Consider the following 72089-nt stretch of genomic DNA (forward strand, 5'->3'; position numbering starts at 1 on the left):
TCAAAGCTCGCCTAACAACCTCCTCTGTTATCTTAAGCTTTCTTCCAACCACTTCTGTTGAAATAACATTACCATCTTTCATGGTTTTTGTTTTGGACCAAAATTCCTCAATCCAGTTTGAAAAGATCCAGGTCTGCAGAGATTGCATGCATAAGCGGAAATTCTCTCAACCCCTTTATCATGGATACGAACACCCGTTGTTTCTTCTTACTTAGGAGATCCAGAGGATAGAACATATTGTGTTGCGAAAGAGATGGATCCATAGTAGAAGATGATCAAGTGTAAATAAAAAAAGTGAACAAGTTTGATTGTGTTTCCAAAGAGTTTGAAGGGATCGGTGGTGATGGTGCGGTTAGAGAGAGAGAGAGAGAGTATGAAAAGTTTGTATGAAAAAATGAACTAAATGAGAAAAAAGTTAGCCTTATATATAGGGTCAGCCTATCTCGTGATAAAGTCAAGACTTCTCGAGTTTTAAACGATTATACACTCTCAGTCCCTATGTAACACCGCAAAAAGACCCATCTAATTTTGGGCTAAAAATGCAAATCTGGAAATATAGGGACTAAAAATGAAAATTTTGATTTTCATGCATCTTCGCGCGGCGCAAAGATGAAGGCTGAGCAACTTCGCGTGACGCGAAGATGCTGGCACACATTTCAATGTTATCTGGTTACGTGTCGACACGTGTCACTCCAGGATTGACATGCAAAATTGCGGCACCCCCATGCACCTTCGCACGACACGAAGCATCTTTGCGCGGTGCGAAAATGCTCACTTCGAGGCTATAAATAGGCAGCCGCGGATTCAAGCTCAATCATCCCATTTTCACCTTCATTCTCACATAGTTAGCCTAGGGAAGCGTGCTAGGGTGTTCCAAGGTTCCGAGGGTCCAATTCCGTGAAGAAACGAGTTGCTGAGGCGCTGCTAACGAGCTGTTGTCCTTGTAAGCGAAGCACGAGCCGAACTGCTGGATTTTTCTCTTTTATTACTCACCAACTAACCGATTAAGGTAGGATTAAGGTTAAGTTACATTACTAGTTATTTTATTATATAGTTATTAGAACTTAGTTAATTAAGGGTATAGTCGTTAAACTGTCAATGTTTTCCAAGTAATGTTTTATAAAGCAAAGACGTTGCTTCCACGTGAAGTAATGTTATCAAAACTATTATTTTGATGGGCACGTAGTAACTGGAAGGGGGGATATCATTAGTAGACTCTTCTTGCCTAAGGTAAGTAATTCGTACACATCCCAATCAACCGCGGGACCCGTTTGCTTACCTGGTGAAGTTTGCCAACGTGATATCCTTTATTAGGCCAAAGCGTGCTATTCCAAACGTCATATATAAATACAAAGTATTTTCATAAAACGACTATAACTCTACTAAGGTTATGTCAGACCTAAGCGTCTGCTGATCAGACCTCGAGTCTGCTGAACTGAATCAGACCTAAAAGTCTGCTGATCAGACCTCGAGTCTGCTGAAACTGAAACAGGCTTGAAGTCTGCTGAATAATATCAACTAGATACTTATGCATACCTATTATGAATATAGGTTAATAGAATACCGAAGCTAAGGAGTCTGATATTACCAACTGATAATACAAGGTGAACACGTTAACCTTTTACGGTCTGAACTGATTTTACTCTTGTAATAGACAGGTTGTTTATTGCAAAGAGTCTGATAAATGTTTGCATGACATTATTATCTCTAAAATCGTTATAATACAAAATAGATAATAAAAAACAACTCAGACCGAATTACACATGTGTCTAGATCCATACATAACTGATAATTGGCATACAAAACCAAGTCAGTCATAACCAGTTCTCCAACAGGGTTACATAGCCTAGGGGAGGGTTGTCCCGAACAGGGGCTATGTACTCACGGAACCTTTGAATTGTGTGTGTAGGGCAGTGGTAAAAATCCCGGGAGTGACAGGTATTCCTGCTGAGATTGAGAATAGAAAACTATATTTGTATTTAACGATTGTTATAAATTGTTTTATCAAGTCAATGTTTCATCAGCATATAGCTGACGTGTTTTTCCCACCCATGCAGGTAACTAGATGATGATAAACGATGTACAAGGATTGGAGTCATTAGAAGATCGCTCAAGATGGCTCTATTTTTAATATTATAAAATCCTTGTAACAATAATATAATACTATTTTGTAAACTGGAAACTTGGGTATTTAATTCCCGAGTAATTTTGATAATGTAAATTAATATTTTAATATATAAGACTTCCGCTAAAATGAACCCGCTACTCTGATATATTTACAAAACTAGATACCAACCCGGGACGTCGCACCTAGGCTCTGAACCGGGGTGTGACACCCTGAGTTTTGAAAATATTTACATATTCAAACCCGAAAAACATATATATACGGAATCCAAACACGTAAGGTTGTGATAAAGAACTACAACTAGTAGAGCCGAATGCTCTGATACCAATTGTAGGTTCTAACACCGGATCTAACAACTAGTTCTTGAATCAATCTCACTTATTAGCTAGCAGAAATCACTATTAAGCAACCGAGATCTTGGATCTTAGTGGTGTTGGTTTATTTCTGAGAGAGATAAGGAGAAGAAGAGAGTTAGGAGAGAGTTGGTAATATGGATAAGATAAAAGTATTTGAAAAAGGTTATAGTGCATGGGTATGGTTGCGCTTAGGGGTGGCAATCTTTACCCAAATCATTTCAAATGTGGATTGTTTAAAATTAAATGGGTTGGTTTGGGTCAGAGATATTTTTGGGGGTCAAAATGGGTCATTTGAAATTCCATTGTGTTATTTTTGGGTCAAAATGGGTCGACAAGTTCAAAAGAATGGGTTGATGTGGGTTAGTGTCCTAAGGAAATGTGTCAGGTTTTGGATCAGAGCGGATTTTCGCACGAGACAAGTTTCGGCATGAAACGAGTTCAGATTGGAACGGGTTTGGTGCAGGTTTCAAGCCAACACAAGTGTTCACACAAGAAGGATTGGGTTTTGGTTTCTTTTTAGTCAGTTCGGTTTTGGCTTTTTGTTTCATTTCCGTTGATTTTTCGGTTTCAATTCGATTTCTCGGTGGGTTTTTCTTTTTTATGAAATGAGAACAACAGAAGAAACATTTTAGGTTTTTTACTTTTTTGTTTTTGATTTATATTTTGAGTTATGATTTTTTTTCATTATTTTTGAATATTTTTTTAGGGTTTTTGACCTTAATAGAAAACTCGTTAGAAAAAAATTTGAAAAAAGTAATAAAAAAATCATAACTCAAAATATAAATAAAAACAAAAACTGTTAAAAAAAACTAAAATGTTTCTGCAGCTATTCTCGTTAAAAAAAAACTGTTCCGACTCATTTCGACCCTAACCTATTCTGACCCAAACTAAAACAACCCTTTTTTTAGTTAACCCGTTCTGACCCAAACTCGTTTCGACCCATGACTCATTTCGACCCATGACCCATTCGACCCAACCCATTTGCCACCTCTAGTTGTGCTATTTATAGTACAAGCCATACCATGCTTGTTCTGTTATAACCGGCCCAATGGGCTCGTAATACAAGGCCTCGGGCCCAAACGTTATTACAACTGACGGAAGTAAAGTAAAATACATCGTTAAAAACGAGAAATAATACAAAAGAATGAGTAACAAAATAGGGTCTTGCATTTCTTTATACTCATTTATCTTGGTTTAATTATGTTCATGAACGAACATGGGCCTTTTTTAAATGAACGAACATGAACACAAATATTTGTTTGATTAAGTGTTCTTGTTCGTGTTCGTTTAAAGTTAAATGAATGAATACGGACAGGCCCTTGTTCATGTCTGTCACACCCCAACCTAAGGCGGAAATGTCGGGGCGTGATCTGATTGCTCACAGCTCGAAGATACTATCATAAGTATAAAGGACAATATCTAATTAATTATTTTATTTCAATTATACACACACAATATCCAAATACAACAACCAATTCAAATAAACAAATATAACATGTTAAATTCATGTATGTCTTCATTATAACCCTAAAGTCTTTCTAAGTGTCCATACTTCAACTTCAAGCAACCTGCATATGCATAGAAAACAGATTTTGTCAACAACACATGTTGAGTGAGTTTATCACCTGTTTTGCAATAAAATAAGGTTAATATAGTAAATATGATATAGTATGATAAATAAACAAAACGTAATAAATGCGGTAAGTAAATCAAACCATGAGCAAATAAGTTGTCGATTAAACCATTGGCGAGCGAATCAGGCGCCGGTAACCAAACATGAGCAATTAAATAGAGTAAGACCGTTGCCAAGCGAATCGGGCGGTGGTCAATATGTGAACCCTCTCCAAGGGGATATGTCAAACGATTGCATACAAAGACAAATAAGCACGTAACAAGTATATTTGATTAATCACACATAATTACACGTTTGTTGTTTTTGATATAAATATATATATGTAGTATGGTATACGCATATGTCCCCAAAACATTTGTGAAAATCTAGTAAAATAGGGGAATGATAAAACTCACCTAATTGAGTAAGCCAAACGGGAATGTTTACGACAAGAAAACGATAATCACCCTCTTCGAGAATTACCGACAAGAATCCTAATTAAATAATATTATGAGTGAATTATAGATGATATAATACATATAACGAATTTAGGATTTCGATGTGGATTGAGTTTTAAGTATGATTGGTATGTTATGGATTGAACGATTGCTCTCTAAAGATTATTATCATTATTAAATTATAAGAATCATTGTTTGTCATAAAATCGGATTTACGAATAATTAGTTTAAATAAATATGAGTTAAGATATTTTATAACGATAAATGTTTAATTGTATATTTATCATAAAATTTACATTCTTGTAAATTTTAACGAAGATTTAATGATATAAATATAGATAACACGCTTAATACCTTTGTTATAATCATATGTGGGTGTATATATATATATTAATAATGAAAAACCAACAATTATTTTATTAATATCTAACGCCAATGTGGGTGTTTCTCGACGACAAGAAACATCCACATTTGCGTTAGATATTAATAAAATAATTGTTGGATTTTTATTAGTAATATATATATATATATATATATATATATGCATATGTGTGTATATATATATATACACACGAAAGCTTGTAAGGAGATTATTTGACACGAAACGTTTAACCTTAGTATGTCGGTTTAAATAAAATATTGTTTAATTAATATTTAATATTAATTATAATATATCTTATAATAATTAAAACAAGTTAAAGATAATAAAATAAAAACATTCCAAAAATCTCGCTGGCCAGGACTCGAACCCGCTCCAGTGGGCGGCCAAGGGACTAAACACACACACACCAGCCACCTGCGTTGGTGTGTCAGTTGGTAAGAGTTTGTAAACGGATATTATGTGACATTTGAGCCAAAACAAGGTACACCTCAGTACGTATTTACCGATTAAGCAAATAAATGCCTTTTTGCGTAACAAATGAACGATTAACCGAACGAGTCGGGTTATGACCCAGAAATCCCGGGAGGCCATCTATAAGTTATATACGATCTATACAAGCTAAAATATTAGTAATATGGCCTTACTTTGATAGCAAACAAGTTAAACGAAAACATGTTCGTTTAACTACCCGCTATAGATTTAAACGCGAAAGATAGTTACAAACCAAGCATTGTATCATCCGTTAAGCCGAAAAAGACTTACCAAACCTTTACTTGAAATGTTTTAAGCGGTCCGTGAAAATATTTTTGATTTTTACAAATATATAGTATGTTTTTATAATTTTACACAAAACTAGCCGAAAAACACTCGTTTTCGCACTGTTTAACGCACCCGATAAGTTTTTCGCGCCAAAAACCGAACCCGAACTAAATTTGGACTGGGCTTTTCATATTTGGGTTTGAAAAATCAGAAACTTGGGCCAAAATGGGCCCATGAGTCTTCCGATCGGCCAACTCACCCCACCCCCATTTTTTTTATAAAACTTGTTATGTAAGCTTGTTTATTCATTTTATTTGATAAAAAGTTGAGGTCCAAACAGCTGCAAATCAGTTTTTCCAGAAACTCTTCAAAACCCTAAGGTAACAACTTAAATAAGCTACTTTTACACTTGTTTAACATTGATTAATACCAAATAAACATAGTTTGATTGCCAAAAATCATTCCTACCCGTGTAAAAATCCTAAAAATGGTCCATAAATATGTTTTGATCATACACATGGTGAGAAACTTAGTTTGATAGTTTTTTTGGCCATAAACACGGATTAAAGGGTTGAAACGACGTTTTTACGGTTCAAAAGTTCGTTTTTGTGCACTAGCCGAAACCCTAAGTTAAAGGGCTGTTCTATTGATGAAACTTGCTTGGTTTGTGATATAGGACTTGTATCTAGCCTACATAGGAGCAAAAGGGTTTGAAAAGTTGATTAGAAAGGCGGAAACGAACCAAAACCACTAAGGTAATGCCGAAACACTCGCTTACGGGCTGTTTAGGTTAAGGTTGTGATGTGCATATTATTAGGCCTTGAAATTTTTCAGGGACATCAGGGACCATGTCATTGAGTCCCTGTTCAAATTTGGTAATTTTTCAACCATCCGAGAATATTTAGCGAATTTATTACCGAATTTGGACGTTTATTTGGGAAAAATAGCAAAAATACTTCAAAAATTATGAAATTTTTCTGGGAACTCATATTTAATATATTTTGATCACATATGAATTTTTGGATCATTTGGAGAAGTCTAAAGGTATTTTGTGTATATGCATTCGTGTGAATTTTTATAGCCGAATTTGGGCCGAAAAGAATATTGCACGAGCTTTTCATATTCTGGAATTGATACAGGTTTTTAGACATGATTTGAGTATTCAGGAATTTTTGTGGAATTTTTGGAAATTGTTTGGGATAAACGGACGATTTTCAGGCGAAATATAGTTGATAAAATGAATTTTTATAAATTAATAAATCAGTAAATAATTACAGAAATATTTTTATAAAAATATGCATATTTTAATTAATAAGTGGCTAAATTTTCATAATTTAATGATTAACGGTTAATTAATTGTGATAATTTGAAGATTAAACAAATTCAGTTTTTATAAAACCCGGTAAGTTCGCGACTAACGAACCTGCGGGAATATCAAAACACCAAGAGTGATCAAAAATCATACTTTTGGATTAATTAAGTAAAAACGAACTTTTCTATGAGAAACCTGGACAATCCGGATAGATTGTGCGCGTCTCTTCTTAATCAAACTGAATAAACGGAAACAGGCCCCGTGACTAATCCAGGACCCCAGTATGTGATCCTTCTTTATAACTTAATCATTTTATTAACCAATACATTTACCCAAGCTTATTTTCTCATAACTGTTTTCTGAACGCGTAAACGAACAACTTGGCCCAGCTGGGAAAACGGGAATCTGAGCCAGGTTTAGTTCTAAGTATTAGACATTGAACAACATCACAACCTAAGCCTATTGTCACTTTCTGGGCGTTCCAGCTATACCCAGACTAGTTATACAGCCCAGTTTAGTATTAAGATTATAATAATATTAAAATATTAATATTATTATAATATAGATTATAGGAAACCGTGATTGCAAGTTATACGAACCTCGAACCGACGTGCTACTGATTATCTACTAAACTGTGAGTTTCATGACCCCACTTCTAAACTGTTTTACGAACTTTTGGGGTGAAAAGCATGTTTGATTATATATACATACCTGAAACATGTATTGATATGAATTATCTAAATGCTAACATATGAAAGTCCCCACGATCACAGTGATTAACTTCGAGCCGGTAGCTTGTGAATAGTACTATTGGTTTGACAAACCCAAACGGAATCGGCCTGGTTGCCGTGTCACATAGCGCCGTTTGCACATGACCATATTTATACAAACAGGCTATGTATTGTTAGACATAGCTACCGGGGCATGATGTGGGCGGAAGGGGAGCCACAGTGGTTGATTGAGCGTGGGAAATGGATGCACGCAGCACATACAGTCAAGGCTTCACTGTAGCTTGGCATAATTACATCATTTACATACATGCATACTTATTTCATGATTACAAGTGTTAACTTGTGAATACTCATTACTGTTTTCTTGAAACTCGTGAAACTCACCAACTCTAGTAGTTGACCCGTTTTAAACTGCTTTTCAGGTATACCTAAATCGGAATGATTTGGTGATCTGTTACTTACCCAAGGTGTGTGGTTGATGCTTTGTGAATAGAGGCAAAGGAATTAGTAGTAAGATCGTATAGTTAACGAACTAGTTTTGTTTGTATCGCCTAGACTGTAAAACGATAATAGAACAATGAATTGTAATATATTGTAAATTAGTTTGTAATGTTTCTTTATAAACAATGTGTTGATACCAGAGGTGTCTGTTACATTCCCGTTTTACGCTTCCGCATTGTGCTAGTCGGGGTGTGACATATTAATATACAGAAACCATTTAAAACCCAATTCTGATTAAGAACCCTAGGATATGCAATTGATTAATCTGTTCATTGTTCATTAAATTAACGTTGGGGCTTATGTTTATCGCAGATGGCCGATCAGAATGCATATCTTAATTACCTTGGACAATGATGAATCCACAGAGAATGACGAACTCAGTTGCCGGCCACGAATGATGACGAACAAGGTATCAAGAGAAGTTTATAATCAAATTAACCAAGGGGCTTCTGTTGGCGATGATCCTAGAGGTATGCAGACGTGAGGAATTGAATTAAGATCAAGCGTAAGTTATATAATCGATTTTTAGGTTATGGCAGTTATTGGAATAAATCAATTCACATTAGATTTGATCTTGTTTCTTAATTAAATGAGTCTTTTAGGCTGCTAATGGTAAAGGAAATCAAAAACACGATCCAATTCTTAATTTAGAACGAAAATTGTGGTTCAAACAATCTAAACGGGTCGCGGATTGGGTTACGGGTCATGGGTTTCGGGTCTGGGTAAATGGGTTATCAAGGATATATGTTAAAATTGCACTTTAGTCCTTATAGATTGAAATTGGAAGCATTAGAGGATTAAAGTTAAATTTTGGGTTAAAAGTGTACATTTCCCAAAGTTAAATACATATTAAATAAATATAATAAACAAATATAAATTGTAAAGTCATTATTTGATAAACGCGATACTTTTTATTGTTAAAACTTCCCAAATGTAAAACGGGTCGGGTTCTAGATATAAGTTGTACATGGAAAACCCGAGTTGTTACAATGTCCGTTGGGTTCATTTACAAGCCTATATGTAATCATAAGACAATTACTTGTGAAAGAAATCAGAAATTGAATGGAATGAGAAATATTGCAGCCCAGAAGTTATAAACACAAAGATCAACTTAAAAATACAAAGTAACTGGGTTAACCTGACTAACCCGAACCTTAATAGGGTCGGGTTGCGTGTTAGATTTTACTTAAAAATACTCGACTAACCCGACCCGAAACCCGGTCGGGTTAGCCCGATTAACACCCCTAGTTATAGAGACACTTACCACTAGAAAGAGGTTTGATGTAGCAATTACACGCATTGAAAAAAAAATGGGCTTATTGTCGCATGTTGTTCGTAGCAAAAACTAGTTGAACCTAAAAGGATTTAATCAAATGGGACTGCAATGCCTTACTAGACCTCTCAGCGCAATATTCTATGTTTAGTAACTATTTGAAAGATTAGAACTCGCTTGACATATGATAACAATATACATAACAAGATTTTAGTGTGGAATGACAAACCTGAATGCATATATCCATGAAAATGAAATCTATCTATATGTTAAAGCAGCATAATTTTTCCACTTGTCATTCAATTAGACCCTCCACATAGGCTCTAAATGTACAACTTTCCATTTTTACAGTTTTTCCTTCATGAATGATAAAATGAAAATATGTTGTTGGTGGGAATTAAACTCAATACCTTACTTTTAAAATGTTTATGGCTTACCAACTCAACTAGGATTAATTGATGTTAGTCTTCTTTTTTTCTTAATTGGTATAAATTCATAACCTTCCACTTTATTACTTTAAAAATGCAAATACAAATTATTCTTACTAATCTATGTATTTTAGTAAATTATTTATATCTTATGAATCCATAAGATATGTTAATATGTATATTATTAAATTTAACTTTTTAACAACCAGTGTATCACACGGGCTCTATCCTAGTTATTTAATACAACATTAGTAGGTAATAAAAGCACATGTTTGAGACTTAGAAAAGGTGGCAATAACACAGAAAAATATGAACTTACATAAGCAACTTAACTCTTTAATTGAGTGATCCGATCAAGAAATAGAAACCGAAATCGTAAGCAAAATCTATTATTAACAGTTTAACAAACCCCCTATTTCATCAGCAACACGCAAACATAGCCCGCTTAGTTGTCGAGCCCGAACTCGATCCTTGTATGCGAAGCTCGTCGAGACAATACAAGCCTAACTTGTGTATTATTAAGTTTTAACCCCTTTGGACTTTTATGCGTTAAGTTTAATTACCCTTCCTAGTCGAGCACGAGCCGAGCTTAGTCTTGTTAAAAGGATTTTCTCCACATATAAAAAATATTTTTAAAAAATGTAGATGAGTTAATTAATAATTAACAAAAGAGTCGAGCCTGAACTTGAAAAACAACTCACAAGCTGAGCCTAGCTTTAGAAAAAGAGCTCGAAACGAACCGAGCTCAAACTCAAGACCGCTTAAATTAAAACGAGTCGAGCTTGAGCTCAAGAACATTTAAATTAAAAACGAGCCGAGCTCGGTCTCGACTAGGTTCATTTACACCCTTATGACCTAATGTGATCTAAATCCCTATTAGGTCGGGCTCGGGCAACCACCCTCTTATGCCGGGCTATGACCACTGAGAAATCACCAGCCACGAGAGGCAACAACCACCATCCTACGCTGCCAATCACATCTATATCTGGTTCGATCATGATTCATACATCAAACTCACCAAAAAGATAAACATACAATCACACACAAATATTCGATAATCTACACCATCAAGTCCTGATTGATAATCAAATACGAAGTAACGACTAACCCTGGTTTATATTAATAAGAAATATAACACAAAAAACTGATTACAACTCTTAAACCCTAATCCGGTTTGACTATTCTTGACAAACCCTAACTTGATGCGACTCTTGATAAACCCTAATTCGGTTGCATCTCAAGTTCTATAAGCCTCACTTGCTAGCCAAAACATCTATATTATTACGATATTACATGTAAAACATTTTAGACAGGCATAATGGTAATTTTATACTTTTAAGACTGCTAATCTTAAATTAGGTCACGGCTATAAATCCATCCTCAGGCGACGTTACAATTGATCTCATCAATTCCTTTACAATTCGTTTGGATTCTCAGCTTCTATCCTATCTAAATGCATGGAAACTAAATCCCAATTATTCGTCCATTCGATTGAATCTAGGTACGATCTCATATTATTTAATATTCTATTCTTAATATATGCAGGTTAAAAAATATTTATGCCTGCACTCTTCCATACGTGGGCCATTTTGGTACCTGTTAACCGGACAAATAACTGGCTCGAGCGCTCAATCATAATTTATAGACATATCGGTAAGATTTCTATCCCACAAGGCTCTCACAGGCATGTAAATTAGCACACACACACATATATCATAGTCTTTTACATTTTACTGTTTCTTTAATGCATTAGCTAATGGTTTCAGGCCCGTGATCGCGTTTATGACTTTCAACTTCTTTATGCAGGTTACAAATCTTAATTCTCTTTAGAATTCCTAATTTACCCTTGCCCTTTTGTTAGCACATAGATACAATATCATTAAGCAATTCTTTTGCAGGCAATCGATCATGTTATCACTTCTGCAGCAACTTCAAATTATAAGTTCGCTGGTCAAATTAAGTTACCCATTGTTTTCAGTGGGCCAAATGGGCACGATGCTGGTGTCGGTTGTCAGCATTCCTAGGTTAACAATTTTATATAACAATATTACTCATTAAATAACATATTTAATTATAAAAAGTTATATTAGTTTAATATATGGGTCAACTCCCTTTTAGGAGTAATAGTAACATGATTTTTTTCCCTTTCTTAATGTGAACGAGTAGCATACTTTTGTTACTCAGCTGGACTTTTAGGTCAAAGTAAGGATTTTAATGCATCTTGAATACCAACACAGGCATCCGGTAATCTAATGAGCTGGTACAATCAAAGTTTTTAAATCCCAAAATATGTCCTCGCTTGGAAGTTTTCACAGTCCAATGAATGCTCACTGCAGTATGTTTTCAATTTTAATCTTCATATTGCTGGTATGAATTTGGTCAAAAAGCGTTTTAGGTCAACTTAGCCTGACCTGTTTTGATCCGTCAAATTATATATTTGTTTTTATTCTTATATAAAAGTTACAGTTTTTTTATGTGTGGTTACTTGTTGACAATCAAAATAGATAATACACGCGTTTTGATAGTTTTCATATTTCTATTCGGTTTTATTAACCTTCCTGTATATACAAGGTTACAAGTGTACAAATCGGTTTTTGGACCAAAACCGGTTGATCCGAATGGATTTGGTCAAGTTTGGTCAAAACTGTTCGAGGAGAAATCGGTTCGGGTCATAAACCGGTTTTGATGGAAAATATTTGAACCCGGTACAAATCGGTTTGAGGGTTATTATTATTAATCGACTTAAAAATGAAAAATAATTATGTATGTGTGCATAACCTTTAGCCATTAAAGTTGGTTTTACTCAATTTCAAACTAAAACAAAACTAAAAAAACTGAAACCAAATTGGTTCGAAACCAACAACCGAAAAAATGAAACCGAAACGAATCCAAAAACCAAAATACTAGAATGAAATGAAACAAAAAATCAAAACCGAAACCGAAAAACTGAAATTGAAATGAAACCAAAAACTGAAAGAACCGAAAAAACTGAGACCGATGGTAATGAAACCGAAAACTGGAAACTAAACTACATTGAAATCTAAAGCCGAAAATTCATGAATTTTTGTCAGGAGTCAGGACTGGGTTTCGGTATTATGATTGCTCTTCATGTTGCTATTCATCTCCTGGGAGGTACTGTTTGAAAAATAACTAAAAATCGTGTACGAATGCTTCAGTCAAATATAATGCTCACTGGTGGCCATACAAAACTGGATGGTAATTTTATCTTTTATTATTTATTCTGATGCTGAGTTTGACTTACCGTTTCGAGGTCTTAGTTTAAAGATGACTGATGACGAAAGTGTTAAATATGGACACCTGACTGCAAGAAAGTGAAAACAACTTTGTACTTGTTTTGATTTTTCTTCTGATTTTAGCATGTATAAATTAGGCTGCAACTGTTAATATCTTTATTATTGATAAAAATGAAAATGTGTTACTCTAATTAAAAAAACAAAAAACTACAACATTAATGATTATTATTATTTTTTTTTGCAGGAGACATGTATGAAATTGTGAACACACCACAATAGAGAAAGCACATATGCGGGATTAATAGGAGGTGTGACCCATGTTGAATTCGACATATATTCATGAAATATCTGTGTTTTTTGTAATCTCAAAACTACACTTGATTGTATTTGTCGTATTTAATGTTCTAGAATTTTTGTTTATTAGTGTTTGTACAAGTGGAATAATTATGTTGAGATATTTAGAGTTTGACTTTAAAAAGTCAAACAACATATTCAATGTTACATAGTTTTGAAATCTCTCACGGATTCAATGTTAAATATAGTTTTGGAAATCTCTCACTGACCGTTTTTTTAATTTCGAACCTACACTTGATTAATGCCATCGTCATGTTAGCAACACGTACACCAACACTCCCATTTTGTTAATGAACAAAAACATTTGTTATATTACATGTTCGTCCTAAGGTATACGTTACAGTTGCTTTTGATCTCAATGGTAATTAAGGAAACAAACTAAAGATTTAATTTTAAATGCGGTTTGGAAATTTGTTACAAATCTGTGTTTTTTTGATTTTTTTCTCAAAGCTTCACTTGAATAATGTCATGGCCATGTCAACGGCAAAATATACTCAAATTATATATAAGAGACAATATTAAGCAGTTTTGTGGTTATTACAACATTCAGAACCCGGGATATTTGAACATACCCCCTTTGTGTTTGTGTTTGTTTAGTTTTCACATTCAAATTTTGTTTAGCATGTTTGCTCATCTGTTTCTACTTTATTGATAAATGTTGTTTACAAGATACCATTCAAAATCCCCAAAACACCCTTGCAGCTTAGCTCTTTGAAACCAATCCAAGATGTGTGTGGTAAGAAATTTAAAGACACTACCTCTTGATAGTATATTGATTTTAGATTTTGGTCCTGTTATTGTTGTTCTTGGGTTCTAAGATGGACATCATGTCCCACAAGTGTTTTTGTTTATGTTTTGCAGCATCTAAAAACGTATCTTCAATTGAGTTTAGAAGTTCAAACCCCATTTACAAATGGAGCCAATTAATTAGAGCTTCTTGTCAATTAAAATTGGTGGCTAAATCACAATCTGAAGATTTTACCAAAGCCACCTAAGCATACAGTTTGTATAATGATGACGAGGGCCAAGCATGTAACACCCATAAGGGTATATTGGTAACTCGAAACAAAATTCAAACTAAACTGAAAAACATAAATGCCCCTTAAGTTATATTTCAATTAATAGTTTAGATTATGGATGATATGTTTTGCATGGTCAATGTTTGGCTTTTAAAAGTCAAAATTCAGTTCTTCATATTTTAAATCAGTCATATGTTTTGAATGGGCCACTTTGACCATGTAAAATCGACCATGGGAATCATGAACCAGACACTACCAACCGAATTCCCGTCGTGTCTCCGCCGTAACGTGCGGGCTCTCCTACTAGTTACCTATTTAATTACAAAACAATTAAACATGGCCTACTTGTCAATATTAGAACTTCAAGTTCACCGACTTATAACTTGGAGTATGAAATTACCAACACACCAAACCTATTATTAACAGTTTAACTAACATAAACCCTTAATTCATCACCAACACGGAAACATAAAACCTAGAAAACCTGACCACAATCAGTAATAACAACCGGCAGGGAAGTCCATCCAGTAGGAGATCCAACCTTCTCAATCTCCTTAACCACATCCATCCCATCAACAACCTGCCCAAACACCACATGCTTCCCATCCAGCCACGTATTCTCCTCCATCAATATACAAAACTGCGACCCATTCATATTCATCCCCGAATTCGCCATCGACAAAATACCCGGACCCGAATGCTTCAAAAGAAAATTTTCACATGCAAACTTCCCGCCATAAATCGACTCGGACCCGGTTCCTTTATCTTGAGTAAAGTCGCCACCTTGGCACATGAAGTTAGGGATGACACGGTGGAAGATGGAGCCTTTGAAGTGCAAGGGTTTGCCGCAGGAGTTTTGGCCTTTTTCGCCGGTGCAGAGTGCGCGGAAGTTTTAGGCGGTGAGTGGAGTGGTGTCGGCGAAGAGCTCCATGATGATCTTTCCGGTGATTTGGCCTGCGATTGTGATTTCGAAGAACACCTTGGGATTAGTCATTTGATGATGGTTGCTTTGAGGGCTTAGGGTTTAGACTGTTTATGCATGGCTTTTTATAAAATAAGAAACGGTGTGGATATGGGCCTAGCTAGGGCCGAGGCCTATGCATGTATGCCTTTATGAAAAAGAGATTGTAATCACTTTCTTTTTTGAGTCATCCGGCCTATTGATTTTCAACAGTTATAACCTATATATTCTATAACTCATTTGATGCTTTAAAGCTTCAAAATATTGAAGTAAGGTTAATATATAAAAATTTATTTTGTAACTCGAACTTAAAACTTAAAAGCAGTAACATTTTGTGCTGGAAAGATATTTTTTTCAATAAATTTATTATTTTTCTAGTTATCATGAATATAAATATAAGGTGATTCAATCAGCAAATCCATACACCGTCTCTAAGTTTAATTTATTGGGTTCATAAGGATTCTTGGATTAATGGGCTTTGCACATTGTCAAACATTATGGTTAGTTGAAATTAAAGGATGTCCACTTAGGGGCAGAGGTGCATAATGAAACCGGTTTAATAAACCGATTCTTAAATCGAAACTGATTCCGTGGTTTATAACCGGTTTCAAAACACGAAATCAGTTACAAGAAATCGGATCTAATTAAATCTGGCTTTTAAATTGAATGGGATTGGGCCAACCCGCTTATGGCCCAAAACCAGTTTTGTGATGCACCTCTATTTAGGGGTATTTGGATTATTATTTTTTGGACACTTGTATTGGAAGTTTATAAGTAGATAAAGCGATGAACTTTTTTTTTTTTAAGTTTATTAACTTATTGATATTTTGAGTTCAAAAAAGTTATAAGTTCATAAACATATGTATTAACTTTTAAAATTTGAATAATCCTGCTATCCGAAAAATAAATAAATAAAATAAAGATAAAGATTAAAAAAGGCTAAAAAGAGTAAACACCGTGTATGAGGCTTCTGCATGCGTTAGAACGGGTCAAATGCATGTATTTACCTAGCAATTCTACTAATGGTGAGAGGTTATTTCCATGAGTTCTCTACCCCCTGCTTCATAGTTCATACAACATCAACTTTACTGTTCCTACAAATGCTTGCCCCTAATAAAATAAAATAAAAATATAAGCATGAAGAGCTAGATTGGAAAATGGAAAAGTGAAGGCCTTTTGCTGAATGAATATGTGACTAAAATTTATTAGTTTTGGGTTAAATTTGATGTGAAGGTATTTTCAAAACGCCTCCAATATTTGTCCTGTTCGTTTCAAGGATTTGGAATGAATTCTAAGAAATGGGATTTTAAATCTCATGAATTGATATGTTCATTTCATTAAATGAAAGAATGAGAATGAAAACTAAATCCCATCAAATCCCACATTTCATGGGATTTCAAAATCTCACCTATTTTAAAGGATTGTTATGGAAAATAAAAACCCCTCCAAAAAAATTCAAAAAAATTAATAAAAAAATCATAACTCAAAATATAAATCAAAAACGAAAAATATAAAAAAACTAAAATGTTTCCTTCGTTGTCCTCGTTCTTCAAAAAAAACCCCCGAGAATGAAGAAGATTCCAATTTCAATACATATTAACCAACCAAACATATGAAAGAGATTCTCAAACATTCCATTCCATTCCAATTCTAATTCCAATTCCAAATCCTTTAAAAAAAGTCCGGGAAAAAAAACGGGCCTCAGTGTTTAAAAAGAAAATGTTCGGAAGTAGCATGCATATATAGTATAGTTTGTTTTTTCCGAAAACTTCTAGAAATAACATTGTATGTTTTAGTTTATTTCTTTTGTGTTTCGTTATACTTTCATCCGATCCAATAACAATTTTGATCATTTACGTTTTTTTTAATTGCTAATAAACATAATAAGAGTAAACTGACTGGTTGTAATCTAATTTAATTTAACCCAAGTAACCCTTAGTTATAGATAAATTAGATAAATTGCCAACCAATGCTTTCAAACCCAGATCGCACATCAAATCGGCCGTGTTAGCGGATCAAAGGCTGGACTGGATTTAGAACCGGATGACGTCATAACTAATTCTAAAATAATTCGAATCTTACATAAACTTTGAATACCATTAGCTTAAAATTTTAATAAAAGTTATTTTACCTATATTTAAAATTTAGAAAAAAAAGGGTAGTTCGGAGTTAACCTGCAAAAATAAACTTCAACCTAAAACAGAAAGTGATAATTACCTACAAATTCTGCACCTCTAAGTTTATGTTACAAAATATTATGGTTTAGTTCTATTATAAATTTAATTTACTAATGGTTTATTAGAAAAGAAAAAAACACCCAATCACATTGACATCTATAATACAAAGATTGCAGTAAAAAAGCTAGTCTAATTAAGTACAAAAGAAACTCTACCTAGTAGAGAAAAATGTGTTTTATTGTAAAACTAGATTTTTTATCCGGCGCGATGCGCTGGGACAGTTAGCAAAACCCCATCGTTAAAACTCAGATATTAGTTAGACCCGAGCGTTATGACGATGAGTCAACACGAATCCGGTCAATACCGGCTGCGTTGGTTACGATATAGACACCATTGGTAAAATCTGAGCGTTAAAACCCAAAATATTAATTTGTCAAATTAACATATAAAAACATTATATAAGAAACAAAATGTTTAAGCCGATGTTTATTGGTTGACAAACCCGGGCGGTGGTAAAACCCAAGCGTTGTCGGTCCCGAGCATTGAAGCAGTAACTTGGCATAAATTCAGTTGGTTTTGATTACATGTGTTTCGGTACTGGAACTAAAAAATGAAAAAAAAATACAAAACAAAATTGAGCTGGACCAACGACCAATTTTTTTAGGGGGGGGGGGGGTCGGTAAACTTGCGCATTGGTAAAACGAAGTGTTGTCGGTCATGGGCTTTATATAAGGCCGCGAGTATGCGCGAATTCGGTCAGTTTCTTTCAGGTTTGTTATGGTACTGGAACTAAACAAAAAAAAAATTTTGACGTTTGTTCGGTTTCCATTATGTTTATTATTGTAACCAAACTAAAAAAAAACAAAACAAAAATCACCGATCAATGCGGTGCCGCCAAGTGACCCAATAGACCACTTGCGGCACCAAAGTTCTTAATTATAATAGTATAATAATTGTCTTTGTCTGTATTTTTTTTACGTGTAAATCTCTCTCTCTCTCTCTCTCTCTCCACATTCATGAAACTCTAGCTAGTTGAGGTAAAAATTTCATTTAGACCGTGCGTAGTGGAGCCGCGAGTGGGTGATGCGAGCCATGTGGGTGGCGCACGCCACAACGGCATCCCACTAGCCGCGGCGCGAACGGAGTTTTGTGAGTTGACGTGACCATGGTCGCGGTGGGTGAAGTTGATTGCTTGGTTTTTTCCTTTATTTATTTACTTTTTTGAGGAGCTTTTTTATGTTTGAAAGATTATTGGACTTGGGTCAAATTTTTATTTTATTTTATGTTTTATTCAAACATTATGTTTATTATAATTTGTATAAAAGTAGTATATAATTTGGGTTTTTTTATATAATATATAAGTTTGAATTTTTTTTATTTATAAAACTAGTATGTAATTTTTATCTTTGTTATAAAAAATTATTTATTAATATATATTCTTGTTTCAAATTTAAAAAAATCAGAAAATTCGCTAAAGCTACCATTCGCTTGAACCACAACAGGCTCAGACGGCTTAAGCGAGTGCCCAGTCAACATCCAGTCAGCTGCATTGCACAATATTATTGGATTAATTTGGAACTCGGCTTCAACGACAACACACAATCTTAACGTACTATGATAAATTTTCCAAACATTATAAAAAACTCTTAACCTGTTTAATTCAAAATAGGTACAGTTGAAAGTTAAATTTCAAAATCAATAAGCCCAATTGACACAACATCAGAGATTTGACCCGTATTCAAAACTTTGATTGATCAATTGATTACTAAAGCAATTGTAGATTAAACTAGGTTAGTGGCACGTGCAAGAGAAATTTAACGATTCTACACACGTTTAATTGTATCTTGGGAGGCAATTCGTCAAAACCCGTGGCATGCAAGTCGAATGACTGAAGGGGGCGAAATTGCTATAATAATAGAGAACCCTTGCCTTGAAGTAATAGGTAATAGACACCACAATTCAGGAACCAACATGGCACATAACCTAATTACCAGATTCATGCGGATAGAGGTGTCTAAAAATGTTAAAACGATGATAATTTTTAACTTGAATTTTAATCTTCTTTTTCTCTCTTTTATTAGCAATAAGCGACAATACTGATTCGTGTTAATACCTCAAATGGTCCCACAAAACGAGGACTCAACTTTCCCTTTTTGTCGAATTGTACGACCCCTTTCCATGGTGATACTTTTAATAATACCTTATCGCCTACTTGGAATTCCAACGGTTTACGGCAAACATCTGCATAATTCTTTTGTCGATCTTTTGCCGTCTTAAGTCGCTCACGGATTTTTAATACTTTATCCGTTGTTTCTTGGACTATCTCGGGTCCAGATATTTGGTTATCTCCAATTTCAGACCAGCATACAGACGTTCTACATTTTCGTCCATACAATGCTTCAAATGGTGCGGCCTGAATACTCGTGTGATAACTATTGTTATACGAGAATTCCATCAAATGAAGGTGATCATCCCAACTTCCTCCTAAATCGATCACACAAGTGTCACACCCCAACCTAAGGCGAAAATACCGGGGCGTGATCAAATTGCTCGTAGCTCGAAGATACTATCATGAATATAAGTGACAATATCTAATTAATTATTTTATTCAAAGAATACAAACAATATCCAAATACAACAAAGCTACTCAAGTAAATAAATATAATAAGTTTAAATCCATGTTTGTCTTCATTATAACCCTTAGGTCTTTCTAAGTGTCTATACTTCAACTTCAAGCAACCTGCATATGCGTAGAAAACAGAGTTTGTCAACAACACATGTTTAGTGAGTTTATCACCAGTTTTGCAATTAAATAATGTTAATATAATAAATAAAAGAAATAAGTAAAACGTAATAATTGCGGTAATGAAATCAAACCATGAGCAAATAAGTTATAATAACCCAAATTTTTTTTAATAAATATAATTAAAATAGTTACAGATTAATAGAAGTTGAATTTGAATATAATTAGCATTTCGTTAGATCTCTTAGATGTAAATAATTAATAATTTGAATAAAATATACATAGAAACAAAAGATGTGTCTAATAATAAAAAATAAATAAAAATAAAAATAAAAAGATAAAGAATCACGATCAATAAAAAAGTTTAAAAATCCTCAATCCAAATCTTCTACACACAAACTACCGGAAGAGATAGGATTTCAATACATATATTTCACGTTATATATAGTTGATCAGTTTAATTATTAATGACCCTAAGAACTCCCAATTTCTTTATCACTAAGCTTTCTCAAGGCCCTGGTTCACCATCCGGTCACAACCGACGATTGAAACCTTCTGTGATCATCGTCACAATCATTCAAATCCCACGATTAGAGTCACATCCGGGCAGGCAGCCATCGTCACGCATCCGTCTACTCCTATCGCCCCCGCTTTTCGATACGTACGGGTTTATTCGGCTATTGAGTTGTAGGTTCTCGTAATAGTTGAGAACACATTTTATTGTGCCACTTTTGCTTGCCAGTTAAGGTACGGTTTCTGTTTTGTTTCCTCTTAGTATTATTTATATTCCATTACTTTGTGGTACGGTTTCTGGTTTCTTTCACTCATAGTATTAATTGTATTCCGTTACTCCGTAGTACGGTTTCCGTTTTCGTATACTCATAGTGCAAATTCTAATCCGTTACTTTGTAGTACGGACTTTCGGTATTTAATATTTTAGTATCACCAAGTTGTCTCTATCGATACGACCCATTTGGTCTTTGGACATTTTATACGTCGTCCACTTTTTATTTAGTTTTGTTCAACTATTTGTTTTGGTTACTAGTTTTGGTTAAAGAGTTTTGTAGCATGCAATAGATTTTATAAACCCGTACTCATTATTGCATGTTCCTATGGATAATAATATGAATTTCTATTAATATGTTATATTCTAGGCAGTTATATTACCTTTCAGGTTTAGTACTCTGTTACCCGAGCACAACACTTTTCGTGACAGTGTGTTTTAAAAGTTTACGACGTCTCTAACTAGTACTTTGGTAGTACTATGGCCGTTTAGGGGCGTATGAATCGATCCTAGTTCAGTTATATGTTACACGTTATATGTCACACGTTATATGTTACAAGTTATATGTCATATGTTATATGTTTTCGCTCTGGGTACTCCTTTAATTACGCGACTTATTTTAGCAACATCACTTGTCGTGTAAGTCAGTCACCGTTATATGTTTAGTAATATGTTTTGTATCGGTTTTTGTTCGGGTATTATATTGTCATTTGTTCTAAAAGTATCAGATTTCGGTCATACTTATTTTGGCAAGATAGATTTTGTTATTAGTTTGCTTATGCTTATGTTTATTCGTTTTATCGTCATATTTTCCGTTACTTGGCAATTTTTGGCTCAGCTGTGTTTTCTTTGTCTGTGTTTTTCTTATTTGTTCACCGGTAATATGGGAAATCAGGGGAATTAGTGATGAGAGAGAGTAATAAAGATTTTGAAACTTAATTCATTTTGGTTTAATTTCTTTAATATGGCTTAGGTTACTTTGAATTTCGTTGTAATTCAGATTGCTTTTGGCTTATGATATCTGTAATAATGACACGTCAGCCTGTTCAGGGTTGGGATGTTACACAAGTTGTCGATTAAACCATTGCCAAGCGAATCAGGCGCCTGTAAATCAACCATGAGCAAATAATAACAAGACCGATGACAAGCGAATCCGGCTTGGTCAATGAGAACCCTCCACAGGGGGATATGCCAAACGTATGCGCACATAAACAAGTAAACACATAACAAGTATATTTGATTAATCACTAACAATTACACGTTTGCTATTTTTGATATATATATATATATATATATATATATATATATATATATATAGGGTAAGGATCCTAAGAGAGCCATTGGCAAATTGAGAACCATTTTGGACCACTAAAAAAACCTCTAAAAAATATTTAAAAAAATTATAAAACAAAAAATACCGAAAATTTTAAAAAAGTAAAAAAACCAAAATTCTTATATTTCATTCCGGTTTCATTAAAAAAACCGAATTTTTTTTTCTTTTTTATTCGTATTATACTTATACACATATATATAATTTCATTTAATCTCTAGTTACATAATGTACACATATGTACATTATCATTTACCTTAAATTATACATATGTGTATAAGAAAAAACATGTGTGTACATATTATACATATATGTATAATAAAAAAATGATTCTTTTTAATTCGTATTATACATATACACATATGTATACTTTCATTTAATCTCTAGTTACGTAATGTATACATATGTACATTATCATTTACCTTAAATTATACATATGTGTATTGGAAAAAAAACATGTGTGTACATATATGTAAATATCATACATATATGTATATGTATAATTTAGCTAAACCGAGAATTTTTTTTTAAGTTTTTTTTAAGAAACCGGGATGATAAATAAGAACTTTAGTTTTTTTACTTTTTTTATTTTTGTGTTATTTTTTGTTTTATGATTTTTTTATTTTTGTGTTTTTTGTGGTCTAAAATGGTTCTCATAGTTCTCAATTCCCAAAAAGTTCTCACATGATCCTGATCCTATATATATATATATATATATATATATATATATATATATATATATATATATATATATATATATATATATATATATATATATATATATATATATATAGTATGATATACGCATAAGTCCCCAAAACGTTGTGAAAATTGAGTAAAATAGGGAAATGATAAAACTCACCTTAGATTAATGACAAGCGATTAATAAGTGCGATTAACGAGCTAACGAATAAGCGAGTCGTCCACTACACGTCAAACGATATAAATAATTCAGAATCTGGAATTTTGGTTTATGATAATATAAGTAAAACGAACTTGTTGCCGCTGAAATCAACCCAAACGGACGTTCGGAACTCAAGTTATGTCATATTTAGGATTTAAGTGAGCTGGTACGGACCAGAATCCGAACAGCGAGTCGGAAGTCAGGTTTTGGTCAGTAGCTTTAAAATTTCGTTAAGAGAATAAAAGTCTTCTGGACTGAACGTTGAATCCGATCAGAAGCATGAGAAAACGTTAAGTCAAACTTGTTGACTGTTTTGCCCTTTAACGAGTTTTAAACGAATTGACCAGTCAACACCCTTCAACCACTGAAATTGATTGAAGGTTATTGACTAGGGAATGTTAATGAACGATTTCTATGTTTACAACTTACCCGGAAAGTGAAAGGATCAAGAGAAACGAAGAGTCAAAGATCCTAAAGCAAGCAAAGTCCACCGTCTTAACTTGTATCTTCAACATAACGCGAAAACCGAAGGATTTGGGGATGATCTGAGTTAGGTGACGGCTAGGATTAGGGTATTAGGGTATGAGGAAGTTTGTGGCAGGAGAATTATGATGTTGTTTATATAAGAATAGCAAAACCGAACTATATTTGGAAGATCTACTCGTTTAAGTAACAAAATATGTTATTAATGACCAAATCAATGAAATAAGTTGAAATATATGATCTTGATCAGTAAGAAACTAATAAGGACTTGTATTTTAGTTATAATATGATTCCTTGGACCTTAATTCACTCTAATATGCCTAATATATATGATTTTATACCAAAAACGAGCTATAAAACGAAATTGATCAAGAGATTCTATGCAGAGGGGCCACCACGCTGCGCGGCCAGCCTAGGGCGGCACATTGCGCGTCGCTCCGGCGGGTAGGAGGGGTAACTTTCACAAGTTGTCACATTTGGTCCTTGTGGATTAGTTTTAGGTCATTAAATGGACTTTTTATGTTATACTTAAGAATTAACCAATATACAAAATATGGAGGACTTAAGGTGAACATTAGGAAACTTAATTACTTATAAATATTTGTTTTTGATTAATATTAAAGATCTAAAATCTTTCCGATCAAATTAAACGTAAACAAATACGGGTTTAGAAAATCCAAAATGTTACAACAAGCTCGGAGCATATCTTCAAGCATTTGAATTGTTTTTTCACTTTGCCCATCAATTTGAGGATGATAAGCAGCACTAAGATTCAACTGAGTTCCTAATGCTTGTTGGAAACTATTCCATAAATGAGACGTAAATCTACTGTCTCGATCAGATATGATAGATAATGGCACACCATGTAGGCTTGCCACGTGTCACCACTTGATGACACATGTCCTATGACGTGTTGCCACGTGTCGTTCAACGGTGCGATTACTTCATCGCTACTTTGCGTCGCGCGAAGTAGTTATCCAATTTTTCGCGTTGTGCGAAGGAATAAGATTTCAGATTTTCTATTTTTAGTCCCTAGACTTTGGTAGCTCGTCACGTCTTGGTCTCACTTCCATTGTTCAAAAATACTAATGCGGCTCGCGAGCGTGCGAAGTGCCCATCAAAGCACCACATTGCGCCCATCGCCCGTGCCCGAGCCCGTGCGCGTCGGGTGCTTCGCACCCTCCGCTAGGACCACTTAAAGTGGTTAGCCACATATGAATATAACTATGGGAATTTCCTTCCTTATAAAGTGCTTCCATTTTTCTCCTTCCTTCCATATGGGATAGAGTTTCCTTCTTTATTTTCTTAACATAAGATGCTTTTATTTTTTTAATCTTATTTTTCCCATTACTTATACCATAAATATTTTTTGTCCTTCATTTTTATAGGTTTGTCAAATTTGGACCAAAACTTTGGGGATGTTACACGTGAGTTGCATGACCCCCCTCCCCTCCGTTCACGCGTGATGGGGGTTAGACGAGTCATTCCCATCTCTCTCTCTCTAGTTTTCCTTTTCCTTTTCTATTTTTTTATTTTTTTATTTTTATGGAACTGTTGAAGCCTTGGAGGAAGGGGATGGCTGTTTGATTTTGGGAGGAAGGAAAGTGGATGGGCTGGTGGTAAGAGCCGATGGTGGTCACTAGGTGGTGGTGGCTGGAAATAAATTAGGTTAAAAAGAAGGTTTCGTAAATTAGAAATGGTTTTTAAGACTTTAAGCACTTATATTTGAAACATTAGAAACATGCAGACTTAAGGAGATTTGAAAATCACCGTCAACACCCCGGTGTAGGTCCAGGATACTCCTTTGTTCCATATCTCTGCCCTGAGGCTATTTACAACTATCCAATTAAGAATTCTCATATGTACTAGTACTAGCAGGGCATCACAGATGCAGTCATCAATTCTACCGAGAGACCACAATTGCTGCGAGCAAACATATTAATGACAAGGAACACGTTTTTGTTATACTACTAATACTTGTACTTGCTCTGCTATTCTGCCACATCTTGGCTGAGGAATAGTTACGGACGCTTAAAACAAAAATATACGCTGATGGGGGGGGCATACGCATATTATGTATAATGCTTCACTCATTTACGATAAATAATAAATAAAGAGTCCATTCCATTTCAACAAAAGACCCGCACTCGAGCTCTATAGCCCGCTATCCCGATAATGATTTTCCTACCCCCAAAGGGAAAGGCCCTTCTCTTTTGGCCGGTTGTGGGCGAGAAGGGATTCGAACCCCCGACACCGTGGTTCATAGCCACGTGCTCTAATCCTCTGAGCTACAAGCCCCACTGCGTCTCCACTTGATCTGCTCCCGGAAGTACCCTAAAAAAGAAGCCTTTGCTCTCCCTAGCCATTTCGGGTTAAGAAGATATCAAAGCGTCTTTATCTCTACTTTATCTCTCATTTGCAAACATATCTGTGCGGGATTAAATATATGACAGGGTTACCAAAGATTGTAATCATCGTTGATCAGCACGAAGAAAATACGGCCCTTCAAGAATGTATCATATTGGGAATTCCAACAATTTGTTTAATCGATACAAATTGTGACCCTGATGTCGCAGATATTTCGATTCCAGCAAATGACGACGCTATATCTTCAATCCGATTAATTCTTAACAAATTAGTATTTGCAATTTGTGAAGGCCGCTCTGGCTATATAAGAAATATGTGATTAATAATAAAATAAATAACTTATTTCATTTCGAAACCTTCATAGATTTATCGAATCGACTACTAATTGTGAATCTCGGAAAAGAAAAAATAACAAGGAATAGAATTTTATTAGTTGATATTCAAAATATACGATTCAAGTAGTCAAGTCGAGAAAGAGATAGTTTGAATCAAAATAATTTCTTGTTTTGTAGATTGTTATATGTAACATTTTGAGAAAATAAGTGGCATGATCCGGCACAACGCGGAGTCGTAAAAAGCTTTTTGATTGTATTGGGTCTTAACCCAGGGATAAATCTTTCTTCATAGATACAAGACATTCGTTGCTGATCTAAAAAAGATCTTCTCCCGTGGGCGTTAGCGGACGTTTTTCATTTTTCACTCGGTCCTTACTTCCCAAAGCAAAGGTTTTTTATTATTATTTTTTTTTATTGTTTTTCTTGCATTTTTGATTATTTTAAGGTTTTTTTCTTGCTTTAAATATGCATAGTTTTTGTTTTTTTTTAATTTCAGTATCGTAACGAATATAACTAAGCTCTTCAAATAACTTTTTGATTTTTTATGTGTTTTCTTTTTCATTTATGATTCTTTTAAAGTTTTTTATTGCTTTAAATATGTATATTTTTATTTATTAATTTTTTAGTTTTGGTACCATAAAGAACATCACTGAACCTGACTGAGTTTGTGACGGCATGCTCATAGACCGAATAAACGTTGTTTTAAATATGTTTTTGTTTGTATCATAAGCTATACGAATTTTCTTTTAGTTCCGGTACTATAATGAACCTAATCCACACCGACCGAATTCACATCGACTCACCGTCGCAACACACGGGCTTTAATGACCAAATAAACACCGTTTTAAATTAAATTATTTTTTTATTGTATTTGTTTTTTAATCATATTAATCTCTTTTATCATTATCTATAAGAGTCCCACTACTATTTTTCATCGTATATGAGTGTCGATGAAAATTTGAACGTTCGCTGATTTGTTTTTTTGTGTTTTGTGCTGGTTCGACATATTTTTGTTTTATAGTATATTAGTTTTATAAAAATAATTGTTGCCAATACCGTATTTGTTTTTTTTTAATATTCTCAACACACGGGCTTTATTGACCAAATAACCATTGTTTTAAATAAATTATTTTTTATTGTATTTGTTTTTTTAAGCATATTAATCTCTTTTATCATAAGCTATACGAGTTCCACTACTATTTTCATCGATACGAGTGTCGATGAAATTTTGAACATTCACTAATTTGTTTTTTTAGTCTGTGACGGTACGACATATTTTTGTTTTATAGTATATTAGTTTTATATAAATAATTGTTGCCAGCATCGTATTTGTTTTTTTAATATGTTAATTTTTTTATTATAAGTTATACGAGTATCGCTACTATTTTCGATGTTAGCATACTGATTTTTTAAATTTAGTGTTGGTATCTTAACAAACTCAACTCATAACAATCAAACTCACGTTAATGCACCGCCGCAACACAACTAATACAAAACTTTCTTTGGATGCCTTGGATTTCAGTTCCGAGTAATCGACTTCTTTTTGTTATTGTTATTATAAGCGTTTCGACAAGCGACACCCCATAAATTAAGTGAAAATCCAACTTGCTGTTTTTTTTTTTACTTTATTTTCCTTGGATGTCTTGAATTTTAGTTTCTTATGTATGTTTTGATTATAAAATAGAAAGTCTACTCATAATAATGGTTGTTTTTACTTTCACGTTAGATGCTAGTTTTATAATTAGGTTTTTAATTCACTTCACTAATTAATGAATAAAATTATTTTTAAGTATCCTCCGAAATGTGGATCCATATTTTTGGTCACGGCTGGTCCCAACTGATGAATTGGCTACTGATAGTCCCAACTTTTAAAGTATTTGTTCCTAATGGTCCGCGACTAACAGAATCCTAACGCCGTTAGTTTCAGGTCGTCGGAAAAACGTTTTGGGCCGGAAAATTCAAATTTGTTGCCGGAAAACACCACCTGAACACTGCAACCACCGCCAATTGACTCACTGCTAACCAACTACCACCACTTGAGCACCATCAACCGATTCTGACGATGGTTCTAAGGTTTCCGACGACCTCAACATTTGGGGTTTTTACTAGAAAAATGTTCCTAAAAGTCCGATATGAAGTTACCAAGATGTTTGGGACGAAAAAAGTTGAGTTTTCCGGCCTAAACCATTTTTCCGGTGACCTGAAACTAACGACGTTAGGATTCTGTTAGTCGCGGACCGTTAGGAACAAATATTTTAAAAGTTGGGACCATTAGTAGCCAGTTCATTAGTTGAGACCAATAGTAACCAAAATGCAATAGTTAGGATCATTAAAAACCAATATACTTATTTTTAAAAAAGTCAACAATTATGACATATGTAATTTTTTTTAACGACCAACAGAAAAACAATTTTATGAAGTGAGGTCTCCTATCTTTAAACACCCCTTTTTGTGTTCAGGCACCCAAAATACGTCGTGGAACTTTCACAAATTAATAATTAGTATTATTGTCATTTATAAAGGTTCGTTTATAATAATAATAATAATAATAATAACACTAAAACTACTAATGCTGTTAAGTTAGTGACTATTAATGTAACTTTCACAAATTAATAATAAGTATAATAACTTACACAAATAAATAACTTACACAAAATGACATGTTATGAAAATACAGAAAAACAAAAATTGACGAAAAAAAAAACAAAGTGTTGACTATAAAATTAATATATTAAGATTGTATTAAGGGGGCGTTTAGGATTTGCTTATTTTCACCAACTTATAGCTTATTAACTTTTTGAGAAGTAATAAGATGTTTGGTATTACTTATATTGTGAGAGGAAAAATTCCATAAGTTATACTTTTATAACTTATTAACTTAATGAAAATTTATAGGAAAGTAAAATAAGGAATCCCAAACACCCCTAATAAAAAAAATCCAGAATATGAATTGTGTGATGGGCGTTAAGAAATCAAGAATAAAGAGATACTTGTTTCAATTTTTTTTTATTTTTTTTCAAATAATAAAAAAAAGCCATGTTATAGGTGGTAGAACTCTTTCAATTTTTTTTATTTTTTTTCAAATATCGAATAGAAATTAAGAAATCAAGAATAAAGAGATACTTGTTTCAAAAGGTTAATGGACAAAATTAAGGGTGGCAAAAGAAACCCAAATAGGTTGTTTTGGATCAATTTAGATAACTTTTAAAATTGAGATGGGTTATGATGGATCAAAAAAATTTTGCAAAAAGGTCAAGATGGGTTGAGAAAATGGTAGTGACTTTTGGTTATAGGTTAGAATGAGTTTATTTATGGGTTAGAATGGACTAAAACAAGCTTTATCGAATTTTATTTCAAACAAAACCCACAGAACCAAATAGAAATCAAGAAATCAAAACCCAAACATTGAAACCGAGCATATGCCGAAACCGACCAAAATGAAAAAAAGCAAAACCGAAGCGAAAAAAAAATGAAAAAACAAACCTAAACCAAGACGAAACCGAGTTTTTTTTTAATGAACGAGGAAGACGAAGGAAACATTTTAGTTATTTTACTTGTTTTTGATTTATACTTGTCACAAAATTATCTTTTGAAGGGTTAAGAAGAATGGGTTGATGTGACCATCATATGAATCACATGTCGGTTTAGCTGTTTCTTTAACTCACTTGAGTTTTCATTAAATATATGTTGTATATATATTAAATGAAAAGATATTTATGTTTAATTAACTAGATATAAAAGATATTGTGTACATACATGCATATCCATACAATTAATTCCTATTATTGTTATAACTCCTATAAAAACCTAACTATGTAATCAAAGCTTTTCAACTACAATATAGAGTAACAAAATACAAGCATGAAGCTTATTAATAGCATAGTTTTATCCTTTTTACTAGTTATCATAGTATTGGCACAAACAGGTGAATATATATTTCATTCAAAAGTTTGTATGGATTAATTGTCGTTTTTAACTTTATTATAAGTTCTTTTTTAAAATATATGAATTTTGGAATGTGTTATTGGTGTCAGGTGCTGAGATTAAGTGCAAGCAGTGAGGATAAGATGAAGATACATAAAGAGGTATGCAATAATTATGTTACTGTTGACCCTTTTTGTACTGATGCCAAATGTGATGAATGGTGTAAGGCTTGGCATCGTGGATCTGAAGGTTGGGGAAACTGCTCAGAACGAAGAGTCTGTCACTGTAATTGGAGGTGTTAAAAACTTTCATATAGTGTAACCCCAATAATTCAAAATGGAGAGAGTAAAATCATATGTCATCCCCATTAAATGGTGTTATTTAATTTGTATTTTAATATGAGTTGTGTTAACGTATTTCACCTCCTTTTCTTTTTCTTTTTCTTTTTTTTTTAAACTTATTGTCTTTTACTAAAAAGAAATAGTTTTCTAAGAAAACTAGAAATAAATCATAGCCATTGGATCATATTAATTAATGGTTGAGATTTAAAATTACCAAAAACCGACATAGTTTCCTAGAATTACTCTTTCACCATTATGACCGACATAGTTTCCTAGAATTATTCTTTCACCGTAGGTTATAATGACACATGTCAAAAATCTATTGGTTCTTACCATTCCTAGGAAACTCCTTATTCATATTTGAACCCTATTCTATATATATATATATGGTTAAGTTCATGTGAGAAGTCATATTAGTGTAAAAATAATTCCAATCAATCAGTTTTTTTTCTTTTCCTCTTTCCATTTAATTAAATACAGGGACATAATGGTAAATGTGGTAATTTTTATATATGGTAACTATTAATGTTTTTAATTGAAAGTTTCAATTTTATTTTTATTATTAATTTATCTAGTTGTTAACTAAGTACGAAAATAGGAAAAAAAAACATTAACACTATTTTGTTTTCATGCGTGGTAATTTATATCAGATTATGTTTTTATTTTTGTTTTAATATTAATTTAATATTAGTTAAATAAAAAAATCAAAATGGTTTTATATTATTTATACATTAAATTCAAAATTAAATATGGTTACAATTATATCGATTAATATAAGCATATGTCAAAACCAACCTTTTCTTTTCAAAACAGTAAACACATTAAAATTGCACATCCATTTTATATGTGTGTTTTAATGAAGCTTAATATTATAATAATATTTAAAATCCACATCCATTTATACACGTTTGTGAAGATTTTTTTTCTTTATAATTTTGTAACTACCATGTACTAAATATAAATATGTATTTCATCGCGCAAACAATTATAAGATTGACAAAGTGTAATAACTAAAAAACAGCCGACGTAAAAACATTCACCTGCATCTAACTAATATATTAAAGCAATACATATTCCACATGGGACGCCAACTAATCAATTTCCATTTATACATATTCCACCTAATTAACTAATTTTTTAAGGAGTTTTTACGTATTTCCCCTTACTAAACCTACTAATTTACATATTTCCCCAACCCTAAACATCAATTACATATTTCCCCTTTTCCAAGCAAATTACCCCTCTACCCCTGTTCAATTTACAATACCATTAAAAAATAATCTAATAGAAAAACTGAAAGGTTGCTGGAAAAACTGAAAGGCCAATTTCTTTCTTCGATCTTCTTCTGCCGGTAGGTAATCTGCTTGTTTTTTGCTCGACACGCCGGTATAGCCAATATGTTTCTTCAAATGGTCACAAGAAACGAAATGTTTGGACCTCATTCGTGTTAACGATCAAAAAAATCGACTCCAATTGAATTTATTAGCTATAATATGTTCGCCTCAACACCGACTCGTTTGGGTTTAAATAGGGGAGATATGTAATTGATGCTATTCGAAAGGGGACATATGTAAATAGTTGTTTAATTAGTTCATTAAGGGTAAAATGGTCATTTGATTAGTTAATTTTAATGAAATGGGTAAATATGTAATATATATGGTTTAGGAAGGGGATATATGTAATTGATTTTAGGAGATGGGTAAATATGTAATAAGTGAACTTAAGGAAGGGATATATGTAAATGCCCTATTTTTCATTCAATTTAATTATTTTTTATGTTAAATGATATAACAATTAATGCATTTATTACTATTTAATATTATTAATTACCTCAATTAAATCAATTATTATTTTTTTAAAATTATATTGTTAACAATTTCTAATTAACTCAATTAAGTTATTACCTCGGAAAGAATGACTGGTTTCAACAGCTTGATTAATTGGTTTAAATTTTTTAGCAAGGATATTACAGATTTGCGGGTCAAAAGTGTCTGGTACAAGTTGACTATATTTGGGAATCAAAATTGGAGCATAGTTGAAAAGAAGTTATAGCAGTTTGATATATTTTAGGTTCAAGAATACGGTTTGTTATCAAACAGTTCATAATATTTCACAAATAATTTGTCCTTATACTATTTTTATGGTTATCTCAAAGATTGTTTTTTTAGCAATTGTGATTAACCCATAATGGACAAAACAAATCCGCTCATAGTCGGTAAACAACATAACCAATGGTGTTGTGACTAAGGTCGTTTCTCTATATGTTAGTGAGCAAGCTTGACTAATTTCAACAAAAAGATGGTCGTGGTTTTTATGTGTGTGTGTGTAAGATTCAACCTCTTATTTTATATGACTCTTAAAAACAAATGCAAAAGCTATAATGTTACATAAAAGTTTATATATAGAAACAAAGATAAATTTATTATTCATGTCATCTTAGTTTTTATGTTAATTAAAAAGAGGCGGATCAGGCTCATATTTAGTTTAGGTCAATAGTTTTTTAGTAAAGTTAGTTCGGGTTGAAACAGGTGATGAATGGAAAGTGTTCGGTTCGAAACAGGTTGTTTTAAAAGAATATCAAATTGGTTTGGTCAAAACATGCGTGTCAAAAAGGATTATGATTCGAATAAACTCGGGTTGAATCGTGTTGTTTTAAATCATAGTATTTTCTAACTTAAAAATAAAATTCATTATCCATGTATTCTTAGTTTTATATTAATTTAAACAGTCGGATCGGGGTTCGTGTTTGGTTTAAAACAAGTTTAGATCAATATGTTTTTAGAGTAAAATAAGTTCGGGTCAAAACAAGTTGTTTTAAAAAAGTATAAAATTAGTTAAGGCCAAAATGGGCGGGTAAAAAAGAGTTATGATCAGAATGAGTTTGAGTCAAAACGGGTTATTTTAAATGATAGTATTATCTAACTTAAAAGTCAAATTCATTATTTATGCATTTTTAGTTTTATGTTAATTTGAACGAGCAGTTCTGGTTTATATATGGTTCAAAATAGTTTGTTGAAACAACCGATATTTTCAAACCCGATGAAAACTTTTTCCATTGAATTATTTCCTTTATGAACAATTTATGTTTAAATCATTCGACACTATTATAATTAGTATAATATATAATTTAATTTATGAGAAATTGTTATACCTTACTAAATTATTTGGCATTATGGATTTTTTTAAATGGTTATAAAATATGTAAATATTTTTTTATTGACATTATATCATTTTTTAGCCCGTGTAATACACGGGTCGTTAACCTAGTGAAACAACCACACATGAAATCAATCATTAAATAACATATTATATATACCTACAAAACTTTTAACAACTTACATAATTTATATGTATTTGAATAACCAAATTTATATATACCTACACTAACTTTTAAGAACCTACACAATAAATATGTATTTGGTGAACTATATTACAATACACCTATATAAACTTTTGGTAGCCTATACAACTTAAAACTTTCTTTACATATTTTGGTTGCTAAATCCAAATGGAGTTATTAGTTTTTTTTCAATGACTATGTAGAATGCTATAAAATATGTGTATGAGGGTGGTTGTGTAGGAAAAAAAATGTTTTTTATGTGTAGGTTAATAAATCCAGTTACAATATACACATTTGTAATGTGTTGAAAATTTCTTTGAGATTTTCATTAACAATCACAACACATGTCTTAAATCCTACATAAATGTTTATGAGGTTTCCCACACACATCTTTACCAATTAAGTGTAAAGCTTTATATGGTTCATATAGGATAGTATCTATATACAACAAAACCCCAATACATGTGTACCCATATATGTAGGATTATATAAAATTATTTAAAGCATTGAATAATTCAAATCAATTAAGCAAAATTTGCCATTATGTTCGTAAAAAACAAATTTTGAAACAACTAATTCATACACTTAAAAAATTTTTTTTAACACAATTAAGTAAGTATACAAATTAGGCAAAAAAAATTGGGAATCTAAACCAGAGAGTTCATAAAATAACTCGTACACTATAAAATACTAAACTACCCTTTGTTTTAAAATAAAATAAATATAAAACATAAAATTTACACTTTTGCTATTTTAATTAATGGCCGTAGATCAAACACAATCAAGGGTCATGATTAACTTCTCACATTAATATTACTTCTCCACTAAACCATCCCATATATATATATATATATATATATATTATTTATTGTTTTCATGAAGATGGTATGAAAATGAGGTTAGGGTGTGTTTAGCCATGCCTTTAATTATTTTTCTTTCTAAAGAATGATAATTAATAAAAGTATTAATATTACTAATTAGTATCTACTTAATATATTAAAACAACATCTTTTTAACATGACCTTTTTCTATTGGATGAAATTTCTATTTTCCATAAATAACAAGGTCTCATGTAATTTCTAAGTAATAAAATAATTCAAAAAACATCTTCGTTTTTGACATAATAACATCCATAACCGTTTTCTTATTCCTAAACCTAAGGAAAAAACAACGGCGCATCACATTCATCTAATCAATCGATTTCGCAGACCTTTTTCTCCTTTCCGATCTTCAATTCGAATCATCAACTACTTGAATTGTATGTACTATTAGCCTCCTGTTTCAGTTTTTTTGTTTTTGTGCTTTTGATTTTAGGTACAGATTTGTAAATAGATTATCTGATAGAATCATGCAGTGGCTTAATTAGGTTTTTTCGTTATTTGTGTGATTAGTTATGATTTAACCAATTAGGTTTGTTTGATTGAATCAATTTTTTCCGTGAATTTATAATTTTCGCAGGTTATTCATGTGTACTACTTTATACAATGTTATGCAATGCACTCCACCTGCTCGATCTAATGCTCAAACTGTTTTTCACTTTATATAAGATGAGTTTTGTTTAATTGAAGAATATTCATTTTTTAGTTCATCTTTGGTTTTATCTTTTTTTGCGTCATTTCGGTTTTGATTTTTCCTGGTTTTCATTTTGTTTCAATTTAAGATTTTTTTTTTTTTTTAGTTCGTTTCGGTTAGATTTTTTTCGTTGTTAGTTTTGTTTCAGTTTTGGTTTGTGTTTTTAAGTTTCATTTTGGTTTGGTTTAAGTTTATTTGCTTTTTGTTTCAGTTCGTTTTCATTTTTTTTAGTCTCATTTCAGTTAATTTCACTTTATTCGGTTGTTTAGATTTGATTTGGTTTCGGTTTTTGGTTTCATTTAGGTTTTAGTTTTTTTCTTTTCATTTCGGCTTTTCGTTTAGCTTCCGGTTCGATTTCTGTAGGAATCAAATCATGTTTTTTTCAGTCAGTTCAAGAAGAAAGGGCATTGCATTCCCTCCATGTTTATCTGTGAGCAACACATGTTTTAGTTTGTTTCGTTCAGTTTATCTTCACATACTTGTGCTTGATTTATATCCGAACTTGAATCGATTGATTTGTAAAATATATTGATATGAAAGTAACAAGACGGAATCGATTGAAATCAGTTTTCACAAGTCAATTGGAGGTACTTAACATCTTACTAATGAAGTTATGCAAGAAAAATAATTATTTGATTTATATTTCAAAACATTAGCGCGGTAATATGGTGATTACAAGTGGATCACCCCTGCTTGGTTTGAAGATGAATACTTAACTTCCTTTTTTTTTCGGCTCGGTTTTGTATCAGTTTGGTTTAGTTGTATCCGTTTTTGGTTTCGGTTTGGTTTTGGCTTTTTTTTTTGTTTTTTGTTAAATTTTGGTTTTGATTCTTCCCAGTTTTTGTTTTATTTCGATTTATGATTTTTTTTTTTCAGTTTGTTTCGATAAGATTTTTTTGTTATTGGTTTTGTTTCAGTTTTTGGTTTGTGTTATTAGTTTCAATTTGGTTTGGTTTCAGTTTCTTCGCTTTTGGTTTTGTTTTGGACTTCATTTTTGTAGTCCTATTTTAGTTCGTTTCAGTTTATTGTGTTGTTTAGATTTGTTTCGGTTAGTTTTCAGTTTTTTTTGTTTCGTTTAGGTTTCAGTTTTTGTGGTTTCGGATCGGTTTTTGTTTAGGTTTCGGTTCGATTTCTGTAGGAATCAATGACATATTAGTTTCAATCAATGACAACTTTTGATTTTTAGATTAGGAATAACATTCTGTAATGGATGTCTACATCTTACCCTCCTCAAACCCTACCATAGCTTTGCTATTGGTGGGATATACTGAGTACGTGATGATGATGATGATGATGATGTATTCTGTAATATGATTTTGCATTTTGCTTTTCTGAGTTTTTAACATTTGAGTTTGCCTATTGTTTATGCTCTATTATTTATTATTAGTTTAATTTTACATAATAGTTTTCAGTATCTAATTAATAGATCACTGAACAGTCAAAACAACAAGCTGCAATGTAGATGAGTATCTGTTATTGTTGGTCCATCTCATATTCCAAAAGTGAAGATAATAATGATGTTGAACATTATATATAAGTTTACAAATGGATGGGTATAAGTATTTAATTTGTGATTTTTTATTTATTTTGAATTTTATGGTATTTTCAGGAACGAGTTCGGCTTGCATAAATGCTGAAACGTTAACTCTTGCATATGCAGGTATTCTGATGTGTGATCTTTTTGTTCATGTCGTGTTGGCTATCTTAATACTCTTCTCGGTAAGGGAAAATATGTCAATTAACAAAATCATATGTACCTTTTGTGTTGTGACAATTGTTAACACGCTTTAAATTAACAGATTTGAATTATGTGGAAGATAGTGTTGGCGGCCCCGACGTTACCATGGCTTGTGTCCGAAACTTATCTGTTGAACCCTACAAACTTACAAATTGTAAGAATAAGCACATAAGATTTAGGTAAAACCATTCGTTAATACTACGTTCAAATTTACAAATTGTTCAAATATATCAGCATCTATTCATATATGTGTTTTACTACAATTTCCACCGATGTATTATTAAATTCAACTCTATAAATTGATAGCTTTTCATCTATGGTAATTTTTTCATTCCGATTTATGTAAAATAATATGTTACATTTCTTCATTATATATATATATATATATGCATATCTGTGTGTATGTGTTTAATTGACGATTTTTATATTTCCACCCGTGTAGTACATGGGTTAATAACCTAGTTGTCATATGTGTAAGTAAACATATTTAAGAGGATGAGGTTATGCTAAAAGATCAATGTGTCTAAGAAAGATAAGAAAAAATATTGTGGACCTTTATATTTAGAAAGTATTGATCAAGATTGAAAGTTATTTACATTTATACAATGAAATAACTTAATAATTGGAGAAATGTAATTAACAAATATAAAAACTAAACAATACACACTTAAATATATTATAACTGAATGATAAGTGTATGGGTGTTGGTTGCTTCCTTGTTCTTTTTTTGGTGTTCCTCATTTGTATTTTGGTGTTTCTAGCATCTTACTAGTTTTATATATATATATATATATATATATATATATATATATATATATATATATATATATATATATATAAATAACTTAATATATGTTATGTTGGTTGTTTAAAAAAAAGAGTGATAAATGGATGGAACTTGTTTTATATGTCATTAACGTATGCATAAAAGTTCTCAAAAACCAAAAGTGTTTGTATCGATGTGTGAAAGAAATTTACGTCGAAGAGGTTTTTGTATAGATTGATAAAGAGAAAATAATATTCATATTTTCAGTTTTAGAATAGTTTAAAATTACTCTATAGAATAGTAACTAATTTTTATAAGGGAAAATCCCAAAATAGCCCATCTACAAAATGAGATTCAACTTTGTCCCCGAAACTTAATATTTCCAAAAATGGTCCTCTCTAACTTATCTTTGACCATGTATTAGGAAATCTAACGCGTCTTTGACGACATGTTAGCATAACACGTCGTCAAAGACGTGTTGGATTTCCTAACACATGGTTAAAGACGCCAACACATCGTCAAAGACGCGTTAAATTTCCTAACATATGGTTAAAGATTTATTCCTCCAAACACGTAGTCAAAGATATGTTAGCATCAAACGCGTAGTCGAAGATATGTTAGCTTTTTTGTTTGTTTTTTTAATATTATATTTTTATAACTAGTTTTACTTATATTTGTTTTTTTTTACTTTTAAAATATAAAAATTTTATATTATTTCGAATATACCGACAAGAAATGTTTACTTTTATCTACGGACCGACATAAATTTTATTTAAAACCGAGCGGGGTCAAATTTTATTGAATATTTCGATATTAATTTGGCACGACTCGAGTTTGAGTTAGTTTATATCAGTCAGTAGGTAAAAGTAAGCATGTCTCGTCGGCATATTCGAAATAATATAAAACTTTTATATATTAAAAGTTATAAAAGAAAAACAAATATAAGTTAAACTAGTTATAAAAATATAATATTAAAAAAAACAAACAAAAAAGCTATATCTTCGACTACGCGTTTGATGCTAACATATCTTTGACTACGTGTTTGGAGGCCTAACTCATCTTTAACCATGTATTAGGAAATCTAACGCGTCTTTGACAACGTTTTAGCGTCTTTAACCATGTGTTAGGAAATTCAACGCGTCTTTGACGACGTGTTATCCTAACATGTCGTCAAAGACGTGTTAGATCTTCTAATACATGGTCAAAGATGAGTTATAGAAGGCCATTTTTGAAAATATTAAGTTTAGAGGACAAAGTTGGAATCTCATTTTGTAGATGGGCTATTTTGGGGATTTTCCCTTTTTATAATTGTTCCATTCAGGTCACTTATAAAACAATTTGTTCCAATCAGGTTATTAAACTTTTAAAATTGTTCCAATCATAAATATTTGACCTGAAATCAGGTTATCAAAGTTTACATATATTATATATTAAAGATATTATATATATATATATATAGAGAGAGAGAGAGAGAGAGAAAGAGGAGGGATAATTTGAGAACCTTGTTGGGTTTTAAAAACTTCATTCTTGACCACACATTTAATTAAATAGATTAGATTATATGGTAGAGATTAAATGTGATCAAAAAATTAAAGTAGGAGAGAGAATAAAGATGTACAGTGATTACACTAATTTAAACGTTCGTTACACCTATGTAAAAAGTCGACTCGGTGCATAAAAAATTTTGTAATTTTTTTACGTATATGTAACCTACATATATTACGTATGTGTAAAGAAAATTCAAAAAAATTGTTACACGCACACACACACACGTATATATATATATATGATGGTTTAGGCGAGAAATGATATTACTGCAAGAAATGAATATGGGCTACTAGTTTTATTTTATGTATTAAATGCTTAAAAATAAACGAAGAAAGTATAAATGCATTCTCTTTATTCAATTAATATAACTAATAAACCATAATAGTTATATATTCAATTGATATAATTAATCAAATTATTATAATTGAAAAATATTAAAAATTCGTTTATTTTTATAACTTTTTTTTTCTCTCTTGAATTTTATCCTGCACAAGTGTAATTTATTCATACATTAAAATTTCTTTCTATCCAAAACCAATTTCTTCAAACTCAATATATAAATATCCATCAACACGTAGTTACATTGTGATGAATAGTACAAAAAATATCATACACGTGTTTGCATTAAATATCAACAAAAATATATACAACCTACACAAAAACATATAACCTACACTTGTTCTAAGAATAAGAAAACATACAACCTACAGACGAAAAGCATATAACCTATACATAAAATTCAGCATCAATAAAATACACACGCACACGAAAATGTATAATTCGCACACGAAAACGTATAATCTACACAGGAAAAACATATAACTTACACACGAAATTTTTATCCTACACAAATACATTTATTCATACATTAAAATTTCTTTCTATCCAAAACCAATTTCTTCCAACTCAATATATGAATATCCATCAACACGTAGTTAAATTGTGATGAATAATACAAAAAACTATCTTACACATGTTTGAATTAAATATAAAAAAAATATACAACCTACACAAAAACATATAACCTACACTTGTTCTAAGAATAAGAAAACATATAGCCTACACACGAAAAACATATAACCTACACCAGGGTTGCAAAAATCGCTAGGCGGACCCTAGGCGGTCGAATGGGGAGTTGGGAGTACTCGGCCCCTTAGTTGGAGAGTACTCGGGGATGGCTCACCAAGAACTCGGCCTAAGCGTGGATTACTCGTTGAGTACTAGGTGCCTAGGTGCGATTTTTACAACCATGATCTACACACACATAGGATATGTGAATCTTTGTGTATTTATATAACTGTTGATGTCGAATTACATATGTAAATTGTATGTTGAATGTTTTTATTGCTTAAAACAAGTGTAGGGTTATATACTTTTATGTATGTTATATATTTATTGTTTATATTTAATGGATACATTTGTATGATATTTTATTATTATTATTTATCATAATAATTTTTCTAGGTATATCAACTGAAAAAAAAATATTATGTTTTGATATTTATTGTTAAAAATTATGCATAAATATAAATGCTAATAAATCGAGTGGAAAGAAATTGTTTTTTAATATAAATAAATAGTATTGTATGAATAAATTGTATTTTTGTTGGATAAAATGAAGAGGAGATAAATAAATCATAAAACTAAATTAGTGTGTTTATTTTTTTTAATTATTATAGTTAAACTAGTTAGGCAGATTAATTATAGAGAGATTTATTATGGTTTTATTAGTTGTACTAATTAAAGAAATCGAGAACATTTATTGTTGCATTTGCATCTTTTTCATAAATTTTAAACATTTAAAACCTAAAATAAAAGTGGTGGTTCATATTCATTTGCCTAAAATTAAACAATTTTCCAAACATAAATTCTACATAATGTTAGAATTTCAAAACTAAACAAACTTCTACATAACTCCAAATGCCATTGTTCACGTGATCCCATTTATCAATTACTCGTTGGTTTGCCAGTTCATTAAAGTCATGAGCAACATCACGCAAAGCCAAGAGATCCACCGGTTCAACAAAATGTCTCATCCCCCGGCAAAATATTCACAAATCATATACAGATGCATTCTAAATAAGTGTAGAGACTTTAATATAGCAAAATCTTATTGATGGAGGTTTTTGTGTTTTATTTTTCTTTTCGTCACATGTTTGGGACTTTATTTGCCAAAATTTTATTGAGAAACTTTTCTTGAAAAATAAGAAAAATGTTGGGTTTTATGATCTTAACCTTATATATATATATATATATATATATATATATATATATTCTAGAAGTCTAGTTAACATTGTAATGAGACGCACTTTAAAACACACAATCTAGTCCTATTGGTTACATGCCTGCGTATGAAGTCAAGGAGGTGCAACACTTTTCAAGCTTCCAGTCTGCAAGTATATATATAGGGTATTGTTAACGTATAATAATCGTTTAACGTACATTATATACGCGAAATTTAATGGACACATTTGTATGATATTCTATTGTTATTATTTATCATAATAATTTTTCTATGTATATCAACTGAAAAAAAATATCATGTTTTGATATTTATTGTTAGAAATTATGCATAAATATAAATGCTAATTAATTGAGTGGAAAGAAATTATTTTTTAATGTAAATAAATAGTATTATATGAATAAATTGTATTTTTGTTGGATAAAATGAAGAGGGGATAAATAAATTATAAAACTAAATTAGTGTTTTTTATTTTTTTTAATTATTATAGTTAAATTAGTTAGGCATATTAATTATAGAGAGATTTATTATGGTTTTATTAGTCGTACTAATTGAAGAAAGGGAGAAAATTTATTGTTGCATTTACATCTTTTACATAAATTTTAAACATTTAAAGCCTAAAATAAAAGTAGTGGTTCATATTCATTTCTCGCAGTAATATCATTTCTCGCTTAAACTTAAACCTATATATTTAAATATAACCAGGCCAATACCACCACTATACTCTGGAGCTCAATCTTAACCACCGGACATTACCATCACTCAACCAGGCCGCCACCATCGACCAACTCAACACCATCGCACTTTTCAACATTTGCCTAAAATTAAACAATTTTCCAAACATAAATTCTACATAATGTTACAATTTCAAAACTAAACAAACTTCTACATAACTCAAAATGCTATCGTTCACGTGATCCCATTTATCAATTACTCGTTGGCTTGCCAGTTCATTAAAGTTACGAGCAACATCACGCAAAGCCAAGAGATCCACCGGTTCAACAAAATGTCTCACCCCCTAATGAGACGCACTTTAAAACACAAAATCCAGTCCTATTGGTTACATGCCTGCGTATGAAGTCAAGGAGGTGCAACACTATTTAGGCTTACAGTCTGCAAGTATATATATAGGGGATTGTTAACGTACAATAATAGCTTAACGTACATTACGTACGCGAAATACGTTCAAGGTTAAAAACACTAAAACGTTCAAGCCAAAATCCCAACCCTAAAACGTTCAAGATTATAAGTTTAAACGTTCAGGCAAAAAACTTAAACGTTCAAGGTTAAAAGTTTAAACGTTCAGTCAAAAACTTAAACGTTCAGGAAAAAAAACTGTAAACATTCAAGCCAAAATCTTAAACGTTCAAGGTTAAAAACCATCACTCAAAACTCAAAACTGATCGATTAAAGTTTCAAATTGATGATTAATTGGATCAGTTTCAAGGTTAATTGATCAGTTAGGTTCACACAATTATTAAAGGTGGCTATTTCTCTGAGCTCGTCAATAGTGTCTAGATCTTCAGAAAGGCTTTGGTTGTTGGACTCAGTATCTTGGATACTGGTTCTTGCTGTAGGGATCACCATGTAACATCTTGGATTTTTCAAACTCGTATTCGTTTAACCCGACCCGAGAACGTAATTTGGATCTTCCGAACTATTTAAAACTTGTATTTATTGGTATTTAACTTGGTTTAACTTATTTTATAATTTCATAACTTTCAATTATGCCAAATAGCCCTTAGAAACCTTTAAAATTGCTTAAAACGGCTAAAAATCGCATTTTCGGGAACTACAGGGACTAGTTTTGTCAATTCATTCCTATTTTCGATTAAATTAACGAAACTTAAACTTCAAGAAATGTTATAGCTGGTCCAATTTCATTTTATTGGTGTCCAAGCCAAATTTTGTTAGTTATTATACTAGATTTTCTCATTAAATAGCTTATTTTGTTTCCTAATTTGTTTTTAGCATCCAAATCCCTTATTTCTGGCATAAATTGAGTAAATTAAGGTCCACGAAAATGATTATAACCAAAATACAAGTCCATACTCTTAGATTACTGATCAAGAATGAATTTTCAATGATATTATATCGGTTTTCTCATTAAAACCGTATTTTGTTACTTACACGAGTAAATCTTCCAAATATGGTTCGTTTTTGTAATCTCTATATAAACACATCATAATTATTCTACCAAAAACTTCCTCATACCCTAATATACTAACCCTAGCCGTCACCTACCTCGGTTCATCATCAAATCCTTCGGTTTTTGCATTATTGTTTAAGATACACGCTTATTCGGTTGACTTTGCTTATGCACCGACCTTTGACTCATTGTTTCTGTTGATTCTTTCACTATCCGGGTAAGTTGTAAACATAGAAATCATTCATATATATTCCCTAGTCAATAAACTTCTATCAATTTTGGTGGTTGAAGGGTGTTGACTGGTCAAATCGTTTAAAACTCGTTAAAAGACAAAATAGTCAACTAGTTTGACTTAACGTTTTCTCATACTTCTGGTCGGATTCAACATTCGGTCCAGAATACTTTTATTCTCGTAACGAAATTTTAAGGCTACTGACCAAATCCCGACTTCTGACTCGCTGTTCAGATTCTGGTCAGTACCAGCTCGCGTAAATCTTAAAACAAGCATAACTTGAGTTCTAAACGTCTGTTTGGATTGATTCTAGCGGCCACGAGTTCTTTTTTAATTTTCTTATCATATCTCATAGATTCATATTCTGATCATTTATAACATTTGACCTGTAGTGGATGACTCGCTTATTCCATAGCTCGTTTAATCGCATTTATTAATCACTTATCGTTGATCTAAGGTGAGTTTGATCATTCCCCTTTTTATACACTATTTTCAAATGTTTTGGGGACATATACGTATTTATTCATATTTTCTATCCTATATATATACACAAACTCGCAAACATAATCATTGTGTGAATATCAGTTGAATGCTATTTGCTAATTGCTACATGTTTAATTGTTTACTTGACAACATTTGGAGAGGTCCAACATATCCCCTTTGTATAGGTTTCTCATTAGTATGATCATACGACCGTCTTAGTAACCGGAGCCCGATTCGCTTGGCGAAGGTAAACCGACAATTTTAGTCATTGTAATCAATGCCCGATTCCCTTGGCAACGATTCATTGGCACACTAGTGCAACTTGATTTTGGTTTGTTAAGGTTTGATTGATTATTACCACATAGATTGGTTTGCGCACTTAACACTTATCATTTATCTATTATATATATTATTATTGTTGTGTCAAAATTGGTGATCACCTCACTCAACATGTGTTGTTGACAAACTCTGTTTTCTACGCATATGCAGGTGGCTTGAGTTGAAGTTTGGACACTTAGAAAGACCTTAGGGTTTTATTGAAGACAAACATGAATTTAAATTGTTGTATATATTTGTCTGAATTGTTTTGTTGTATTTGAGTATTGTGTGCACATTTGAAATAAAATAATTAAATAGATATTGTCACCTTTATATTATGATAGTATCTTCGAGCTGTGAGCAATCGGATCACGCCCCGGCATTTCCGCCTTAGGTTGGGGTGTGACACACATCTTTGTAGGGATAACAGCTTTGGCCCCAAACACCAAGGAGAAAGGTGTTTGACCCGTTGCATTTTTTTAAGTAGTCCTATCAACCCAAAGTACGAACGACAACTCTTCAGCCCATTTTCCTTTCTTGGACCCCAACTTTTTCTTCAAATGAGTCCGGGTACTTAAAAGAAAAAAACCAGTTTTGGTTAGGGTTAAAATGGGTCAAAATGGGTTATAAGCAAAATAAGTTCGGGTCATTTAAAAAGGATTATTAGCTTCGGTTCGAGTTAAAACGGGTATAAGTTATACTTATTCATTCAATTTCCAACGTCTTTTATTGCAACAATTGTTGCATGTTCAGTTACTTTCAAAGAAAGTTTGATCACAATTATTCATGTTCAAAATGCACGTGTTTCCTACTTTCAAAGAAATTTGGATTTTTTTATCTTAAAGAATATTAGTTAACCCACTGGTAATTTCAGCTTGGGCTTGACCTTTTCATCGATGCAATTAATAGTTGGGTGTAACATGGGTCGCGCTCGGCGAGTCCAATTCATGACAAACTCGAAAACCTAAAACGAGTCCTAACAAGACCTGAACGCGAACTTACCCTTACCTATCCTTATCCACGCTTAAAAGTTAAACCAGTGTTATGAAATAGTTATAATGAACATAACCCATACCGACCGAATTAATAATTTACTTTCAAAAATACATACCTGTCGCGGAACGCGGGCTCACTTGCTAGTAATAATAAATTAACTATTAATTTTGTTAAATTCATTACTATTAAAAATAAATAATGTTAACTTAATATAGTATGTGCAACAATAATATATGTAAAAAGAAATAAGATTGAATTGAATAATTTTGTTAAATTTATGTCTATTAAAGTAACATTCACAAATTAATAATTAGCATTATCATTTACAAAGATCTTGTATAATAATAATAATAATAATAATAATAACTATTAGCTTTATATTAAGATAAAATGGCTATTAATATAACTTACACAAATTATTATTATTATTATTATTATTATTATTATTATTATTATTATAATTTAGAACTTTGGTGCCACAAAATTGGTTTTCTTTGTTTTTGTGTATGTAATAATGGTTTTGATAGTTAGCACATGCATTGGTGTTGGCAGGATGTCTTTGTTGTTTGGGGAAACTGTTGGTTTCGGCTAGTAACCCGGGTTCGAATCCCTGATAGCGCAAATTATGGTTTTATTTTTTTAATTGTGTTATTTATGTTTTTGTGTATGGTAGAATGGTTTGTCCTTCAACATTAATTTTGACGTGGACCAGATAGTTTTGTTGTTAAGTGAAACCGACCGAATTTGCGTACAATCACCGCATTTTGTTTTAGTATCGGTACAATAAAGAAAGCTGACCGGATATTAATTTTGTTTTTGTTTTTGTTTTTTTAGTTCCGGTATTGTAACGAACGTGACGGAGAATGACCAAATTTGTGTAGATTCATCGCCTCAATGCTCGGGTTTTACCAAAGCCCGAGCTTTACTGACCGACGCTACCCCATTGGTCCACCTCAGTTTTTAAATTGCTTTTCTTTTAGTTTTTGTTTAGTTCCGATGTCATAACGCACATTACCAAAACTAACCGAATTCGTGTCGACTTACCGCCTCAAAGCCGGGACCTACAATGTTCGGGTTTTACCAACACCCGAGTTTTAACAACCTGCTCGGCGCAACACGCCGGGTAAAACACTAGTTATATATATTATGAAACTTTGGTGTCGCAAGACCCTATTAGGCCACCTTGCGGCACCTTAACGGGGAAAAGATTTTGTGTTTTTTTATTTTTTGTTTTGATTTTTTTGTTATTGTTTTGTTTTAGTTTCAGTACCGTAACAAAAACCAACCGAATGTCGATTTTCTTTGTTTTAGTTTCGGTACGGTAAAGAACGTGAGGGAAACCGCCCGAATTTACATAGACTGATCGCCTTAACGCCCGGGATCAACAACGGCTGGGTTTTACCAACGCTTGGGTTTTAATGACCAACGTTGTCTCATTGGTCTACCTTAAATTTTATAACTTTTGTTTTTATTTTTGGTTTTTATATCGACACAAAAACACGCGTAATCAAAACTGACTGAATTCGCATTGACGTACCACCTCAATGATTAGATTTTACCACCGCCCGATTTCTGCCAACCTATCCCGCTGCAACACGCCGGGTAGAAAACTAGTTAATAATAAGAATAATAGTTTACGTCAAAAGATATGTTATGAAAACAATGGAAAAAACTTAACCAACCCAGAATTTCGAATAAACAAAAGGTTTTATTTATTTAAGAATATTTAATTTATTAATTAATTATGCTATGGACTAATGGATCTAGGAAAGGCTTATGGGCCTAATGGAAGTCCACTAGTATGAGATAAACATTTTTAACCAACAAATACGTCTCAAGTAGCGCTGTTCACGAGCCGAGCCGAACCGAGCGAAGGGTTGCTCGTTGCTTGGCTCTTTTACAACCGAACCGAACCGAGCGGCTAAAATTCGAACCGAGCGAAAACCGAAACGAGCCAAAATCAAATCGAGCATTTTTCGATCGAACATCGAGCGATTTCGAACATTATTTATTTATTTTTCACTTTAAAAAATTCAATAAGAAACAAATTTAAATGTTGTAAATAATATATTTTATAAATAAATTAGTAATTTTTAGACAAACATGTAATATATTGTAAATTTTTATTATAAATAAGTTTAGAGTGAGATATAATTATCATGTAAACAAACTTTTAGTTTTCTAAAAACTTGAATTGAACAAATAAAACTATAAAATTAATGGAATATTAAAAATTTTAAGGGGTAAAAATAATTGTAAGCTTATATTTATGTGTTTTGTCTATATATTTATATATTTGTTCATATATAATTATATATAAAATAAATAAAAAATATTCGAGCCGAGCCGAACCGAGCATACCCTTGCTCGTTGCTTGGCTCGTTTACAAACCGAACCGAGCAGAGCGGCTCGTTTTCAATCGAGCGAAAAAACGAGCGAGCATTTTCCGAGCAATTTTCGAGCGAGCGGCGAGCGAGTTCGAGCGTCGAGCGGTTTGGACGGCCCTAGTCTCAAGAATAGAGACTCTCTACATTCATCACCATTAAGGATGAGATCGTACCATACCGATATCAAAAATCATAAGTTTTTAGTAACGAAATATTCAGCTCGATACCAATATTCCATGCAAAATTCAGGAAATACCGGTATCGTAATAAAATGCTGGGGCGATTCTCAAAACTTGGTATCAACGATACCAAATCGGTACCGAATTCGGTATCGATACCGGTACCGATACCAGTACCAAATTTATTCATCCCTAATCACCACCACTTGGATCCTATACCAAACTCAAGATCCAAGCATCCAATCCATAGATCTCACGAAATGAAGATAACGATGCAACATTCATATTTTTGGAAGAAATAGAAATAAAGATTTATTATTTAATTCTTGGTTAACTATTTATTTATATAAGTTAAATAACTAATTAATTGGGGCTTTAATAAACACATGATATGAGAGACCGTCATAAAGCATTTCTTTAGTTGATTTTATCTCGTTTAATTGGTCAAAGTTTAGATTTTAAACTCTAATAACCCTTTGAATTACTTATCACATATAAATACGCATGTTATACATTATGTTATATTAGGGTGAGCAGAAACCAAATTTATCGAACCAAAACTTAATTAACCGAATTGGTTTCCCATTTTTAAAAACCGAAAAAAACCCAGACGAACCAATTGATGATGATAAAGATTGTGAAGATGATGAAGACTGTTACTAAACTTTGAAGATGAACAAGATGATTAATGAAGATTAGGATTAAACTTTCAGTGTTTTTTGATTAAGAACTTTGTTGAATTTTAAACTCTATTACTCTAGCAACTTTGTATTCGTATGGTTTCACGTAACACGCGTCTATTTTTGTTTTTTATATTCAATATATTTGTAGTACTCTAATACGTTCTTACAAGCTTAAAATCATCATCTTCATTTTAAATTTTTTTTGCTATGTCTACACATAATTGGGAAAAAAAACCCGACTATAACCGAACCAAAACCGAAAATAACCAAAAACCAAAAAACCAAAACTGCACGGTTTGTATATTCAAAAAACCGATGACTTCAGTTTCGCCTAAAAACCGAACCGAACCGAACCGTGCTCGGCCCTGTGTTATATTATATCATGTCAAGTCATATCCCATATTGTCGTGTTTTGTATTACATGACATTACATCATCATCATAATAATAATAATATATTATTATTATTATTATTATTTATTTATTTATAAATAACAATTTCACACACTTTCTAATTTACTCATAAAATCTACATCATCACTGGCTTACAATGTGATTAAAACCCATGATCTCTTGGGAATGAGACACCGAACAACACATTTGGATACTATTAGTTAAAAGCCCTTTGGTATTAATATGCTTATATTAGTAATATTGAAAGTACTCTAATGATATTATCTGATATATATAAAAGAGAGTGTTGGTGTCGCACTTCATTCTATTGGACCAAGTGGCGATAGCTTATTGGGTCATGCCATTTTGATTAATTTTTTGTTTTGTTTTCCGAAACCGTAACAAAAAATGATAAAATTCGTATCGACTCACCGTCTCAACACTCGGGACCAACAATGCTTGCGTTTTATCAACGTCCGACTTTCACCAAACGAATAAATATCGTTTTAAATAATTTAAAATTTTATATTTTAATCTTTTTATATGTTAATTTGACTGAATTCTTGTCGACTCACAGCCTCAACACCCGGGACCAACAACGCTTGAGTTCACCAACGCCCGAGGTTTACCAAATAAATACACATCGTTTTAAATACTTTATTTCTTTTATATTTTAATCTTTTTATATGTTAATTTGACGAGCTTATTTTTTAGGTTCTAACGCACGAGTTTTACCAATGTTATTTATGGCATACCGAACGTAACTGATACTGGCTGAATTTGTATCGACTCACCGTCGTAATGCTAGATTTTACCAGCGTTTGGGCTTTGCCAATGCCCGGGTTTTACCGACCGAATAAACAACGGTTTAAATATCCAAAATTTATTTTTCAGGTTTATTTCGGTATTGTAATGAATGTTCACTTCTACAATGCCACGGGTACATCAACTAATCCCAACTGCCTGGCGCAGCGCGCCGGATAAAATTCTAGTTATTAATATATTTAACAATCCTCGCTTCAAACCATTGACTAGAGAAATTAATAAGGGGATTTTCTACCATTTGTTGAAAGATATTTCCTACCATAAGATGGTTGGTAGGGAATACGTTTAACACATATGATAAATAAATATGGATTAAGTAAACAAATTTAAAGCTAACCTATAATTTTATTCCCTTCATTTTAAAGTATTGGGGTTACACTAACATAACCAGTGACAATAACAGTGTGTTGCATCCGAGCATTTTCCCCATGTAAATTCATACACAACTTCTCACACACTCCATTATCACAATCTGAGACGGACAAAGGAATTACCGGATCACATATGGGGATATTTATCTTCATCTCGTTCTCACCGTCTACATTAATTATCTTAGTACTTGACCACGAATAACATCATTCTGAAATTCATATATGTTAACAAAAATGAACTTATAATAGAATTAAAAAATGCAATTAATCTACAAAAACTTTTGAACAAACATGTATTCACCTGTTTGTGCCGCTACAATGATAAGTAGTAAAACGGCAATAACCATGCTAATAATAAGCGTCATTGCTTTTGTTTATATTGTTGCTTTATGTATAGGACGATTTGGAGTTATACATTAAATAACAACTAGGATTTAGGACCCGCGCTTCATGACGGGATCAATAAACGAAAAAACATACATAAAGGCGTTAAATCATGAACGTGTTGTGAGTCGACGAGAAATCAACCTGTATTGGGTTACGACATCGGAAGTAAACCAAAGAAATAAACCCTTGATACAAAAAATTATAACGTGTAGAACAAAAAAACGGCATGCTATAGTTGTGAACCGACGCAAATTCGTTGTTGGCGGTACCAACACAGATTTGTAAACATGAATTCGTTAGCCAAAGAAACATATTTTAAAGATGCGGCATTAAACTTCAAAACACGGATATAAAACATGTGATGATGGGATAGTTTTAAATATGAAAAAGTTTCGGTCATTGTAAACATCAACTATAACAAATATTAAAGCAAAGTTTAAAAAAATCATTTAACCGACAAATAATATAGTTTTTTAAATACTACATTAGTTAAAACATTAAGTAAAACAAAGAAAACAATACTTACCATATGATAATGTAAAAAGAGAGTTGTTAATCTTATATTTGTAGTATAGTATTTGTTGCTTAACAATAAAATAATAGATAATTGAATAGTGTTTTTGTGAGAGAGAGAGAGAAAATCCTCTTTTTAATATATATACACCAATTAGTTATATATACGGACAGTCGGTGCTTAAATTACAATTTTGGTTCATATCTATGAGAAATTATGTATTTGGACCAACAATTTACATATGGGTAGAAAATAGTTACTTTAATGGACAGATGCTAAAGCTTTTGACGTTAAGATGATGCGTACTGACTGACTAAATGACATTAAAAAAAAAAATACTAAACCAACTGTATTAACTATTATATTATTTAAATTGAGTTTTAAAACTTTTTACACTTAAATAAAGTTTTATCATACTTCATACATATAATCACATCCAAACAAATCACAACCAGTCTTACCTTGCACATCATAACACATTCACACATTCTTAAACACGTATTCTCCATGAAGCACATGCATAGCAAACAGACTATTCCTATGCTCATGGTTGTAAACACATACAAGGTTCAAGGTTCGAAGGCCTTCCCTATTTTCAGTTCATTCTCTATCTTGCACACGGCACGTACAAGGCACACAAACCTCCCCTATATCATTACGTGCACATGTATGGTACATACAAGGCGCACATACCTTCCTATGCCAATACCTACTTATGAAACGTACAAGGCACACATACCTTCCCTATATAATTTCTTTTCCTATCACAGGCACGATACATCCAAGGCACACCGACCTTCCTTATACCGCCACTTAAATAATGGCGTACAAGGCTCACATAGCTTCCCTAAGCCAACACATAATTCAATAGGTTATAAATCACGTATAAGGCTCACAAACCTCCCGTATGTTCACAGCCTATCCTACACATAATCCTATAGGTAATGAGTAACGTACAAGGCTCACAGACCTTCCCTATGTTCATAGCCTGCATTACACATACTCGCTCTTAGCATCTAGGCACGTTACTTAGTCCCATTCTCATAATCTGCACAAGCGTTACTGTAATCTTTATATCATACTTTACCATTCTCATAATCTATGCAAGCACTACTGTAATCTTTATATACCGCTCTCTTTATAAGAAGTTATATGGAACATATAGGGACATGTAAATCTTTAGGCGAAAAGAGGGAATGGCTGATGTTTTGAAGTGCTGATGCTATCATGCAAGTTCTCCTTGCAATATTCATCATTTACTTGCTAGTTTTGTACGTTGTCTTGTTTAGACAAGTCAAGCAATTATGAGGTACTAACACAAATTGTTGAGGGGCCATTATAAATGGGTATTGCCCGCCATACCCAACCTGGACTTGGTTAATGATGTTTTCAAACCAACCCTATTGTAATATAACCGGGACTGATTGGTTCGTTTCTTGCAAATCTTACCCGGTTTATGCTGTCTCGTAATTATAATCAAAGCTGCAAACTTAAATTAGTGCATGCAAATCCATCTTTTGAAAGATGTTGCATTCTTTTCAACTTTCATCAACAAAACAAAGATTAATGTGCAAAACAAACAAAAACATTAAACACAAAACAAAATTAGATATCATTACAAGTTCCCATCACAAAAAGGTTACAAACATCAACAGTGTACAAACAAGTGTTAGCCTAGAAAAACCAGGAATTGATAAAAACTATAAAAAACAACCTCATAAAGGTTGTCATGGGCAGACATGCATAATAACATCTAACCATGCCCAAATCCCAAAACCAAAACTAGACCAACATACAAACATCATCACAGACACGAGTCCACGACCACCCGACAGTAACAGACAGCTAACAATCATGACTAGGACCCTTTGCTAAAGGTTGTCTTCAAAAACCAGAACCAAGCATCAGAATTCTCATATGGCTGACAAGAATAAAAGACCAATTTTTTTGCAACAGTTGAAATGCCTGAACCAAAATTTGTCTCTTAACAAAACCTTGATCTGATTAATTGACTTTGACTTGCATGAACCAATTCACATTTGCCTGCAAACATGCTTTTAACTTACAAGACTTGTCCCATTAACTTGTTTCTGCATTGACACTGAGGATGATGATTTTAACTTACAAGACTTGGCCCATTAACTTGTTTTTGCATCAAATTCTGATTCTTGCTTTGACTTTGTAGACCAATAAGTTGACTTTGATGATTTCTATCTATTCTAAGCATTGACCAAATCATTGAATGTGATGCAGGCCCAATGTATTACAAGGGATGGTACCACCTGTTCTACCAGTATAATCCGTTTTCACCCCTTTGGGGCAACATGACATGGGGACACTCGGTATCAAGGAATCTCATCAAATGGTATCTTCTCCCTTTCGTCATGGTGCCGGACCACTGGTACGACATTGAAGGTGTCTTTACCGGTTCAGCTACCATCCTCCCAAATGGTGAAGTAGTCATGCTCTACACTGGTAGCGCGTATGATCTTTCGCAGCTACAGTGCATAGCATATGCGGGCAACTCGTCTGATCCATTACTTGCTGATTGGGTAAAATATCAAGGAAACCCAGTCTTATTCCCACCTCCAGGTGTGGGGCCCAGAGACTTCCAGGACCCATCAACACTATGGATGGGGCCCGATGGTGAATGTTGGTTGGGACAAAGAAAAACAAGGCAGATGGTTGTGCGTTGGTCTACCGTACCACAAATTTCACATACTTTGAACTGAAAAATGAAGTGATGCACGAGGTCCCTCATACAGGTATGTGGGAGTGTGTAGATTTGTACCATGTATCTACCACACACACAAATGGGTTAGACATGTCCGTCAATAATGGGCCAAATGTAAAATACGCGCTGAAAGAAAGTGGGGATGATAATAAGCATGACTAGTATTCAATTGGACATCTCAATCGGTTGAATGATATATGGTACTCTTGTTATCATTCAACCGATTGAGATGTCCAATTGAATACCAATCATGCTTGTTATCATCCCCACTTTTTTTCAGCACATATTTTACATTTGGCCCATCATCGACGGGAATGTCCAACCCATTTGTGTGTGTGGTGGATACATGGTACAAATCTACACACTCCCATATGGTATGAGGGACCGCGTGCAGCACTTCATCTTTCAGCTCAAATTATGTGAAATCTGTGGTGTGGTGGACTAACGCACAACCAACTGTCTCGTTTTTCTTTGACCCCATCAACAGTCGGCATTCACCATCAGGCCCCATCCATAGTGTTGATGGGTCCCGGAAGTCTCTGTGCCCCGCATCTAGGTTGGGAATAAGACTAGGTTTCCTTGGTATTTTACCAAATCAACAAGTAATGGATCGGACGAGTTGCCCACACAAGTTATGCATTGTAGCTGTGAAAGATCATACGCGCTACCAGTGTAGAGCATGACTATTTCACCATTTGGGAGGATCGTCGCTGAACCAGTAAAGACACCTTCGATGTCGTACCAGTGGTCTGGTACCATGGCGAAAGGGAGATGATACCACTTGATCAGATTTCTTGATGAGTTGAATTAGGATTGTACTGATAGAAGAGATGGTGCCATCCCATGTGATACATTTGGATTGCGTCACATTCAAAATCATTTTCTCGTAGTTTAAAAAATATTTCTAACTATAAACTCTATCTTCGTACAATAATTCACTTTTTTATGACAATTATAACCACCCTTTTTTTCCTACTTTTCTAAAACACTTGAATCTATGATGTATCAACAAATTTTGTTTTCTTTTCGATCAAATTTACTACTATCAATAAAAATAATAATATTTATTATTAAAAACTTATAACTAAAGGCATAGTTATATTCCTTAAAACACAATCAATTTACAAAATATAGTTATTGAAAGTCTGGACTGACTCAAGAACTGGATGATAACAAAGTAAATTTAGAAAAATATTTAAATACTATATAAAACGTAGATACCATAAATAAATTGAAAATTTAATAAGTAAAGCATGTTAACTAAATTAAAAAAAAAAAAATAGAAGAAAACGTTTTCCATACCGCTAATGAAGTTGAATGGCAAAGCTTAGCTTATCATTTCTGTACCGCTAATAAAGTTTTTGTCCGAAACAAGGTTCCAAGAAACAACATTGGCAAAGGATAGATGACGGTGTGCCGGAGACCCGGTCAGAATGAGGGTGGTGGTGATGAAGCCATGATCCATGGATACAGTTGTGTGTGAAGATAAAGGATAATAAATGATTAAATGGGGTTGGTTTTTATAGAAATTTGGATGTTTAACCAGTTGTGTGTGAAGATGAAAGATAATGAACGAGGTTGGCTTTTATACAAGTTTGGAAGCTCACTCACGAAAGTGATACCTTTTTTTAGTCGTTTACTTTTAACTAGCAATTGCAAGTCAATTTAAAAACAATTGTACATCCTTAAAATATATATTTAGTAGATGCACTTATTTATTCCATGAACTAGGTTATTGACTCATGTACGACACGAGTGAAATTATATAAATCGTGTAACAAACACACATTATTTTATAGGATTCCATAATTTGTGACATATGTTTTGGTAGGACAACATGATATATATTTCTTAATAATTGTACGAAAATAAATGATTGTTAAACATAGCTTCAACCAAAATAACATTCAATTTACAATTATTATAAAGATAATAATAACTTCAACTAAAAATTCAAAAACTATATCATCAAAGCTAACAAATGACAAGCCAAATAGATAACCTTTAAATTCATACGAATTTGAAAGATGAGTTTCGAAACAGAAACATAGTTTGTTTGGGCAGTCAACATATTTGTAGGTGGACAAATTTGCTCAAATTGAAGTCTTTCTAACAATCAACGACCTGTTTTCCGCAAGATAAGCATCATGCTTGGGAATGCAAGGCTTCCTTATATAAGCTTGAATTAGGTTACCCTGTTACATAATTAATGTTACCAAAAAAAACGTGTGAATAATATATTAAAAATAATAACTAGAATGTGTAAGTGCTAATGCATGTAAAATTGGGTTATATAAATTAGTTAAAAAAATATGTAAAAATACCATTTCGTCTTGCAAAATCATCTCAATTGACCAATCTTCCCCCGGTTTGTTATTGTCGTTGAGACGCCATAACTTCAATATACGAACCTTGAGAATACTTTCATTGTTAAGAATATCTAACTCGTTCAACATTTTAATGTTTGTTGGCTCCATGTGCTGTTTGTAAACAAATAACAACGCATTGTTATAATGCATAAACAAAACAAATAATATAAATGAAGTAAATAAGTATAACGAAGAAAATCTACCTTACAAACTAACAAATATGATATTGCAAAAGGTGGTGTGATGGTGTGAAAATTTGTGTGTCAAAGACTCACTATATATAAACAGGTAATACGAGTAATATTTTTGGATTGCTAAACAAAAAGAGAATCTATTATGAAACGGTTATAAGTTACAAGATTATAATATTTTGGTTAGTTAAATATAAAAGGTATTTATTTCTAAATTACAAGTCAAAGACATTAATTTTGAATTTTAAAAGAGCTTGAAATATGGAACAAAATTATTAAACATATGGAAATTGAATCAATTAGGAAACACTTTTAATGTTACAATTCATTTGATATTGATATAATTTGATATTGATTTAATTTCAATTGTGTCTATTAAATAAAAGTTATAAATATTTATAAACAGATCAAGTTAGAACGTATTAATTAAATTAAATTAATATGATACAAGGAAAATAGAAACATACACTTACACTGCATTCTCGGGTTTAAAATACAAAAAAAAAAAAGAAATGATAAGATTGGATAGGGGAAGAAAGGAAAATAAATTATATATTTTAAAGACATTCTCGAGTTAAAATAAAAGAATATAAAAGAAAGTGTTAAATTACATTCTTGATTTAGATAGGAAGGAAAAGATATGAAAAAAAATTGTAACTTTACAATTATGTCCTTATTATTGAGTTAGATAGGAAGGAAAAGATAGGGTAAATTAGTAATATTGTACATGACTAAAAACTTTCTTTCAGAATCAGACCATATTTGGCTGGAAAGTTTTGAAGGAAAAAAACCCTAACTTATCTTTCCATTCTCTTTCTTTTCTTCTAATGAAAAAACTCAAGAATAAAAAAAAAAAAATTTCTTATCTTTTTTTTTCCAAACCCTTAAATAAAAACTCAAGAAAAATGTGCTCTCCATACTTCATTTTTGATTTTGGCCACTAAATTGCATTAACAAAAACACACGTTGCAAAAAAATAAGATGATTTGAACTAAAATATGATAATTAATAAACGAAAAACTATGATAATATATACGAAAATTCTGGTGTTGTAACACTATAAGAGGTTAATTTCATCTGTGATATTTAACCCCCCAAATCATGAATAAAGTATATATGTTTGATGTCTACTGATTATTAATTCATTAAAATGATACAAAAAATTAGGTTTTTCTTTATTGATACAAAGTATAAAAGGTATCGATATAATTCATATGTTCACACACACACACATATATATATATCTTTGATGTCTATCGATTAGCAAAATTAGGGTTTATAAAATAGAGGAAATTAAGAAATTAGAATGTATAAACGAAAAATTGATACAACGTAAGATGATATGGATATAATCCATCAAGGAAATCAAAACCTATTACTACCCTAAAACATAAATGGAATTGGAATAATTGATGAAAATAATTAAAGGAGATTTTTACACTAACCTGGTTGAATATCAATCTTGATTAACCGAGTATAATTGAAGGATACTCAAGAGATTAACGCGGACGAATAAGGAGGCGTGAAGGATTCGATATATGAAAGGTGGGAATTAGGGCCGATTCGTAAGCTCTGATTGATTGGGACATACCTAAATGGGTATATTAAAAGGGTATAACATATAATGACAAACATAAACGAGTTTCTTATTAATTGAATTTCTTTATGAATTATTTAATTGGGAAGAAAATCAAAGAACATGTTATATATGGAAGCAATAGAGTTGGACCAATAAGAAAAGCCCATGTATTCATAAACTCTATTGATTTAATAGTATAGGAAGATTCATGCTTGAATTAATCATATATAAATTACTTTTCTTTCAAAAAATATATTTTATATGCTCAAATGATATTTTAGTGTTTTAACCACAAATTGTCACACTTCACAACATAAAACGGAACAACAAATGCACGGGTTTTTTATGAGGGGCTTTTTATGAGGGGCGAACCGCCACCCGTTTTAGCGGTTGGACCAGACAATATATAATATATCTATAATATATATAAACGAAAACCCAAAAATCCTATGTGTCGTGATGAGGTCGCTCCCTCCTTTTATGGAAGCCACTAGATTTCTTGATTTTTAAATGGAGGTCTCTCATTGATTTAACCCAATTAATAGGTATGGGTCTTACCAAAACCAGATAGCTCTTAAACGGGTTATAACATCTCATTAAATTAAAATTAATCTTACCAATTATTTGATATGAAAATCCTACAAAATAGGAATATATTAAAATTTAATATCCAATTTAAAAAGAAAAAGATATTATTTATAATTAATAAACTATTTTATAGTAAAAAACATAAGCGGGTCATGGGTCACCAGATCTAGATAGCTTTTAAACGGGTTATAACATATCATTTATTTATGAAAGCCTTTCATCATCAAACCCTAAGTATATTATTAACTTTCTTACAATAACGAAAATTAAAATCCAAAAAATAAATATTCAAAAAACGAAAAATGTAAAACAACCATTCTCACAAGCCATCAGATTACTATATTTGTAAATGAAGGTTTCTCACGCATTTGACCCGAATTCACGGGTAAAGGTCTCACCAAACCCAGATAGCTCTTAAACGGGTTATAACATCTCATTATATTAAAAAAATAATCTCATCAAATATTTGATATGAAAATCCTATAAAATAGAATTATACTAAAAATTAATATCATATTTTATTTTAAAAAAAGATATTATTTATAATTAAGAAACAATTTTATAATAAAGAAAATAAACGGGTAATGGGTATCACCAAACCCAGATAGCTTTTAAATCAGATTATAACATATCATTTATTTGTGAAACCATTTTATCATCAAAACTCAAGTATATTAATTATTAACTTTCTTAAAATAAATAAAATTAAAATCCAAATATAAATATATAAATATAAAACGAATAATGTAAAACAACCCCCGTAATACGGTGGATAAAATCTAGTTAAACATATTCCTTATTTCTTTTTCCTTAGAAAATGATGTTAAAAACCTATTCCTTATTTCTTTCCAGACAATATATAATACCCACAATCCTAGCACCAAAAGATAAATAGTTTTAAGCTTAAATAGGCAAACAATTTAAAGATTTATATGCTATTAACTTTTCAAATATATTATAGAATATTTTATAATAAACCCACAATTCTATCACCAAAAGATAATAATTTTAAGCTTAAAAAAATTATAACTTACATATGCATGAATAAAAAGGCAGTCAATTTAAAGAATTATGTTATTAACTTTTCAAATATATAATAGTTATATCTTAAATTAACTACGATGTCATTTGGGTCTAAATCCGGTCGCTCTGGTCCGACCTGTGAACCTCTAAGGCGTCCGGGTCTATTTCCAGTCCGGTTATAAAAACATTGCCTATTTCATTATCAAATTACCCACCTAAAGATCATGGCATTAGGTACCAACCCGTAAGAAACTAGTTAGTCAAAAACCGGGTCTAGGGTAGTTGTGAAGTACACAAAATAAAACAAAGTATAGTTAAATAAAACTTTGTATAGAAAAATCGAACAAAATGGAATAAAAACCACCGTTTACTATAGATTGCTTGATGCCTCAAATAAATTCACTTAAACTTTTAGGCCTTCTACAACTAAGTATCGTCGTAACAAATTTTTAGGCTTAACAAATTGTTACTCACATGGCCTTTAACTAATTTTAGCACAGTTATGTTCGTTTTTCAATGTTCATATATGTTTGTTCGCTTATGTTCGTGGACCACTCGTTTACACTGTTAAAGAACGAGCATAAACATACACGATCATGCTCATTTTCTTAACGAACGAACATGAACAGGAAAACCCTGTTCGCTTAATTGTTTGTGTTAGATAGTTTGTTCGGTTAAAGTTAAAATCGTTTTTCTTAGAACCCATATCGAGCTCAACCTTTTTTAACCGGAACCAAATTGAAGTTCTATTTTTTAAAATGACCCGTTTTGACACGAGTTAGATAAAACAAAATACGTAATCTCCCATATCCAATCATCTTATTCTTTTATTTTTGTTACTTTCACGATTTTATTTCAGTATTACTCTTTCAAAGATCGGCCATAATATGTTTGTGACAAAAGATTGCTTACCGTATGGTACCTGAACGCACCACCCCTTGAGTGAGTTGACAACTGATATAGTTAACTTAGCGGATGTATTTTGGTCCTCCTGTTAAACCAGACGGATAAAAGAGCAATGATTAAATCTTTATCAGCTCACATAATACTAAAGAAATCATTTTGTTATACCTCATTACTATCATTTTCAACAAATTCTTTGCAAAATCCAAATGATTTTCCAATTCGAGCCCAATAAACAATACTGAAAACATCTGCAGCCTGCATAAACAATCATAATCACATCAAACATTAATTCATAAACCTGAAGTGAAGCTTCATGAAGATTCAATGATATTAAACATTAGTTCACCGTAATACAATTCTACTAATCTACATCACTACTTTCTTTGAAGATTTAAGGTTTCGATCAGTTTACTTAAATTCCTGTGAAGCAAGATAAAAGACTATTCAATTGTAAAGATGTGGCCCGAGGGTGCAAATGAGCCGAGCTACTCGAGATCGGCTCGTTAAAAAGCTACTCGAGCCGACTCGCGAGCCTGTCATTCATATAATTTTTTAAAATATATATTTAATAACTATTAACTAATAATTGTTATGAAAAAAGTAAATAAAAATATGATAAATATATATTATTTTATACATAAAAAATTATAATGGAAAGAAATATATAAAAATAATTATAACTACATAAAAAATAAATGATAAATAGCGGAGCCCGAGCCGTGGTCGATCTTGAAAATCTGCTCACGAGTTTGAGTTTGAGCTCGAGCTATGTGTAAGTTAAACGAGCCGAGCTGGAGCCTATTGCACCCCTAGGCCCAAAAAAGAAGCAGATCCTGATTTCAGACTGTTAACCCATTACAGTTGAAGGAGTGTTATAGAAGAAGCTTGTGAGGTTAGAGGAGTTTGTTGGCTGGTTGAATATGACTACTGTCAACAAGTGAACAACAGCTGTAAGGCGTTAAGGTAGAGTCTCATGAGTTTTTGTTGTACAAACATTTCAATCGTGTCATAAATGCGTTAACATATATTTTTATCAAAAATACGTATAGCCTTAATAGTTAATACTAATACGACACAATGAGTAGATGGTGTTTCAGTCTACTCAATTTGTTTCATTCTCTCACCATTTAGTTTCGGCGATTTTTGCCGATAGCTCACTTAAAATTTTTATTGGTTGTTAAAGAAAACGTAGAGAAATACTTTTGAATATATAATAACTTTTTAAAGGTGTTCATTAAATAAATCATAATTTGTATTAGTTTTCCAACAAAAATTGATTTCGTAACTTTAGGTATGAGTTCACAAAATACATAACAAAATTGCGATCTTGTATGATGAAACACAAGCTAGATTCATACGAAACAATATCATTAGTAGAAGACAAAAATGTTTTTTAACCTAACTTTTCTTAGGCTAACAGGCGTGGCTTAGGGGCTTTCACGCGGCATCCAACGTGGCTATGTGGTAATCTGAGGTGGCTTTCGTGAGCTGCGTGACACCCCCCCCCCCCCCCCCGCGCGGTCAAGTGTGATGAGGCTTAGACGAGTCATTCCCATCTCTCTCTCTCTCTCCAATTTTCCTTTTCCTTTCTTATTTTTTTATTTTTATAGAACTGTTGAAGCCTTGGAGGAAGGGAATGGCTATTTGATTTTGGGAGGAAGGAAAGTGGATGGGCTGGTGGTAAGAGCCGATGGTGGTGACTAGGTGGTGGTGGCTGGAAATAAATTAGGTTAAAAAGAAGGTTTCGTAAATTAGAAATGGTTGTTAAGAATTTAAGCGCTTATATTTGAAACTTTAGAAATATGCAGACTTGAGGAGATTTGAAAACCACCATCAACACCCCGGTGTAGGTCCAGGATACTCCTTTGTTCCATATCCGTGCCCTGGGGCTATTTACAACTATCCAATTACGAATTGGGAAAACACTATAGAATAGTAATCAAGTTTCAAGTTTGTACCAATTAAGTCACTCATATTTTGTTTTGTCCCAATCAGGTCACTCAACTTTCAATTTGTCTCAATTAGGTAACTTAAATTTCAATTTGTACTGGCAGTGCATCATAGATGCAGTCATCGATTCTACCGAGAGGCCACAATTGCTGCGAGCAAACATATTAATGATGAGAAACGCGTTTTTGTTATACTACTAATACTTGTACTTGCTTTGCTATTCTGCCCTATCTTGGCTGGGGAAAAGTTACAGACGCGTTAAACAAAAAAATACCCAGATGGGGGCGGGCATACGCATACTATGTGTAATGCTTCACTCATTTACGATAAATAATAAATAAAAAGTCCATTCCATTTCAACAAAATGCCCACACCCGAGCTCTATAGCCCGCTATCCTGATCATGATTTTCCTACCCCCAAAAGGAAAGGCCCTTCTCTTTTGGGCCGGTTGCAGGCGAGAGGGGATTCGAACCCCGACATCGTGGTTCATAACCACGTGCTCTAATCCTCTGAGCTATATGCCCCACTGTGTCTCCACTGGATCTGTTCCCGGAAGTACCCTAAAAAAAGGAACCTTTGCTCTCCCTAGTCATTTCAGGTTAAGAAGATGTCAAAGCGTCTTTATCTCTACTTTATCTCTCATTTGCAAACATATCTGGGCGGGATTAAGTATATGACAGGGTTAGCCGATATTGTAATCATCGTTGATCAGAACGAAGAAAATACGGCCCTTCAAGAATGTATCATATTGGGAATTCCAACAATTTGTTTAATCAATACAAATTGTGACCCTGATTTCGCAGATATTTCGATTCCAGCGAATGATGATGCTATATCTTTAATCCGATTAATTCTTAACAAATTAGTATTTGCAATTTGTGAAGGCCGCTCTTGCTATGTAAGAAATATGTGATTAATAATAAGATAAATAACTCGGAACCTTCATAGATTTATCGAATCGGTTACTAATTGTGAATCTCAAAAAAGAAAAAAGAACAAGGAATAGAATTTGATTAGTTGGTATTCAAAATATACGATTCAAGTAGTCAAGTCGAGAAAGAGATGGTTGAATCAAAATAACTTCTTGTTATGTAGATTGTTATATGTAACATTTTGAGAAAATAAGCGGCATGATCGGCGCAACGCGGAGTCGTAAAAAGCTTTTTGATTGTATAATTTTTTTATTATTTTTTTGCATTTATGATTATTTTAAGGTTTTCTTCTTGCTTTAAATATGCATAGTTTTTGTTTTTTTAATTTCAGTATCGTAACGAATGTAGCTAAGCTCTGCAAAGAACTTTTTGATTTTTTATGTGTTTTCTTTTTTATTTATGATTCTTTTAAGGTATTTTATTGCTTTAAATATGTATATTTTTATTTATTAATTTTTTAGTTTTGGTACCATAGCGAACATCATTGAACCCGACCGAGTTTGTGCCGGCATGTTTACAGACCGAATAAACGTTGTTTTAAATATGTTTTTGTTTGTATCAAAAGCTATAAGAATTTTCTTGTAGTTTCGGTACCATAATGAACGTAATCCACACTGACCGAATTCACATCAACTCACCGTCGCAACGCACGGGCTTTAATGACCAAATAAACACCGTTTTTAAATAAATTATTTTTTATTGTATTTGTTTTTTAAACATATTATTCTCTTTTATCATAAGCTATAAGAGTCCCACTACTATTTTCATCGTATATGAGTGTCGATGAAATATTTTTGTTTTTTTGTGTTTTGTGCCTGTACGACATATTTTTGTTTTATAGTATATTAGTTTTATAAAAATAATTGTTGCCAATACCGTATTTGTTTTTTTTAATATTCGCAAGGCACGGGCTTTAATGACCAAATAAACGTCGTTTTAAATAAATTATTTTGTATTGTATTTGTTTTTTTAAACATATTAATCTCTTTTATCATAAGCTATACGAGTCCCACTACTATTTTCATCGTATACGAGCGTCAATGAAAATTTGAACGTTCGCTAATTTGTTTATTCTGTTTTGTGCCGGTACGACATATTTTTGTTTTATAGTATATTAGTTTTGTAAAAATAATTGTTGCCAGCACCGTATTTGTTTTTTTTAATATGTTAATTTTTTTATTATAAGTTATACGAGTATCGCTACTATTTTCGATGTTGGTATACTGATTTTGTAGGACATGGGTCACATTTTATTTAAAAATAAAGTAAAATAAAATAAAGCCCGCTAACGATACTCTCGTTAGTAATGGGAAATATTCTAGTACTATACCGTTTATAAAATTGAATCAAGTGAATAAAAAATTCAATTTTTCATATTCTAAAAATTGATTCAAACCGGTTTCTCTAGCGGATACTTTAACGGGTCTTCAAATAATATATTCGTCTTGAGTTATCATCACATTATCACATTTGGTCTTCAACTAAGCTCGTATGGCGTATTCTTGAACAATCTTTTATATAGTCTTCAACGAGATTCGCATCTTCTTGTATGACGAGTGCTTGAGTCATGCCTTCTTGTACGATTCATTGCTACAAGGACGGAAAAACTAATGTTGACGGTTGTGGCTGAGGATTCGTGTTCAACATGGGTCCCTCAAAACAGATTTTGGGCCTCTACTAAAGAGCTCGTCTGTCTCCCAGGGTACAATAGTCGAAGCAGTATGTACTGCCGGGGAAGGCCACGCGCCCGATGTTACACCGGATAGTTTTGTGTGTTAGAACTTGGAAATATGAAGATGAAGTTTTGAGAGGACTCCTATCAAATAATTCTTATAAAGAAATATACTAATATTTCTTTTGATGATCATCTTTTTTTTATTTAAAACTTCTCTTCTCTTTTTTCCTTCTCTTTTTTAACCAAGGCACAAAGCCTCTATTTATATATAAACACTAGAACTCATGAAGATTCTAACAATAAATCCCACTTATGTACATTAATTGTAACTTAATTCTCATTATGGACATATTAAGAATAGTTTCACAAGATGTACATGAGGAGTCTTGCATTGATCTCACATTCAATACAATATTTTCCAACAATCCCCCACATGAATGGAGATCGATCAAACACACACAAAATATCCAATGGAACCTCGACAGTCAAGTATTGCAGGATATGTAGTTGTTAGCTTTGAACCTTCCTTTGTGAAGCATACTTAGTCTCCTAGCGGTTAGTAGACGTGATGTCCTTGAACAAACCCACATTTGTGTAGACGACAATAAACTTCACACAATACTCTCCCTAGCCGGGCACATCCCCTCATTGTCGTGTCCATTATGGTCCTGGAACACTAGCCTGGTTCTGTGAAAGCTCTAGGAATTTCGCACCCCACAATTTCATTCGAAGCGACCCCACTTCTCTTTCACATAGGTGATTATTCACAAATCATTAAAAGCATTAAGGCTACAATGATTTACACAATCATTAACCATATATTATGCTTAGCCTCACAACATGTCACTTTTGTTATAGGAATGGATTTGGAAGTAATTAGACTCCCTTTATAATTTAGGAGGATATGTATATTAGCTTATATGTCAACTTATACATAAGCTATGCCCCCACAGTGACCTTAGTTCATGCAGTTGGGTTGTCCTATTGAACCTAGATCTTGGGATCTCCAATTTCATAGGTTAGGCTTTCCTTTGCACTCACTTTCTAATGGGTTTTAGTCTCATTCCACAACTCCATCTTTATCAACCCTTAGGTTGTTGGATCCAAAACCATTATCTATGACTTCGTCAAGTCAATTTTAGATAATTGCAATTAAGATGAGTTGTTATGATGTGTTCTTAACTTGTAAGTTAATATTGCCTATTGTCAACTTTCTAAGACTATAACCATATTGGTCACCTGAATCTGGTTATAATATTTGTCTTTGTAAGATACACTTATCATTAAGGCAAACACATCTCCATTACGCACTACGACCTTTTTGTCCTCCACTTAGTCGTATGCTTGCAATGTTAGATTGAATTGCAATAATCCTCATTGCTAAACCTTCCAAGTTCAAATGCAAGACACCTCCACATTTAAGTGCTATTGGATAACATCATCCAACTTTTGGATGGGTAAAGAAACGTTCTTCCTTTCTACACAAGTGTGAGAAATCATCTAAATTACCATATACCTCATAAGGGTTGTTTCTTAAATGGCTTCCCCCCGCATTTCTTGCATTTTGACATAGTTTGCTTAACTTTACTTATGACCATAAATCGGCACTCATGATTTGAACAAGACCACGTCTTTGTATCACTGAGTTCATCAATGCTTACTAACTAATAAAGTAACATATGCCTTAGTGTTAGCTTCCACCACTTGATAAAGTTTAAGCAAAATTTATCATAAGGTTGTTAACAAACCATCACAAATCTAGAAGGATTATAAATCACCATCTAGAACATACTTAAAAAGTTGAGGTCTTCTGACGATCCTCATAAGTTATATCATTTCCTTAGATTGAATGAAAACCCTCTTTAAATTTGTCTATACATAAATTCATTCTTTTTTTGTGAATGTTTCACATCAATTAGTCTTCGCAAAGCACCATAATTAACAAGTACTAGTCTAGCATGCTTTTGACTACAATACTTTAGCATGTGAACAGAAGATGCATCATTCTGATCCTTCACAGCCATTACAATATCACTTTGAAACATGTAACACCCCGGCTTAAGCGGAAACGCCCGAGTGTGACGTACAGATTGCTCAAACACACGTGGCACTATTAAGTGACCATAATAACATTAATTCATTTAATAAGTCAAGTAACACAAGTTCGAAAGTAACAATACAAGTTCAAACCAAAACATAACCATCACAATAGTTCTTTTATTGAAATACCCTAAGTAATCTAAGTGTCTTCAATACTTCAACCTCTAATCACGGTACCTGTAACATATGCATAAAATATGATCAGCTATAAATATAGCTGGTGAGTTTCCACAGTTTAAATACGTACATAAAAACCATACAATTCATAGACATGTGATAAACGAGCAAGTAAGTCCTTTCCAGTTGGTACAACCAACGTACTTGGATAATCGCGCAAGTAAGGTCCTTTCCAAATGGTAACAACCAACGTTCTTGGATAATGAGGCCCTTTTCCACTCGGTACAAATGGACCAGAGTGCAAAGGGGGGCGTATGATCATACTTAATGAGGCTTCCCAATCGTGCAAGTAATATCCGTGCAAGTAATACAAGTAACACACAAGTCCATATACGAATTGTAGTTTTGTAATAGAAGAAATAATACTTGAATCTTTATAAGGATACATATACCCAAAACATTAAAACATTAAAAAGGGGTGGTGAAAAACTCACCTTAGTAGTTGTAGTGAAAAAGGAATAAGAATAACTTGAAGGCGTCAAAGGAAACCGAATCGGTCAATCCGTATGAACTATAAATAAGAATAAACACGACTTTTAACAGCTATTCTAACGGGGATTCTAAAGTTGATTAATTGCACGAAAAATTTTTAGAATTTAGTTATTATTTTATAATTTTATTACGAATCTTATGGCTCTTACATTATTATATTATTATTTATGTTTTAACGATGACTTGGTTATTAGTACAATTTAAGCACTTTAATGGCGAGAAAACAAAGTTTATATGTTCGAAAAGCTTGAACTATTGTTTACAAGTCGAAAATATAATTGTTGCTTTAACAAAACGATTTTTAGAGAATTAAAGTTTACTTTGAGATTATTACACGATTTTTAATAACGACTTATGAAAACGAGAAACTTGATTTTTATATGTAAAATGGTGAGATATATTTTATAGTTAATTTACATAATTTTTATTTAATTTAAAAAGGTTTTTATAAATTTATTATGATTTTTAAATGATTAAAATCGTTAATTGATTAAACTGAATTAATAAAAAGAAAAAGCATATGTCTGACCCGGGTTTCGAACCCGGGTCTCGGTGATACGGGTTTATAGTGTTAACCAACTGGTCTGGGTCTTCTATTCGTTAAGGTTATTGTTTCCATTCTTTAAATATAGTAACAGTTTAAATGATTTTGATAATAATGTTAATAATAGTTATTGGACCAAAACAAAAACGCATGACCCGGGTTTCGAACCCGGGTCTCATGGTTATGATGTACGGGTTTAACCAGTTGGACTACAAGATCAATTCATCTTGGGTATAAGAAAATATATATATGTGTAGTATTTCAGATTCATCTTCTTCATCATAAGAACATGAACCCTAATATTTCAATTGAGGAATCTGTTTCATGTTCGTTTTAATTAGTTTAGGGGTTTTGTTTATTGGTGTAACGACATTAAAAAGCATATATCAATTACCTTTAGATGTTAAGATTTGGCCGAAACCCAGTTGCCGGAAAAGAATTTTATAAGAATTCCCAATTACAGATTACTCAGTGAATTAGAGGGAGATTGAGATGAATGAGCGAGTTGTAATGAAGCTTGGGCATCTATTTATACTACGGGGTGGAGCGTATACGCGATATTTGCATTAATGGTGAATCCGTGATTTCCGGCGACGATTACGGGTCTATTTACGGCGAATAAACGCAATTAACTTGTTGGTTAATGTTTTATATTGACGGAGAAACGCGTTTACATGTTTATTTGGTTAAAACGACGAAGTTTGGTGGTGTTTGGGTTACCTCCGGCGCCGATTCCGGTGGCCGGAAAAACGGGGCAGGAAGGGGGGGCGGGGCGGGTAGGGTTTGGGTTAATTTAATAATATAATTTAAATATTATTTACACTTTAGACCCTGCAGTTTCATAAACATTTTAAATGATGTTTAATATCTTTTAAGCTATAATATGTTTTTTTTAGAGTTTACACTTTTTGCCCAAACTTTATATTATAAGGTCTTCGGTTTTGGATTATTTACGTGTTTTACTCGCGCGGTTCGGTTATCATTAAGGTTCGGGAATTTATAAACATAACAACGAACAACGAATAAAGAACATTAAATGTCGGGAATCACTTTATTAAATATATTTAATACATCGAAATGACCCAACGGGTCGGGTTTACAATACGAACACGAAACAAAAAAAATTGACGAATGTCACAAAACACTCCACCCTTTGTTTAGACAAAATTATGAGACTTATTCACAATTCCCAAACCTTAATATTCAGCAAAGTCTCACAAGTTATTGTATATAAAACATACATAACTTTTTCATTCATTTAAGGAACATAACTCTTTTGCGTTTGATCTTCAAGGCTTCACCATTGACTTAGATGGACTTTGAACATAAGTCTTAATCCAAATCATTTTGATGAATACATTTATTACTAACAAGATAAACGCTACTCGTCTACAATCACTATTATGTTGAGATAAATTCAAGTAGATTGACACTCAAACTCTTGGAATTCACATTTGCATAAAGTGATTTATACATCTCATCCTTGTCTTTTGAAACTATTTATTGAGATACACTCTCAAAATGAAAGACAAACTTTCACATAGTTCAAACAAAATGGATGAGAGTAGAAACATCTATATATTCATCACTTTTGTAAGCATACTATAACAAATCTCTTAATATTACTTAATATCAATTACAATAATAGCATAATAAATCTCTTACGATTCAACTCGGTGAATTTTCAATGATGAATGTCCAAGGATATAAATATCTCATTAACGTATATTATGTTATAATTCACATTTAGTGTATCTCCAAAGAGTTAAATACGTCATCAACATATATTACTTCATATTTACTGATTTCCAAAGAGGTAAATATCACATTCTTGTGTATTTCATATTAATACACTCACCACGTTATTTCATAACCCTCTCATGATGTTGTTATACACTTGATGTGTCATCTTAGATTTTAGTCAACGCAACAACTCACAAGTTGTTTATTATGCAAAATTCTTTTTGAACTATCAATTTAAAATTATCCTTTTTTTTAACATAAATTTTCCGTTAAAAAATCTATAAAATAATTTTGTTCGTCACGATAAATATTGTTGTATTTAGTTGTAAAACTGCATGTGTTATCCGAAGATATTGAACACAAAATAATAATACAACCGAAACTACAACATAAAGTCTAAAACACCTTTTAATAAAAAAAAATTCAATCAATAGGTAAACAGATGACATTTAGACAACAAATCTCGAACTGTTATTATCTTCAGCACTTTCATCATCCGATGGAAATCATCTCAATGATATCATTTTATATTATGTATTGAAGTACTCCCTCAAATAGAACTCCATGCACACATATCCTTATATCCTCATTCTATTTTTGAAACTATACTCTTGAACAAAGATGTTCAAAACAATATCAAATTTGTTACAATTACTACATTTAAGTAACGAAACTTGAACAATCAATTTTGTTCACACAACACGAAGTTGTTTTCCACTATAGAGTAGCCTTGAAACATTATCTTAGTTTAACATACACCACTTTTAGCAAGAGTAGCAAACCATTTTGTAAAATTTAAAAAATACAAAACTTTGTTTATAAATCATACTAAATCATTTCCTTAGTTTTGCAATAAATTATATTATTAATATCAATGAGGCTTTATATAATATCCATGTACTAAAACAGTTTCTAGCACATATGTTTAAAAAAAACATGTTATAACACGCACATTACAAAATTTAACGTTTTCATATAACGTTTTCCAAGGATAGAGTTTATAAATTAAACCATTTCTAATTGTTTCTAACGCACATGTTAGAAAATTCA

General features: G+C 32.3%; 2 pseudogenes; one reads left to right on the top strand and one right to left on the bottom strand.

Moving 5' to 3' along the window:
- Window positions 1-15039: 15039 nt before the first annotated feature.
- LOC143633207 (peptidyl-prolyl cis-trans isomerase 2-like) lies at window positions 15040-15558 on the bottom strand (annotated as a pseudogene).
- Window positions 15559-37374: 21816 nt separating this feature from the next.
- LOC143633208 (acid beta-fructofuranosidase-like) lies at window positions 37375-54931 on the top strand (annotated as a pseudogene).
- Window positions 54932-72089: the final 17158 nt, after the last annotated feature.

The sequence above is a fragment of the Bidens hawaiensis genome, unplaced genomic scaffold (genome assembly GCF_021521415.1).
Source record: "Bidens hawaiensis isolate Kalapana, Puna unplaced genomic scaffold, B.hawaiensis_p1.1 tig00006634_1, whole genome shotgun sequence".
Classification (NCBI taxonomy): domain Eukaryota; kingdom Viridiplantae; phylum Streptophyta; class Magnoliopsida; order Asterales; family Asteraceae; genus Bidens; species Bidens hawaiensis.